Here is a 72,089-nt window from a genome sequence, read left to right as displayed (position 1 = left end):
AAGCAAGCTTTGTGATGTAAAAAATTGTCATGAAACGTCAGAGGTCTTCGTTCTTGGTTTTCAAAATAGAAATAAATTACTTTCGTTATTTTAGGTCAATGAAAAGCGTCTGAAAGCAGCAACTTGGAGAACAGGTCAAAGCATCATGAAGAATCGGCATGGCTTTACAAGCTAGACAAAAAACAAGATGTTGAAATCTTTTCTTCATATAATCGAAAATAATACAGTGGGATTCCGTTTTTGGCAACAAAGTCGAAATTTTCAGTTGCCAAAAACGGAACCGTGCCAAAATCGGAACCATATTTTACATTTTATTTTTCAAAATATGGTTCTGAAAACATCATTAGAATGTTGTTACATCGTACTGTGGTACCATATCACTTCGAGACTTCGGAACGGTTCACTTCGGAGCATTTTTCAGTAGGGTTGTACTATGCCATGAATCTATAACCCCCGTATTGTTTCATTTTGGCAAACGTTTTACACACTGTTCACGCCTCAATGTCTTCAATGATTTTTTACAAACTTTATTTACACTGTTTGTATGAGTGGCCTGCCAATAATCACACAAGTGATTTTTATTCAAGAACTGGACATTTTCTGAAAGCTGTGTGAGAAAACGGAAAAAATAATGTATTACTGCATACTTACAAAGATATATTTGCAAAATAAATGCACTGGGTATTGCAAAACGGCATTAGTTTTTTTTTTATTAAATTAACATTAAAAGTAAAAAAACGATAAGTTTAGAATTGCTCCTCTAATTTATGTTCCTGAAAAAGTTAAGCATTTCACAATGAACGACTGATTGTAAACAAAAGAGCAAACCGAAACAACCCAAGTAACACACATGTCATAATTGAGCATTATCAACTCATATATGACCAGATTTGGTCATATTTCAGTCAAAAATGCTCAATTATAACATGTGTGCTACTTGGGAACTACATCTCATGATCAATAAATGCGGCTCGTAATTTCGTAGAATACACAAACAAGCTTCTTACCATTTTTACTTGAAATTAGTTTTAATTTACCTTGATATGTTTTACACCTACTGAAATCAATGAAACATTCATAACAGGATTCTGTTATGGAGCCTCAAGAGCTTGATAGGAATCTTCAGGTGCTCGTAAAGAATCTATAGGAAAACGCTAGAGCTCTGAAGCATCTAGCTAAGAATCCGTAGGATATCGCCTTGAATTCTCTGGATCTCGCTAAGTGTTTTACTAGGAAATAACATTTAAGGATTCCGCGGCTATATTGCGGAAATTCTCAAGTCAAGTCAAGTCTGATGAACATTTTCAAAATAATAATTGTTTAGGCTATTACTAGTACTCCTCAAATTCCTCTGGAAATCCCCAAGTTTTCTTCAGAAACACTCAGAATACTACTAGAAATCCACATTATCCCTCTAGGAATTTACAGAACGACCAAGAAATCTTAAGAGTTTATTATTTTGGACATAATCCGCAATAATCAATTATATATTCTCAGGATACCGCAAGGAACCAACAGAGAAGTCCCCTAAGAATCAAGAATCCCCTAAGAATTTCTAGTCTACAGTTAGGAAACTCATAGACGTAGCTCGTGAAGAAAATTTTTATTATGTCGAGACCCTATCCTTGATTAAAAATCTTGTATAGTATTCTAGACCGTCTCTAAACATATCTAACGTCTTACAACACTAACTCAAAAAAAAAAGTTTTCCATATGTGCATCATGACTTATGAACTAGTGAAATTATTGTCTCATTGAACGCTGCAATGGGATCATAAGTTTTATAAGTGAGTTCTAGGTTTCTTTATAAATCAAGAGTTGAAATAATTTTCATAGCAATCGCTAGCAGAACTGCTCTGCTTTCGAAGTTGGGTACACATTAAGCGAAATCTAGTCACATGTTACAGAACATGTCAGATTTTGAACATGCCTGAAGTAACAGGTAAATGTTACCATTGATCGAAAATATAAATTGTGTTATCATCATTACGTTCGTTAAAGAATTTCATTGATTGACTGATGAAATTTAGTAATTAAATTTTCGACCGAAACCATAAGTAAAACTTAAAAATTTCAACAATAAAGGTTGTGGAGCCGAATCATGATTGTTACTTAAGAATTTATTAAGTTTTTTGCCACAGAATGCAGAATCTCTAACAAGAAGGGAATGTTGCTCTTAATAGTTGACGCAGAAATATCAATATACACATTTATACCAAGGAAAGAATAAAATGTAGTTTGAACTGTGCTCTCATTTGTCATGGTGCCGGTAATAAATGGCACATTGGAATTTCAAAAAAAAAAAAAAAATAATGTAAAATATAGTAAAATATGCACCCTTTTTATGGATATTATTTCGATTCTTCTGCAATTCACTAAGATAACGCAATTTATTTAAAGATATTCCATTAAAGTTATGACACACGACATTTTGCTGTATTTGTATCTATTGATGCGGTGTGTTTTTACATACGCGGTATGTGTAACTCCATAATAATGAAAACAGTGAGCTTAAAAGGTAAGATAAAATTTATTTTTGTAACTCTGTGTAAGTCATAGACATTTTGTTGCTTTTATGTCGGTGCTTGTGCTTTGTTCAAACAAACTCGCTGTCTCTCGCTATCGATGTCTGTGCCTGAGAAGCACGCCCGGTCAGAGCAAGCCGATCTGTTGCCTGCTGAGATGCGATCCAAGCGGAGAGTGAAAAGCAAATGACGTCAACTTTTCTCTAGCACCGATTTGCTTGAAATCAACGTTATGTTTTAAAACAGTTAATAAACTAATTGGATAGGTATGTGGGGGAGTCAGTAAGTAAATGACACGAACCTTTGATGTCTTGTCTTTCGATTGAGGTGCTAATCAAGGAATTTCGTTAAGCCAGAAAAAAGTTATAAACGTTTAAAATATTTCATGCCAACGTAACGCTCTTGGCTTTGAAAATCCAATTTCACTCCTGTATAGAGAAGAAAGACGTATCCCTGTGTAAGTACAGCTGTTCTTGCAATAACGGAGTAGCAACTGCGGGCGGTCAATCATGCTCATGCTCATGCCCATGCTCATGTATAGAAAAGAAAGACGTAGTCCTACGTCAAAAAAAAAAAAACGATAAAAACTGATTTACGTTTCACCGGCTTACGGTACAAATTTATTGATTTTATGTAAGGGTCACATGCACTGGTGTAATTATTTTGTTATATTTTTCATCGAGGAGGTGATACTTTTTTTTATTTTCACACGCTTTATTCTGTATGCACTTGCACTTCTAATAGATTACTAGGATATTATGTTTAAATCAGATATAAGTTATTATTCTATCGACAATGCTCTAGGATACTATCGTACAAGTGTGATGATAATTGTTGCTAGAAGAAGGGCCACCATCGATAGGTTCAGCATTGTCGATCCCCTAGAACACCAAAAATCGAAATTAAAAGTCTACAAAAATATCAAAAGCTCATAGGACCTTACCCGCCAATTCCCGGCATCGGAGTGGGCCCTGGAGGAGGATTGTCCGTGCGAGCAAACTGCTGCTGGATCCACTGCTCATAGTAGCGAATCTGGGTGAAAACCGCCGTGTTATTCGCACCGCATCCAAAGCCGAACGAAGCGATTCCTGATAACTGGCGGCCATAGTACAGTCCACCGCCGCGATTCGCCACACAGAGGGCCTGGTTCTGACTGGCCGTCGTGCTGCAGATCATCTGTCTCTGAATCATTCCGTTGTAAACCTGGTTGCAATATGCTCGTGGGTAGATCGAAACAAGCAACCGTTGAAGTGCCGTGGTTGTGCTTCCGGCCTGCCAGTTCCACCCGGCTACTTCGCATTCGCTATTTTCCGGGACAATTTTGTGGTTCAACTCCACGGGAGCAATGTGAGGTTGGGCAGTTTCCGGAAATGTGAACGCTGTGGTTGTTCGCAGGATGGCGATGTCATTTTCAAACGTGAAAGGATTGTAATGTGGATGGACGAAAACTCGATCGACTTGCGTGGTCGGGTTGGTTGCGTCGATTGTGATCACTCCTGCTCGAACCTGCATCTGATTGGCTGCGATCAGGTTGTTTTGGCCATCCAGAACGCAACTTCCGGCCGTCAGAATATGATTGCTGTTCAGAATGGTACCACCACAGAATACAGTTGGGCCAATGTGAATCCCTACTTGCGCTGGAAACTCCCCTAAGGTCGCTGGGACACCTCCTACTATAAAAGGATTAACTCCGGTGGCTGATACCACATGAACTAGAAGGGCTTTTGGAAAACATAAAAAGGTAGAGATAACAAAACATTCCTAAAAACCTAATGCTAGACACGTACCTGTAACAGCCCATGTGATTTTTGTGTTCCCCATTGGGCTTTCAACTTGTCCGCTTCGTGGTCTGTGTTTCACTAACTGCCCGATAACTTGTCACATTTTCGAGCCATGGAATGTCTCATCGCCAGAATCAGTGTGAAACGATAACGTCCGAAGATTATAAGCGATCAAAGAAAATTTTATCTAGTTTGATGAAATGACGATTGTTTTCGACACCGAAGGATATCATCTTCCAAGGTGCTATTGGGTGCGGTGTCGTGAATGTTCTTGAGTGTAGGATATGACGATGAGCGATACTTGTCTGTTGGAAGACAGCTCCGCTATCAACCATGTCATGTTCTGATGAATGCTTTAGGATATAAATCGGGGCTACCGTAAGATTTTCTAATAGCTGATAACAAATGCACTCGCGCTGACGTGCGTTGTTCAGAGTTGAAATGTGAATCGTTCTGCACATGAGTGGTGAATTGGAAACGTTGTCCAAAATATGTTGAATACATATTAGTCGATTTGGCAACAATGATGACTTTTCAAAGTATCACTGCACGCGCTTTCATGCATCACGTATGCTGAAACTTTTTCAGCTGTGGCAGTGCAAAACCAACTGATTTTCTTTGATTCGAAATCGTGAGATGAATTAGCCACAATCATCAACGACGCGTACAAATTTCAATGACGGCCTACTTCGCCTTAAGGCTCAAGAATCCATCATTCAATCATTAGCAATCATCAAAAATCAAAAACCAGTTTTTTCGCTCAAAATTAAAGCAATCCTCATTAAAATCTATCATCGCATTACAGATAGCAAGTGGAATGCAATGATAAATTTTCATGAGCATTGCTTCAACTTTGAGCAAAAAAACTGGTTTTGAAAATTTGTAAAGCGATGATGGTTATTTTCCTCTTAAGAAATGAGTTGGGTCACGGTGTACTATATTGAGAAGGTGATATATTCCGAAAACTGACAGCTACTTGACGACGTCATTCCTATCCACCTCGAACAAATTTGCGAAAAAAATGATCTAGTGGTCCGGAAGGTATATGGTACGATAGGAGTGATGTCACATGTTTACAATCAAACTTGATATTTACATCAGTGAAGAGCCTGCCTTGTTAATTTTTATGCCGTGAGTTGGGTCTAGAAGGGAACAACTGAGAGGGAGTGTTGAAATCAAAGCAACTCGTCATTATTGCAATTAGTTTTCCTGTTGCTACGATCATTACATAAGACAACTGCATAGCAACCATTACAATGTAAATATCCCCATGCCACCAGAATTGAAATCAGTTCCCAATAAACCACCAATTTGATAGTGTTACATCGTGTTTCTCTTTACGAAGAAAACTATGTTCGAATTCATTTGGAAACTGACAACATTTTTGGCCCTGATAATAAATCTTCGGCTGTTTAGTAGAATACCTATAAGTAGATGGAAAACGCAAATTTAGTACTATACCATTTAATTCCACTAGAGTTTGTATCCTTTGACAGATACGCGTATTTCGACCTCAACTGTAAGGCCGTCTTCAGTGTCGAGTCTAGTACACGATCTGTTAAGGATACAAACTCTAGTGGAATTAAATGGTATAGTACTAAATTCGGTTTTTTCATCTACTTATTTATGGCCCTGTTCATTCTGTTATCGGAGTTCCAGCTTTATTTCAGTATCGTATCAAGCATTGCAGTATTGTAAAGCTTTGAATTCTACTTGGTATTTTTCCCTCAGCTAATTCATAATAAAACTTTAATTTAAAAAAGACTTTGAAATTTGAACATTTATGATTATGTTTGACGTTTGACAAAAACCCGCTGGGGTATTGCTTTTTAACACTGTGGCTGCTCCTATCTTACATTTCGAAAGGTACACGAGAAACAAAACTCACCAAGAATCTTAGTTTAATATTATGTGTGTGATAAAAGATCAGAAAACTAAAGATTAGAAAGTTTATTAAAAGTATATTTGTGACGTAGGCTCAAAGGATTGGTACAAGAGTTGAGAGTTGAGGTCTTTAGCAATTAGAATGCAATTATTCTGCGATCAGTAATCTGTTGGCCAGTATATATACCTTCGCAAAATTTCGAATACATTAATGGATCTGCAGTCAATGGAGATTGATGTGATTTTCGTTCATATTATGGGCACTAAAGGCTTCAGAGAAGTATAATTCGTTTAAAATCATACAAATTTAAATATTCTATATCATACATCAATGTTATCAAGCATTGAAAATTCGAATTCCACAGCTTGAACTAGGTACCTTAAACAATAAAAAATGTGTGGCTTTTCATGATTTTTATCTTGGATGCAAACTCACTTTTGGTTCATATTACTGACATTTTGATTTGAATTCCGGACAGCTCATGAAAAGCAAAATCAGCATATTCAAGTCATAAATTAAACCCATCCATCCGTTGAAGAGATGTCAAAACAAGTTGAATATTGTAAACTTTCATGGATTGCCATGAAGATTTCTTGTTAAAATGATTCTCCAAATTGGTACAGTCACCCCACAGTTATGGATAGCACACAGATATGGATTAGAGTTGGATTGAGACAGGAATAACTCATCAAAAATAGTTGCAATTACGGAGAACACATTTTACCTATATAAACCATAAATCTGTACAGCATCGCAATAAATTAAAATATGCTTAAGCATATTTTTTCCGACCGTAGGAACATTGGCGTAGCTAGGATTTTTTTCTAGAGGGCGCCTAGGGGGGGCCTTGCAAATACTTGTTTTCTTATCGTATACGTATTGATTTCATATGATTGTACCCCGTCTGGCATAAAGTAGTTTGGCATAATGAGTGACTTAGAATGAATATCAGCATTTTAAAGCAAATAAAAATTGTTAGGTTCTCAACAAGCGTGGTGTTCGTTTAGAGATTTTCCAAGCTATGGATGTCAAACATTGTTGTGACATTGGAGAGCATAACTAAATAAAACTCGTGACGGGTCTGGTGAAAGATTGTTAGGGCAGGATCGTGGTTTCCGGCGAGGAATTGGGTTCACACACGGACGTTTCTGGCACTACCAGACTTGGTAAGGTTTTCTGAACTAGGCACCACAAGATCACTCAATCTCTAAGTACTTTACGACCACTTTACTTTTATTGAACTTTGAAGTTGACTCGATAATGGTTTGGATATAACTGAATAATTTTATTTCAACTAACTCCCTTTTCTACCCTACGTTATGTGAAATCTTTCGTTTAACGATTTATTACTAGCCATAAAAACTGCCAGCATTGCTGTCAGCTGGAAAGGTATACCTGGATTTTGGGCCATGATTGAATTGAGAACTGTCATCGCCGCCACCTGAAATTCATAAATTTCAACTCAAAAGCTCTCCTATCACAACAACAAAAAACAATCCATTGATGCCTAATCTACTAAACAAACTCTACATTATAATTCAGGATTCTTCGTGGAAAGGCAACAAACAGATCTTCGTGATTGGACGGCGAAAGATTCCTTTGCTGGTGTGGAGATCGACGACTCGGATGAGCCCGTCCGGTCCTTCGATGGTGTTGACAATTCTCGCTAGGGGCCACTTGACGGGAGCGAGGAATTCATCTACGACGACGACCATCCTACCGGGCTTGATTGCAGTATTTTGAGCGATGATTTTGTTTTCCTTTTGCATCTCTTGCAAATATTCGGTCTGCCACTGGTGCCAAAATTGTTGAACTCGATGCTGCAGAGCTCGATAGTGATCCAGTCGGTTGATTGGAACTTCGCTGACTTCGGTGTCGGGTAGGGCGTCCAGTGTGGTACCGATAAGAAAATGAGCTGGTGTGAGGACGGCCAGGTCATTTGGGTCTTCCGTCAAAGGTGTCAACGGGCGAGAGTTCATGGCACCTTCTATCTGCGTTAGAACAGTCGACATGTCCTCAAAGGAAAGGTTTGCATTACCCAGCTGCCGATACAAGTGTTTTTTCGCGATCTTGACGGCAGCTTCCCACAACCCACCGAAATGTGGGGCTTTCGGAGGAGTCATGTGCCACTGTATACCTTGGTTGGCGCAGTGTGTGGCAATCGAATTGGTGGATTTCTCTTGCTGTAGCATTCGGTACAATTCGTGTAGTTCATTGCGGGCTCCTTCGAAGTTCTTTCCGTTGTCGGAGTGTATGTGTGTGGGGCAACCACGACGAGCGATGAATCTTCGAAGAGCGTTGAGAAATGCTGGTGTAGACAGGTCGCTTACCAGCTCTAAGTGTACCGCTTTCGTGACGAAACAGACGAAAACGCTAATGTAGGCCTTGGTTGGTGAAGCGCGTTTGTGGATTGCCTTGATGTACACCGGGCCGGCATAATCAATTCCGGTAACGGAAAACGGTCGGCTTGGTGTAATTCTCTGCAGAGGTAGTTGTCCAGTTTGTTGCTTGGCGGGAACGGGTGAGGCTCGAGAACAACGGAAGCAATTTCGTACGATGCTGTTGACCAAACGTCTGCCTTGTATGGGCCAGAAGTCGTGTCGCATGGCCGCTAGGGTTACACGGCCGCCACCGTGCAGTAGTCTCATGTGGTAGTGCATGGCAATTAACCGTGTTAATGGATGGGAATTTGGAAGGAGCATGGGATGTTTAGTGATGTATGGCTGGTCTAACAAACGCAATCTACCCCGACTCTAAGAATCCCCAACTCATCAATAAATTTCCCCAAGTACCTCATGTCCTCTGCAAAAACGTCTGCTTGGGCTAACTTTATAAGTTTCATTCTCGCTGCTGACATTTCCTCTACGGTGATCGCATTTGTTATCACATCTGACTCGGGATAGGGTGACGGGGTAGTTTGACGACGACAAGCATGGATGAAGCGTAGACAATATGCTGTCACTCGTATCAATCTATTATAGCACGAAGAAGTGTCAAAAATCTCATTCACTTCGGGTTTGTTTTGGATAGCCGCCACCATTCTACGCCGCTCTAGAATTTCTTCAGGTGTTTTCTGCTGTTGGGTACTAATTGGCCACTCCGTTTCAGGTGCTGTTAGCCAGGCTGGTCCATGGTGCCACAAACCACTAGAAAGGAACTCTTCGACGCTCATCCCTCTTGTGATTAGGTCCGCTGGATTCTGTTTCCCTGCGATATGATGCCAATAGGATCCTTGTGTTGTTGTTTGGATTTCGGAAACTCTATTAGCGACGAAGGTAGTCCAGGTGTAGGGAGGAGATCGAAGCCACTCGAGTGTAACGGTAGAATCGGACCAAAAATGAGAAGCAGCGATAGGCATGTCCAAGGCTTGGGAAACCCTTTGGTGCAAGCGAGCAGCGAGAACAGCAGCAGATAGCTCCAACCGGGGAATAGAAATTCGCTTCAGGGGGGCTACCTTCGATTTTGATGCGATCAGTTGGACGTTAATTGAACCTTTCTCGTCTGTAGAATGGGCATAAATGCAAGCTCCGTATGCTTGCTGGGATGCATCCGCAAATGTATGCAGCTGGACGGTGGAATTTGGCAGGAATGCATATCGGTTAACACGGTAGGAGCAAATCTTCGGCAGATCAGTGCAATAGTTGTTCCACTTGGTTCGAATGGAGTCGGATACTTCATCATCCCACCCACAAGGCTGTAACCAGAGTTCTTGCAGCAGCATTTTTGCTCGTATGATGATAGGAGCGGTCAGGCCAAGCGGATCAAAGTGTTTTGAAACGGCAGAGAGTATTGAGCGCTTCGTTGGCGGATCGTTTTCTACAATTGGGGTCGAGTCAAATCGTAGTTGGTCAGTTCCAGGTTCCCAACATATCCCGAGTGCTTTGATGGGTTCGGCGTTGAATTTCAGTGTTGGTTGTGTTCCGATTTGCGATGGGTCGAGTCCTTCCAGTACCTTTGCGTTGTTGGATGCCCATTTTCTTAGTTGGAATCCACCTTTGGCCAAAAGTTCGTCAAGTTCCCTTCGTGTTTCAATTGCCTCTTCCTCTGTTTCCGCTCCTCCAATATAATCGTCAACATAGAATCCCTTCTTGAGCGCAGGGCCTCCTCGCGGGTAGGCATGTCCCTCGTCCGCAGCGAGTTGCTGCAAGGTTCTGGTGGCAAGGAAGGACGAAGGGGCTAATCCGTAGGTAACCGTTCGTAATTCATATGTGGCGATGGGGTCATTTGGGTGGAAACGCCAGAGAATCCGCTGCAGTGGAGTATCGTCTGGGTGAAGTATCACTTGGCGGTACATTTTTGCGATGTCCGCTACTAGAGCAATTGGATACTTCCGAAATCGGAGTACTAGGGTTAAAAGCTCGTCTTGGACAATTGGACCAACTTGGAGGGCATCATTAAGGGAATATCCGGTGGACGTTTTTGCCGATCCATCAAAGACCACACGTACCTTTGTGGTGGTACTAGCCTCTTTCACTACGGCATGATGGGGCAAATAATGTACTTGCAGTGGTTCCTCTTCGTTCGGTGGAACGAATCGCATATGGCCGAGTGATAAATATTCGGAAAGGAAATTGCGGTACTCTTCCATCAAGTGGGGCTCCCTGCTGAGACGTCTCTCCAGGCATTGGAAGCGTCTAAGGGCAGCGGACTTCGATTCACCAAGCAAATGGTCAAAATTGGGATGGCGAGGCAAACGGACGATGTACCTTCCTTCTGGGGTACGTGAAACATTGGAAACATAGTGAGATTCGCACTGTTGTTCCTCCACCGAGTAATTCGGACGATTATCTACTTCCTCGAGGAGCCAAAAACGCTCCATGGCTTCGTGAAGGGGATCGGAAAATGTTACATGGCATGTTACGGGGGGCGATTTCAGAGGGACCGGGTTTCTACCGGTAACAATCCAGCCAAAAACGGTCTTTATGAGAACGGGACTTTCGTTGTCTTCAATTCGGGTACCAGGGTTTACGTAGGTAAAAAAGTGCTCCGCTCCGAGCAACATATCGATTGCACCGGTCTTATTGAAGGTAGGGTCGGCCAACGGAAGATTCTTCGGGGCACACCAGTCGTTCGCCAGAGAAAAAACAACGGGCAAATCTATCGCGATACGGGGCATGACGAGGAAATCGAGGCCAATCTCAAAACTGGAGTTTCTTGATTTGATGGTGGCACTGACAGAGTGGTTTACACTGGAAGAGGACTCACCGACACCGAACACAGGGATGTTTATCTTATTTCGCTTTAGTCGAAGGAGCTGGCATAGTCGGTCGCTCATGATATTGGATTGCGATCCACTATCCAACAGAGCTCGAGCGGGATGCGCTTGCCCTTTACAATCGAGAACCATCAGTACTACTGTCGAAAGCAAAACATTGGCGTTTGATGTTTGTGATGAATTCTCGCGTAACAATTCTAAAGAGCCAATAATCAAATTGTAAACAAATCGGGTTTTGATACCATTCGATAGCATCTCCCAACACCCACAAACTGTGCAAACATTGTCAACATAATCATAAATCTTACCGTTATAAACTCGGTTTTCAAAACGGCCAATAACCGCTTTTTTCCAAATCATTCATTGGCCCCCGCTCGAAAAGGCCAATGATTGGTTCTCGCTCCATCAAGAGGGCCTACAATCGGAAAATTTCGCAAACTGTCATTGGCCTTAGCATGGTGAGAGGCCAATGACTCTCTCTTGCTCATTCATTGAAAACCGAAAAGGCCTAGCCTTGGGCCAAGCACGCTAATAAAATTCTATTTTGGCCAATAAAAAAGGCCCATGCCTTGATGAAAATCGAAAATGGGCCAAGCATTTAAACTCATCATATTTTACACATTTTTGTCAGTTTTCAGAATAAAATCGATTTTTAGCGTGTAGTAATAGTAAATCGTCACTCAACTAGCTAGAAATCACATTGATTGATTTGAATTCTGAAAAATAGGAATTGAAAATGTGGTGAATAATATTCAAATCGAATTTTCTCAGAGTCAACGATCTGAGGATTGGCCCTTTTGAATTGTTACGCGAGAATTGGTCGTTTGAGCACTGACAGCATTATTGGTGGAAGTGGGTGGACGTGTGTTATGGTTTGCTGTTGTATCTTGTTTGGTGATAGGCTTCGGTGTGTACGTTGGTCGAGAGATGGTGGATGATTGATCATTATCGAGTGGGTGGTAGCCTGGATGAAGCAATGAATGGTGTCGCCTTTTACAATGACGACACGAGAATTTTGATTGACAATTGCGAGCGAGGTGGTCTTGGCGAAAACAATTATGGCAGAGGTGCTGGTCATTGACGACTTTTAGACGATCGGCAACGGTCATTTTTTCGAATCGTGGGCATTGGAAGAGTGGATGATGTTGATCGCATGAGTGGCATTTTCGTAGAGTAGCTTCAGTTACAGCATGGGAAACGGTTTTATGGAATGGGGGGCGCCGAAACATTGATGATTGCTGATTGGGAGTAGGCTGCGCTTGATGATTCACGGACATAGATTCCAGTACACGAATGCGGCGTTGAAGAAAGTCGATCAGACAAGCGTAGTCGGGGTTCGTGCTGGTCGTAGCGAAATCTTCCCATGCTTTTAGGGTACTATCGTCGAGTCGGAGGCATAGGAGATGCTCCAACATAGTACTCCACGAGTCTACGGGTTCACCTAGTTGACGAAGGGTTTTGGTATGGCGTTCGTACTCGTCAACGACAGAATGCAATGCAGCGACGGATTCCTTTTTCATTCGGGGGCAATCGAGGAGGGCTTGTAAGTGGCGTTTTTTGAGTAAATACTCATTAGCGTAGCGAGACACAAGAGTTTGCCAAGCGATGGGATAATTGGCGGAGCTGATACCAATTGATTCGACGAGCTGTGCTGCTTCTCCTTTCAAAGCTGCACGGAGGTAATGAAACTTTTGGATATCGTGAACCTCGGGGTTGGAATGGATTAGAGCGACGAACGTGTCGTGAAAGGCTAGCCAGTTGTTATAGTCTCCGTCGAACTCCGGCAAAGAAATAGTCGGCAACTTGATAGCGGACAATCCAGAGGGAGACGGTTGGGGAATTGCGTTTGTTGAAGGAGGTACAATGGGGAGATAGGATTGAAGAGCAGCCTTTATTTGAAAGTAGCGGGTTTCATTGTGAGAACGGAAAGCTAGGTTCTGTGCCATACCTTGATTGGTGAGTTCCGTGTCCTCGAGCTGGGTCTGCACATCCTCCAATCCCATCCACACGGTATCGAGGTTCTCGAGACGTAGTTTCACCTGGCCTCTATCCCGTTCCGCCACGTACTTCTCGACGAACTGCTCCGCTCTTCCAAGCGCAGCGATGAGTGTGGTACGTCGGTTGATGAGCTGCTGTCTCGTACGTTCGTCCGCCATTACGGAAACTGGTTATCGCTGGACACACTAGATCGGGTGACACAGAAAAAGACCCGGTAGAGCCGGACAAATGGAGTAGATAGTTTGGAGCGCTACTAACCTTCGAAAGGCTAGGATTAAGCCTTGTATTAAATTCAAAATCTGCAACGGTTCTCCTATCCGGCGGTGTAGCTCTACGGGTGATATTCGGAACACGGATGGCAATGGCGTCGTCACTCTCACAATAGACGTGTCAACGGAACGGCTGGACACGCTTCCAGAATATTCGGTGAAATCCGGAACGGGGATGAAAATCGAAAAAATTCGGAGATCTCAAGGCACCCGCGGTACACTTCTGCGCAACTTCGGAATTATACGTACCGAGTGCCTAATTGTATTAGACCTTGCATAAAAAACTCAAGCTGGAACTCCGGAGAAGCTTCTAGATGGCGATGGAACACAATAGCCTCCGGGGAAGATGGCGATCTTGATGAATACCAATGGGGCACACAATAGTGCGGAACGATGGCGGTAGATAGCGTTGAAGCCCGTGATGCGATGGCGGATTTTCTGGGAGGAAACCAGATCCTGGTCACGGCACCAAGATGTTAGGGCAGGATCGTGGTTTCCGGCGAGGAATTGGGTTCACACACGGACGTTTCTGGCACTACCGGACTTGGTAAGGTTTTCTGAACTAGGCACCACAAGATCACTCAATCTCTAAGTACTTTACGACCACTTTACTTTTATTGAACTTTGAAGTTGACTCGATAATGGTTTGGATATAACTGAATAATTTTATTTCAACTAACTCCCTTTTCTACCCTACGTTATGTGAAATCTTTCGTTTAACGATTTATTACTAGCCATAAAAACTGCCAGCATTGCTGTCAGCTGGAAAGGTATACCTGGATTTTGGGCCATGATTGAATTGAGAACTGTCAAAGATCTTTTCGACATAATAATTATATCTACTTCCCAGAACATAGATTATCTTTGAGCTTGTTGTGATATACATATTGGAAAATAGTAAATTGGTAAAGAAAGTTCGCAGTTAATAATAAAGGGGATGCTCATAGAACATTTTCGCTTGATCGCAAGCTCTGTCCCAGTTGGAACGTAACACATGATGGAACTTACTTGGTAAAAGAAGGGAAAATTCATTTGCAAAAATTGAAAGCTCTAATCCAAGGTTCTATTATTGCAGCATAATGCAAGAAAAGCCTATAAATGAAAGCAGATTATTTTTGGTTTAAAATATTAAGGGTCTAAACGCAAAAAAATCTTCTCACAGCATAACTCAAATATACAACACATTTGTAAAAGAGAATATTTGTGGCAAAACTTTCGAACGATTCGATAGTAATTGTAATTTTGGAAATGTACGTCAAAAACACCGTCTATTATCGAAAAAATAAAGAAAAAAATGTGATTGAAATAATATTTTTCCAGCATATGTATCTCGAAATCATCAAGATCGTGTGTTTGCTTTTATAATATGTAGATATACAAGCAGGTTCTAAAGTTATGATAATTCTAACAGCACGGCTTGCATGAATTGATAAAACAGCAAAATATAAAAATGGGTAACAGTTAGCTTTACTAAACTTTATCTTATAACAGTATAAATATAAAGAACAGCCTATTACTAAAAGAAGGCAAAATTTATTACTAAAACTATTTAAAAAATATTGCGGCGTATTAAAACGAAAAGATATTAAAAATTGCGTTCAGAATTATCGAAGTAACTACAGTAATCGATTTCTCTTTTCACTGATAACTTGAGCAGATCAATATTATCGATTGACGCCCTCATATCAGTTGAAAACAAAAAAAATATCTAAAAATATAGCTCCAAAGAACAGCCTATGTATAAAAGCTGGTGAAGTTTATTTAAATTTTAAATTAACAGTTTTTATACTTATTATTATAGTAACTTCATATTTAGAAAGAACATCCAATATTTGGAAGAAAGGCAAATTTGTGCTAAATATATCAAAATCTTCAGTGCAAAAATCTATTCCAATAGCGAAACTCAAAATAAGAATTAATATTTGGAGGAAGGGTAATTTCTAGATAAATGGTAAAATGCTATAGGCACCAGCTTCCCTGCTTTAGTTTATTTAAGAGCATATGTTTGTTTTTGTATCAATTGACTCCAAAATAAGCCTGATGTCGTCAGATGAATTCAATCGCAGCAAAAAAAAAAAAAATAAAATAAAATAAATGGCTGTTCAAGGGGTGTCACTTTAAGGATTCTTCGTAAAATTCCAAAAGAATTTCATGAGCAATTAAAAAGAATTCAATTGGGATGTTATTCATGATTTCTCAGAGAAGTTCTCCGCAAATCTATCTGTATTTTTTTCACAGCTAATTATTTTATAGATTTATCTTAAATCAAGAAGCAACATCTCGCATTCCTTCAAAACTCCCTCGATTTTTTTTAATTTTTTTCAAAAATAGCAAACTAAGAAATGTTTTAAGAAATCCAACATTTCTATAAAGTTTCTAGCGGATGGAAACTGTTCTTTCAAAAGCTCTTCCACGAAAATACTCAAAGATTCCATGTTTTATTTTCAGGGATTTCTTAGAGAATTAAATTATTGTTTCCCTAAGATTCTTCCGAAAAAAAATACCAAAGATTCATCTAAGCATTAACCAGATTTTTTTTTGCTTTAAACCGCACTAACGTTTTTTTTTATTTTATTTTGAAGAAGTTTTTCACTAAATTTACTAAGATTTTGCAATGTATTCTCGAACTTATAAAAAAGAAATCTCCAGGCAGGCACCCCTGCCCCCCCCCCCCCTGTTCCTACGCCAATGCGTAGGAAATTAAAATGTCAACCGTATTCCCAGAAGCGTTGATTCATAACTATGGGGCATTGAAAACCATACATCAGTTATGAATCAAAAGACGATTCCGAAACAAACGCCAAAACGTATGCTTTCACTAACACACCATTCGTTTACCTCGCAAATAAATTGCTTTTATAGTGTTTTGATCCATAATATGAGTCGATTTAATCCATAATAGAGATCCTTCTCTCCCACTGATCCACATCTATGGGGTGAACACAGTTTGACACTTTCTCGTAAATAATCGGGAATTTTGAGGTGTATTCTCAAAAACAACTATATTCTGCAGTGCCAGGGAGATAATTTTGTTTTGTACAGCGTCAGCATGATTTTTAATCATATGTTGTTCTGAAAAATGACCCTTAGTTGATCCATAACTATGGGGTGACTGTAACTTTTAAACGGAAAATCTTGAAACATGGCAAGTGACATCTTTCCCATACAAAGTAGTGTGTCCGGAATTCGAAGAAGTCCGGAAATTGAAGCAGAACGGTAAATTCGTCTTTTTTATATACTCTAGCCTAATTTTTGGCCACATTTTCAGTGGGAAATTTGAGTGTGCATCTGTAAAACTGGTTTTGATTGAACTCATTCGTTCAATTAAATGTTACATTGTATTACGGCTCTGACACTTTGATTGACTGCTACCGTTCCGCACTGATAAGATAACCCTTCCCCAATCATTTGACAATTGATCATGCCATTCCCAACATAAGTGGCAATCGTGTTAGTGACGATTCAATCAACAACTTGTCGTGATGATATACTCAGCTATCTTCGTAATATTGCCATCCGCAGTGCTTGCACTGGCGACCATAGAAACTCTTCCCGATCCCTTACTAGTGGGCGGAACCGAATCCAGATGGGGTAGTTTCCCATCAGCTGCTTTTATTAGAACCCCTACATCAAGCTACTGTGGAGCGGCAGTAATCCACCCGGAATTCGTACTAACCATAGCGCAATGCGTGTTCGACAGCTCATCGACGCACCTTCCGGCACACGTGGAAGTCATCGCCGGCGATTTGAACATGTTTCCGGTGTCTGTCGAACGACAAACCAGAACTGCCCTCGAAATCATTGCCCATCACAACTTCACCTCGTTCAACCTGAATAACGACATAGCGCTTCTGCGAGTTGACCAACCTTTCACGATTCCGTCCAACACGGTTGAGTTGGCTGTTCGCCGGAAACGAATTGTTCCCGATGAGGCCGAGTGTCTGCTGCCGGGCTGGGGCATTCAACGAGCGGTAATCTGCAAATTCTAAATTTTTCAAAGATTCTAGATAATTTTGAGGTTTCTCCAACAGACAACGGCCGGCTTCATTGAATCCAGACAGAAGTACCTGACCGTGGAGATTCTGAATCGGGACAAGTGCAACGAACCTCACATTCACCAAGGTCACGTACGGGAGAGTATGCTGTGCGGTGGAAACTTGTTCCAGAGTTCGAACGCTGCCTGTAGTGGCAATCTCGGATCGCCGCTTTATTGTGACGGACAGCTGGCCGGTTTGTTGTCATTTGGAACGAACTGTGGCCTGGCGGATGATCCACCGGTATTCAGTCAAGTTCGGTACTTCAATCGGTGGATCGATGGCGAGATATTGAAGCGTGTGGTGAATTGACTGTCGAACAGCATATGAAAATGGATAGGAAAAATTCTTTCTGGCATGTTCTGACCTATTTACGCCTTTGAAGATGTACTGTTATCAAATAAAACAATGCTTCTCGCACGACAAATGTTATATTCTCTAATTGACTTTAACTATGCTGGAACATCAGAATTGAAATAGTTTTCAGATCAACGAGCAAAAATATATACGTTTTGCAAAGAAGCAAGAAGGGCCACCGCGATATAATGTAGTAGGGATTGCAATATTCTGATCCATCCAAGAATTTCTTGGAGTTTAGGTTTGAACGTCTCTAAGCACACTAAGGTATTTCACTACATTATATGAAAGGTAGTTTGCGAGCAGTATGCACATACAGTTATGTCGGATACAATTTTCAAGGAAACTCTGAATCATCCAAGAACTTCCTGAAATAGAAACTCTCAAATCTACGAGAAAAGTTTTGAATCCATTGAAGAATTATAAATGAAATAGATTCATTTATAAAAAGGTGCATGAATTGAATACAATAGAACTTCTCGGTTATCCATGAATTCCCGGAAGTAGCACTGAATCCACAATTTCACAATTTCAATATTCTGATTCAAAAATCTCATGCCACGTGGCCTCATTTCTCAATCATCGGTTCTGTCACATGCTCGCCAAACCGTTGTGCACTTGATCCACCCACATAGCACATAGCTCCATGCATTCTCATACCAACCAGATCCGAAGCAACTATCATCTTTGCAGAATTGCTGTATGGCAGTCTTGCAACATGCCCTACTTATCGTATCCTTCCAGCTTCTGGATGCTGGGTTCGCCGTAGAGTTGGGCAAGCTCGTGGTTCATCCTTTGCCGCTACACACCGTTTTCATGCATACCCCCAAAGATCGTCCTAAGCACCCGACGTTCGGAGACTCCAATTTCTTGCAGATGCTCCTCGACGATCATCCACGATTTATGAACGCAGCGTCTTGTGGAGGTTATAGTAGGTCTGACTTTCACTGATGATGCGCCTCCGTATTTCACGGCTAACGTTATTGTCAGCCGTCAGCAAGGATCCAAGGTAGACGAACTCGTTGACCACGTCGAACGTATCCCCGTCTATTGTAACACTGCTACCTAGACGAGCACTGTCGCGCTCGGCCCCACCAGCTAGCATGTACTTTGTCTTGGTCGCATTCACCACCAGTCCAACTTTTGCTGCCTCGCGTTTCAGGCGAGTGTACAGGTCTGCTACCTTTTCAAATGTTCGGCCGACAATGTCCATATTATCCGCGAAGCAAACAAATTGACTGGATATCGTAAAAATTGTACCCGGCTGTTGAGCCCGACTCTAAGCATAACACCTTCAGAAAGTCCATCACCTTGTCGTAGTCCCGACGGGATTCAAACGAACTGGAGTTTTTGCCTGAAACCTTCACACAATTTTGCACACCTACCATTGTCGCTCTTATCAGTGTCGTGAGCTTCCCGCGAAGGGTGTTCTCGTCCTTGATCTTCCATAGCTCTACACTAGACCTGTTCATATTCAAAAAAATGTCTGGAAATCTACCGGTCAAGCAGTATACGGAATTCTCATGCCAAGAACAATGTCTGGTCAAATTTTCAGCTCATTTTATAAAGATTTCAGTATGCTTCAAGTTGAAAATGTGTTCTTGGTCTTATTTCAAGGTTTGAAAAATCATAACTAGCATGTGGAAAATCAAAACCACTTGATATTATCACTATTTGAAAGCTAATTCTATTCTGTTCAAGTTTGTCGAACACGCTAATAAGATCAAATTGAGTTTTAACATTGTTTGATCCAAATTTGTTCTCCACAGTACCCAGAAATTACAGTTTTATCAATATACATGGTATATAAAACACCCATTGACATAATTTTTTCAAGCCCAAGTCAACGGGAATCGAACATAATAAATTTATGAATTCATTGACCATTAACAGCTTACATGTTGCTTATGGCAATAAATTACAATAAATGCTCAAAGATCGTACACCGCATCGCAACCTGATGATAGTTAAATCATGCATGACACATGTACCGAAAACGAATGAATTGAACAAGTTAGCATTGCTTTTTCTTTCCGAGTGATGATTGTTTTGATTGCATTTCACTGATCATTTCGAACAATTTGAAAACAATCATCATCATCGACTGAGAAAAGGCAGTGCTAACGTGTTCATTTTTTGTATTCTACGAAGCTCACGGTGGTGCTCTTGGCTCACCCACAGTGGATTTACAAATGTGCTTCATAATTACCTAATTTTTACAATTTATTTTCATAAGATAAATGGTAACTTTGAACGGGATTGACTTTTAAATATGCATAGTCATCATGTATGAAAATTGAAAATCCGAAATTTTCATGCAGGCATGCTTTTCAGAGAAAACACTTCCCGAAAAAAGAGATTTTCAAGAACCTCGAGATACAAACCTCAACCAAACAATATTAAAACTTGCTCCAATCATAAAATAGTGTTCGGCAAAGGTTCATAGAATTGCATCAACTACTATGTAGAGGTATTTCCGATAAATTTTGATGTTTCGTTCGGTAGTTATGATTTTTTAAAGTTTGAAAATAGCCCAAAAACACATAATTGATTTGAAGCACACCTAAATTTATTCCAAATTGACTGAAATTTTGACCAGAAGTTCATTTCGCAATGAAAAATCAAAGTATTGGTTGACTGGGGAGTTTCCAGATATTTTTGAAAATATGAATAGGTCTACTCTACACGGTTAATACTGTCGTATGGTGCCTAGAAAACGATGAACAGATGTGCATAGGTACCTGGTACTCACGACATTTTTGGAGGATTTGCCGTACAGTAAAGATCTCTCCGGGCCCATCTTTATGAGTTCAGCTCCGTAACCATCCTTACCTGCAGCTTTATTGTTCTTGAGCTGGTGAATGGCATCCTTATCCTCAAAGTGGGGGCAGTACTGACGAAGGCATTTCCTCCGTTGTTCATTCCCTGTGCTCTCAGCGCCATTCAGGTGTTCGTCGAAGTGCTGTTTCCACCTTCCGGTCACCTCACGTTCGTCCGTCAAGATGCTCTCATCCTTATTCCTGCACATTGGCTCGCGGAACGATGCCGTTGCGGAATACGTTGAGCTTCTAATAAAACTTTCCTGTTTCTTGAGACCGACACTGCAGTTCCATCTCCTCACACTCCGTCTCCTCCACGAATGTCAACGAACTGATATCCTCTCCTCTTGGAACTAATTCGATAACAGTGGGATCTGCTTCTATTTCCAGAATGGCTTTTACCATTGCCGTTACAGCCGGAGGAACCAGCCGGTCGAATCCGAGATATGTAGAGCAATAATTTGGTAACTTGGTAGATAGGAACGGCGACTACGTTTCCTACAGATTATTCAGCACCGTTTTTAAAAACCTCAGTTACACGAATTTCATGTTTGCGCTTCAACTGCGTACTTATGTTGTAAGTTAGCTTTGAACACCTAGTTGGTAGAAGGAAGCACGGACTTACCTGGTCTCATCCCAGTGGCACCTGGCCTGATAGGAGTGTTTGATAGGTGGGAATTAAGATAGCTCACGCCACCACCGGATACTGGGTTAGTTTTCAAAGCATTAGCGATTTTACAGTGGGATGATGGCGTTTGATCGGGGCACTGTTTTATTCTAGGCACCTGATATTTCAGACAGGCTTTTCTGGCTTCACTTTTGCGAAACTGTACAACGCCGTTATTCATACACGCGGCTTGGGTGACGACGTTCAACCCCTTTGGCTGAGTCCGCGTTTTTTTATAGTAGGGTACAAAAAAGCTTCAAACGACTGGCCTGTTATGTGTTGGCACGGTGTGGGACTCACGTTAGGCGTGCTTAACCACAGAACAACTTTCCCTGCTGCTCCTGTGCCTCGATCTCCCCCGGAACTACATCAGGCAACTTCATCGGGGGAGGGCTGTGCTCATGCACTTCATCAATCTTAACCTGTAGCTGTTCTGCTAGTTCGCTGTTGGAGCTTAATGTCATCAAAAACGCTGCTCACTACGACATTTCTACGGTGTCTCTGCGACTACTCGTTTTGTCCAATTGGCGGTTGAAGATATCGCCGGGGCTTTGAACAGCTTTCTGTGCGACGACGCATACTTCCCTTGGGCTGGCCTCACGTCAGAGCCCTGTTGAACTTTCATCTGGACGCTCATGTGCTCTTCGTTGCTCTACGACGACTCGTTCTCCGCTGCTGCTGTTCGAGCTCTCCTGGTTGACCAGTTGGATGCCGAGGTCAGTCCAGCGATTCCGGTTGGAGGATGACTTCCGGTTCACTGGCGCCTCGACGACCTAAAACTGGTTTGTGAGGATCGATGCTACTCGGCCTAGTCCCCAACAGTGGAGCTAGCCTACTCCGGCTACGCGCTTCTTCATGCTTCGATACTGGCCAGTGGATTTCCGAAGTCGCGAATTACTCAGCTAGACCCCGGTGGTAGACTCAGGCTACTCCGCCTCGTACGTTGGTCGGCCAAGTGCCTGGGTCGGTTTTGCAATTTCGGTTGGATGATGGATTCCGGTTTGCAGGCCGATACTACGCCACGTCCGCTCTACTCAGTCTAATCCCCGACGGAGGGTCTAGCCTACTCCACTCGCGAGCCTACTGACACGTTAGGAATGAGCCTGTGGGTCCACCTTCCTTTCTCCGAGTTATTCCACTCCTGCTGCCACCTGGCCATTGTGTCCAACCTAATGGTATTCCTCACATTCCTAGTGTCCCTTTGCTGGTATCATGCGATGTCCTCAGCCAGAGTGATGCAGATGGGGATCATTCCGGCGATAACGCACACAGCCTCCGATGATATAGTGCGGTAGGCACTCGCCACCCGTGTAGCCATGAGCCGGAACGTATCTGCCAGCTTATCTCGGTTTCGTTTGGTTCCCAATGCTGCACCCCAAGCCGGGACTCCGTACCTCAGTAGAGACGATGATACGGACGCCAGAAGACGCCTCGTGTTGCTTCTTGGTCCTCTAATGTTGGGCTTGATCCTAGCTACGGTGTTAGCTGCTTTCGCTGCCTTTTCGCATGCATAGTCTACGTGGCTGTTGAAGTTTAGCCTGCCATCGACCATTACTCCAAAGTGCTTTAAAGAGCGTTTCGATGGGATTGCGTGTTCTCCGACGTTGATCGCCAACTGCTGAACCGCCTTGCAGTTGCTGACCAGCACCACCTCCGTTTTATGATGAGCCAACAGCAGCTTGACTCCAGTCATCCACGGTTCAATGGTGTCTAGTGACTCCGCCGTCAGCATCTCCACCTCCTCCGCAGTCTCATCAGTTATCGCAAGAACGACGTCATCTGCAAACCCGACGATCTCGACTCCATTCGGCAGTGACAAGGATAGCATTCCAGTGTACATCATGTTCCACAATGTTGGACCAAGTATGGATCCCTGTGGAACTCCCGCCGTGTCGTAGACTAGTACCCGGTTCTGAAAGTAACTTTGCAGAACTTAACACAGATATTCGGGGACCAGCATTCTGTGTAGAGTTGCGGCGGTAGCCTCCCAACTGGCACTGTTGAACGCGTTATTGAAGTCTATTGTTGCCACTGCGCAGTATCGATTGCCTCTCCTCTTCTGCTTGGACGCTTTCTCCGTGCACGCGATGACTGCCAGAATAGCATCCACCGTCGAAGTCTTTTTACGGAACCCAAACTTCCTTTTCGACAATCCGTTTCCGCCTTCCGTGTAGAACGTTAGCCTGCCGAGGATGACCTTTCCCAGAAGTTTGCCAAAAGTATCTAGCAAGCATATTGGTCTATATGAAGCTGGATCTCCTGGCGGTTTTCCCGGTTTTGGCAGCAACACCAGCTTCTGCACCTTCCATCTGTCTGGGAAGCAGCCTTCGGCTAGACACTCCTGCAACGCTGTCCTGAATATGTCTGGGAACGCCAAGATTGCTGCCCTTAGCGCTACATTAGGGATACCATGTGGTCCGGGAGCTTTGTTCAGCTTCAATTCTTTCGCAACCGTTATCAGCTCGGTGTTAGACGCTTGTATACCGGCATTTTCTTCGTCTACGTCAGCGTACGGTATGGGCGGCCACGCGGTTGGAGCATGCGTAGGAAAGAGACCATTCACTATTGCCTTCAGTTTGTCGGTTTGGGGTAACTGGGCCCTTGATCTTCGCCATCACTACTCGATAGGCGTTGTCCCAGGAATTTGCGTCAGCTTCCCGACACATGCTTCGTCTTCCACCTTCGTTCTCCATTCCTCCTCTGCCATACTGCACAACTTCTCTAGCCAACTCTCCAGTTCATACTGGTGATCAGCGGCGGGCTGCAAAAGCTCACGTCGATGATGGATTCTCTACCGTCTTTGCGAAATGTGCTAGCGAGAAATGCGAGTTTTCAAACATTTCCGCACATTTATCAAACGTCCAGAACGAGTACTTTTTGTGTGACGTCTAAAGCGTTCGGTGTTTTTGAGCGTGAACTACTGCGGACAATACTCGGTGGGAAACTCGAAAATGGTGTGTGGCGCAGACGCATGAATCACGAGTTGTATCCAGTGTACAAAGATGCGAATATTATCTAGCGTGTGAAATACGGCAGACTTCAGTGGGCTGGTCCCTTAGTGCGAATGTCGGCAGAAAGAATCGCGAAAATAATATTCAGCGTGGAACCAGCTACAGGTCGGTGGCCTCGGGGAAGACCACGAGTACGCTGGCTGTACGCAGTAAAATAGGACCTGGTGACCCCATAACGTTCGGGGCAACTGGAGAAATTTCGCCCAGAACCGACGAAGATGAGACGAAGAGTTCTACAATACGCCCGGCAATGGTGTGGCGCTACGCTGTAGCCATCAAGGTATCAAGGTAGGTACGCTGTTTACCGTGTAGCAAATTCTGAGATTCCCGGGGGCCTATTTGGAATACGTTAAGAACCATCCCTTTATGTATGGCGAAAGCGTTGTGGTTTGCCAATTCGTACGGTTCCTCCGTATGTACCATTACATTCGAATCTCATTGCCCCGAAATAGTTTCATGTGTGGGAATTCTGCATTCGGGGTAATAACAATCGGAGTTATCGAAATCAGCGTCATAGTACAAGAGGGATCATTCCATTCGGTATAATGGGATTCGAGGAAACGGGTTATAGTTTTAAGCTATAGAATTGAAACCGAAACATTTGGAATACAAAATTTCTAAAAACATAAGACTCCTAATTCCCAGGAACCACTAGGCTTAAGGACCTTTTCGGGTTGGAATTTTTTCGACAATCTAGGGCATAGAGTATCTCTGTGCATGCCGCAGGATACACAGAAGCAAAACTAATCAATTGTCGGTCTGAAGAATGATCTCCGTAGTCGATAACTACAGAAGTGCTTCTATGAACACAACGCTAAGAAGAAAGTTCTGTAACAGTTGGGATGTAATGCCAGAATGAAGAAGACTTATAACCATGTTTTTAAGTAAGCAGTATTTCATGAACTACTGGAACATCAACCAACATGCACTCAGCGTTTCAATTTTGACCTCAAACACACGCCTACTGATAATCAGCTAATCCTTAGAGATTAATACCTAGATATCTCTATCAGCTGCGGCGTAGATACCCGCGGAAGCGTTTGACGTTACGCTCCGTTCAAATCAGCAGTATCGCTTCAGAATTTGCTCACGAGTGTTTTGTCCAGTTCCATGGTACGTTGAAAGCCATGTTGCCCTATCCGTTGCTTTTATTCCTTGTCATTGGGGCAACCGCGTTCCAGGTGAAGGAACAGCTTCCGGAAGAGTTTTTACTGGGCGGCATGGAAACGTCCTTTGGACAGTTTCCGGCCGCGGCTTACATTGTGAGTCCCGAACGAGAACTGTGTGGAGCTACGGTCTTGAATGCGAACCATGTACTGACCCTGGCACAATGTGTCCTGAATGCAACGCACAATACGATCAACCCACGACTGGTGAGAGTTCACGCGGGAGTTTTGGACCTGGATTCGGTTTCGCCACACAGGCAGACGAGACTGGGAGATGTGATCTTTGTGCATCCGAACTTCAAAGCTCATTCGCTGGAAAATGACGTTGCGGTGATACGGGTAAAAATGTCCAGTGGAAATACATATTCAGGTGTTAATACTCTTGATAACTTCCTTTCAGATTCAGCAGCCATTCATTTTCCCAAGCAACGAGGTAGAACCAGCTTTAAGGCGAACGAGAATAGTTGCTAACGGAGCTTCGTGCTCGTTGGTAGGTTGGGGATCGATTGCTACTGGTCCCGTACAAGTTGTCAATCATGTCCAAAGGGTCATCTCGTTGACGGTGAAAGATCGTGATATGTGCAGCTCCTTACGGCGAGATATGCCAGTATTCGAAAATATGATCTGCGCTGGATATACAACCAATGTTCCGAATGGTCCGGCTCCATGCCAAGGCAGCCTCGGTTCTGGGTTGTACTGCCATGGAGATCTGACGGGCTTACTGTCGTTCGGAATCAACTGTGGAGCGGCAAACAACCCACCGACGTTTACCCAAGTTAGGTTCTACAACCCGTGGATTGAGCAGCAGCTGGTTCGGAACGATAGACCACCGGCAGGATTTTCACCTCTAGATGTAGTTTAATAATGTTGATCTATCGTTATAAAGTGTATGGTGAGCTCGTAATATCACATAAAAACAAATTATTGTTAATAAAACCCAGAAGGTAGACCTTAATTTACAATTAAGCTTTTTGGCCAGAAGGTACTCCATGACGAAAGAAACTTCTTGAAGGTGCATTCATTAATTTGCTAATCTTGATAGAACCCCACCAACAATATCCTGCCTAATCACTCAGTACACGGTAATCTCTAAATAATGATGAAAATTTCCATTGTGGTCAATCCACCTAGGAAATTTTTAACCTCGCCACATGCGTTCTTCCAGCTTTATCGAGCTTTAGGATACAAAGTTCAAAACTCCATGTGCTTGCAGATCCTCACCGAGAGTAGTCCACTTTGCATGTCCGTAGAGGACTACCGGTCTTATGAGCGTTTTGTTCTTGCGATATTTGTTGGCACGGTAAATGGCTGGGCATGGCATACCATTGGTACCTCGCGTACCTGCAGGAATAAAATAGACCCCGTCGTGTGGTCCTTAGCCTCCTGCCCAGCAACTTCTATCCATATCTCCTCGTAGTACTGGCCGAGGTACGAGTAGCCTTAGAGAACTTTGGTCGTATTCTGACAGGGAAGTGGGGGTTTGCTTCTGCAAACCTAAAATTTCTGTACTCCATGTTAGGAGCGGCTCATGACAGCGTATGTTCCCTATGTCAGCGGCGGGTGATCATTGTTCAAGTGCCAGAGAAGGACTCTAAGCTAAACTGCGTACTATGGATCTCCGAACATTAAGGGGAAATGGTCTTCCCGAAATCTAGGGGGTTGGTGTCAGGCATTGCAAGCTAACCGTAAAAATACACCAGCACAGGAACGTCAACGAGAGAATACGAAACAGAACAATCGACAGAGACCACAGTGACGGAAACAGATTAGCGATTGGAATCTCCGTACGTGGAGCTGCAAATGTCTCAACTTCATCAGAAGCACACGCATGCTCTTCGATGCACTAAAGATCCGCGGTTTTCAGCATCGTAGCGCTACAGGAGGTGTGCTGGACAGGTTCGATGGTTGTACTGGTGAAGCTTGAACACCAGGCCATCATGCCAAACATTGTCGAATGCTTTTTCAACATCGAGCAGAGCCATGGTTGGTGACTTGGGACAATTGGTGCACGGTTGAACGACCGCGTCGAAATCCAAACTTTTCCTCGATCAGGATGTTGTTTTGCTCAACAGAAGCAAGAAGTCAGTGACAAACTGCCCTTTCGAAAAGCTTTGATAACGCTGAGAGAAGGCTGATGGGGCGATGGCTTTTGGGAGAGGAAGGATCTTTGCCAGGTTTCCTGATGGGGACGACTTTAGCTGACTTCCAGGACGATGGGAAGTAGCTAAGCCGGAGATATTGGTTGAAGATCACCGCGAGGTGATCAAAGAACTGGACACTCAAGTGCTTGAGTTCCAAGTTCATGATGTTATCGAAACCTGGGGCCTTCGTGTTTTTTGGAGTGTTTTAAATAGGTCGAGAGTTTGTCAACTGTGATCTCCAACTCCTCCAAGAAGTCGTTGGGAATCTGATGGAGGTTGTTTGCATGCACATTAACGGCAGCTCCATGCGGACTGATGATGTTGCGTCTGAGATTATGTGAGCTGATGAAATGTCGATCTATTTTGGCTGCCTTCTCAGCAGGCGTTATCAAGCGATCTACGGGTACCAGCGGTGGAACGGCTGAGCACACTCTGGAAGAGCTTGGATCTTATTAGCTTAATTTTGGTTTCTGAGGTCCAACATTCTGGCCTTGATAATTTTGTTCATCCGATTTACATCGGATTTAAGGGCAGGCAGCCCAGTTCGCTGATACTGCCTGCGGATGGTGTTTCGAAGTCGGATCAAATTTTTAGTAAGTCTATCAATTGGTTCGTTGCTCATCTGACTTGTTGCTGGCACGTGTCGTTTTCTGGCCTGGGAGATCGCTGCCAATCGACGTCATCAGATGACTCGGGTCGCACCCCGTAGTCGACGTGGATTTTGCCGGTTGACCGAGGACCCAACTTCCGCCACCACCGGATAGGGGTCCGAGCTGAGTTCCTGGTAGACGACCGGTTGGGAGATGCTTACCATGTTGGTGATGAACAGGTCGATGATGGCATGTACCCCGGATCTGCTCAACCGGGTGGGAGCATCCGGGCCCAAGATGTTGTAGTTGCCTTCCTCCAAGCCTTGCTGCAGGATGACTCCGTTTCGGTTTCTTCGGGGGTTCCCCCAGGCTTCGTGCTTCACGTTGAGGTCGCCAGCGATGATGTACCGCCAGTGCCGCCGAGTTAGCTTGGTGATGTCTTGCCGTAGGGCCGTTGTTGGGTTTTTCCCTCAAACCAAAAGAATATAGAGCCACAAAATTAATTTCGAAGCATTCTGTATTTTAGCGCTCCCACACACATCTATCACACGCCTTCGATAATGCTAACTCCTACGCTAATGCCCTATGCTATTGTCTTCGGCCAGATTATGGTCTCCTTCATGCCCTGCGGGCGATCATCACTTGTGCGCATGCTATAGTGTACTCACGGCTTCTTCTCCCTAGAGTTCGTCACCTCGTCTAGCTCGCCGTCTTCTTCGCGCCGACAATGGTCGACAGTTCGGACCTTTTTGCACCGCCTCCGTTCCTCTAAATGCCCCTCACTGTGGAGCTTGACTACGTTCGCGTTCGATGAACCTCCGTTAGCAGACGCCGACCACTCTGTGAATGCCACCTGACAGGTATTTGTTCTGGCCGACGGGTTTGGATCTCTTGCCGACAACCGAGATCTGTTAGGTCCTCGATCCAGCGATTCACCAGGATCTCCCACTGCCAAGTGCTTGTCCGGATTGGATGCTTTGCTGCCTCGGATTAAAACGTAACAGAAAAAAAAGCGCCCTAAACGGCCTTCATTAGTAACATGCGGACGCTTCCGACTAGCGTGACTCACCCGTGGATTTGGGACGCTTTTTCGCAGTATTTCTCAGCACTTTCCTCGTTCCCAAACGGACGGTTGGAGATTAGGGTCGACTTCTCACGCTAGTTCCTTCAGAACTTCCTTGTCCTGGCTACTTTTGCCGTTCTGTTTTGCCGGATGATGCTCGGAACGGATTCCTATTTTGGCAGAGAGTCGGTGGTTAACATTCCATGTTATACGGCCATTGCGAGCTAAATTACCTTGGCACATTCCCTGAACACAGCCGTGTTCTTCTCACCGGTCCCGCAGCGCGTGTGCTGGCGTTTTTTCCTTGATCCGGGCTAGGCGGTCCGAATCCCGTTAGCTGCTGTCCCGTCGAAATCTGGAACTTTCCTTTGGTCCGCACGTCCTGGCACCGTGTCGGCAAGGATTTGCTTCGATCAACTTAGTCTGCCACGAGGAGGCAGCTATCTCGGCAGCTTCGAGCACTAGCACCTCTTCTCTTGCTGCTGCCAGTGCACTTTTTGTCTGCCACAGCGGAAACAAACTTTTTCCTGTGTTGTGGTAGTACTGATGATGACAGATGTGAATCGTATTCTCAAAGGGCGTGTTCGAGTTAATCGCTTTTGTATACAGTGTAATTTATGCTCGAAATTAACTAAATTCGAAAAGAACGTTACACCGTTACCGACCCGTCGTTGAGGTTCGCTTGCGTTGGGTAGTATGCAGCGATGATGGTGATCGGGCCGTCCGAAGCTGGCACTTCTACTCCTACGGCCTCCATGAATGTGAGCTGCATGCTCGGCAGCAGGCGGCAGTTCATGTTGTGGCGCAAAGTGATGGTGACTCCCCCTCCCTCAGAGCCGGTCTGATCTAGCCGCACAAGTCGATGGTTGGGAATGGAGACGCTCAGCTCAGGCTTGAGGTGCGTCTCCGTGATGGTGGCGATATCGATGCTTTTCTCTTCGAAAAAGTCGACGAACTCTTTGTTCCGGAGGGAACAAGCGTTCCAATTTGCGATCCTGGTGATGGCCTCACGGGCCATATTTTGAGAGGAAAGCAAATACCACCGAGTTGGCGGCGTCGATCTGTTCTGACTTGGAATGGCAGGCGCGCAGCTGTTGGAAAAAAAAATCCTGGTGTATTCCAACACTTTCTCCGGTGTGTACAGGGAGCCGTCGTCGGTGGGAGGAGTGCTGGGGGCACTGGGGGTCCAGGACTCCCCCATCCAGGAGGGGGCGCTCTCTGCACCGGTGAAGCAGCGGCGGCGGCCGCAAAGCGATGATGAATGGAGGGGACCGACTGAACACTAAGCTGAGAAGCAGGCTCTGTCACAGGCTCTGGGGACGTAACGCCAGTAAGAAGAAGAAGGGGCCGACTGGCGGAATGCCTGCCGGTGGGTTGGTGGAAGCGGTGGCAGATTAGGCACCTGGTAGCGAGGAGTCGAAAAGTGCTCCTCAGTCAGCGGTGGGGGTGTCCGGCGCTGTCGTCCCTGCTTCTTGGTAAATGCTTGCTGGCGGATTGCCAGGAACTCCGCTCGTTTGGGGCAATAACGGCTGCTGCCCTCGTGGTTGGAACCGCAGTTGGCACATTTCGGGTCAATGCCCTCATCCATTGGCTAACATGTCGTCGTGGCGTGCGCACCACCACAGCGGGGCTTCATGTGACAGTTCCTTGTCATGTGAACGAACGCAAGACAGTTGCCGCACTGCGTCACGTTCTTTTTCGGGAGGTAGCGCTCCCATTCAACCACAATGTTGAAGAGCGCTCTCACCTTTGTCAGGCCCGCCATGGTGATGGATCCTTTTTGCAGGTGGGCCAGGTAGAGGCTGCTCCGATGCCTTCCTCCTTGCACATGTTTGACAGCTTCAGTCCGGCCGCCTTCATCTCATCGACGATTGCCTCCTGGGTGTATTCCGACAGCCCTCGGATGAGAACCTTCAACGGCTTGCTACCGGGGGCATCGTGGGTGTAAAACTCCACCCCCTTTGCGTTCAGTAGCTTGCGGGAGTCGCACATGACCTTCGTGCCGGTGTGGCACAGCTTGAACAGCGGCTTGATATTGTGGGCCGCTAGTTCGGACCGCAGTGCCCAAGTCCGCCCTCTGGAGGAGCGCCCTCTGGTCCACTGGCAGGGAGACATCTCTGGATCCTGATGTTTTGGAAGGTTGGTGTCTTTGGAAGAGTTGTTCAGTAGCTCAAGGGCTGGCATGCAGTAGTCATTTGGACGTAGAGTTACTTCAAAACAAAATGCCTCATGCCTACTAGCGCCATCTGGTGCCAAAATCTAAACCTCTTGGCTCAAATAATGTTGGTCCTTGTGCTACTGGACAACTTTGCCGAAGACGCCATCTTTTTAAGTGGTCAGGCTACTCAGCAATTCGTAAAACTAATGTTCCATGCTTACTAGCGCTGCCTGGTTTCAACTGAACAACTCTTCCAAAGACACTAGGGTAAGTGTTCCCTTAGTTGTGGGTGTTCCTATAGTTGCGGTAGTGCCGTTTTCACTGATTTTATTACATTAGCCACAGAACCGACAACGCCAATTGACGTATTGGCTTGTTGATACACGGAATAGTTGAAAAGAGCGTTCAAATTGCTTTAAAACTGATGAAATATCACTGAAATTGCTTAAACTGTTCTTGCTTGTACCAATAGTTGCGGTAAAGCGTTCCTATAGTGGAGGATCCCATTAGAAAACCACAGATACCGCAACTTTAGGAACACAAATTAAAAATATACCGCAACTAAAGGAACAGTGTACCAATAGTGGAGGTATTATTTTTCACTGACGTACCGTGGACTACTGCGATGAATTTTTTTTCTCATAAAGTCAATGGTCGTTACTTCCCGTTACAACATTAACATGTACATTAATTGCGCTTCTTGAATTTAGGCGGTTAAATGAAGTTCAATAGTGCTTAGTACCTCCATTATTGGTACATCTGGTAATGATTGGACGCTCAGTAGGCTGAGTGGTTTGGTCGTCCGATATTTAGGCTCCAAATTGTGAGTGACCTGCCTAATCCTTGGTCAAGACTCTTCCGATTTTACACAGCACAAAACACAAATTTACGACAACACGGCTCTTTAATTAAACGCAAATCTAACACACTACATTTATTCATGCTAACACTAACAAATTGATCTGTTTTAACCGTGGTCGCGCAGGACTGTCTTCGACTGTGTTCTACCTTCTACTGCTGGATCACTTCCAGCTCTGCTCTAAATATCCCCAATTTTCTCCCAAATATCCGCTCGAATCTGCATTCTCATAGTGCATCGGTGACGTCACGGCCTCTCGATAGAAAGCGAAAGGGATGTCTATTGATCAACACGTAGCCGGTAGCCGAGCGATTGGTAGAACAAAAGCCATATGAACTACGTCTGCTGTCTGCCGTCTAGTCAGCTCGTATGAGGTGTTAGGGTGGTCCTCACAGACAGACACCAACCTTTTTATACATCAGGATATAGAGATATCATATGTTACAAAGTTTGCAATCTAGTCCTTCAAGGTTCATATAGTGCAAGTCAGAAAAAGCGCCCCTACCGGGCCATGACGGGCCATGGCTCCTGAGAAATGAATCCGGTACTCTTTCCGTTGTCGTCTCACTCTAATCGAGGTTGCAGCAGCTGATACTTTTTATCAATGAACTCCTTCTCCAGTAAGAAAGAAATTATCAAGAAATACCCTGTTGGAACAAACTTATCGGAATCTTATAAGCTATGGGTCTCCCGTATCTAAGCAGTTCCATCTTACTGTTTTGACTCGTATTACGGACAGCTTCATATTCCAGTCACTCCACTATGGAAACTTTTCACACGAAGAGTTTCATTTTTTGCCATGCAAAAGATCTCACTTTCGAGGTCCGGTTTAGTAATAATTTAGTAAATTTGCGTAGATATCTATGCTAATTTATAATCCCCATTTGCCTCAGACGTCTCTTTAGAGGTTTGACGATTTCAATTGATGATTTAACTTTTCTATTTTCATACGCTGTCTGGAATTCGAATCAAAGTGTCCGGATTATGAGACAAAAGTGAACAAGCGCCCGGAATAAGAATCGTGAAAAATTCGAATATAGAAATTATTAATTTAAAATTAATCGTGTTTCGGAATCAAAACCCGGACCCACCATTCAAAAGTAAAGTATTTTTAAGGCTCGATAAAGCAAAGGAATCAAACAGAATGATTTATTTTATTTGCTTTTTGATGCGTTATACTTCACTGCAGCCTTAAGGTTCCGTAATATGAATATGATAGCTGTTAAATACCATATGTTCTCATCTTGGAAATTTTCTCGAATAATTTTCAAAATAACGTTCAGAATAAACCATGATCACGGAGTCATGTCGCATACTATCATGGAGCCTTCTTTAGCCGAGTGGTTAGAGTCCGCGGGTACAAAGCAAAGCCATGAAGGTGTCTGGGTTCGTTTCCCGGTCGGTCCAGTAATCGTTATGGAAACTTCCTTGACTTCTCTGGTCATAGAGTACTTGCCATACGATGTACAAATGCGAAAATGGCAACTTTGGCAAAGAAAGCTTTCAGTTAATAACTGTGGAAGTGATAAATGAACATTAAACTGAGAATCAGGCTCTGTCTCAGTCGGGACGTAATGCCAAGAAAAAGAAGAAGAACTATCATGAAAATATAGATAACAATGTTTTAAGGCCTTTGTGATGTCATTGTGTTTGAAGAAAAACAACAATTCCAACGTTAACGAACTTTATTCAAAAAATCCCATCATACTTAACTTACAAAGGGTTCGGAACCCATCCTGGGGCGGGATTGTCAGTGCGGGTGAACTGGCTGTCGATCCATGCGCGGTACTGTCTAACGTCGATGTAGACTCCGGGATTGTTGGCAGTTCCGCAAGTAAGTCCAAATGTGAGCACTCCGGTCAGCTGGCCATTGCAGTAGAGCGCGCCTCCGATGTTTCCTTGGCAGACGGTGTTGGCAACGGCAGTGATGGACCCGGCGCAAAACATCGTGGACAGAACACGGTTTGCGTGGACATTAGCTGCGTTACACTGGCCCCTTGGAAGGATGGGAGCGACAACCATTTGCTGGGCAGGATTTAGGACAGCGTTGACATCCATTGTATTGGCGCCCCATCCTGCGTACTGGCACTGAGTGTTTTCCGCCAAAATCTTGGTGTTGATCACAGCTGGCTCAATGGTATTGTGGAATTCCGGGAACATGGTATTGACCCGAATCACAGCCAGATCGTTATTGCTGGTCTGTACGTTGTAGTTCGGATGTACGAAAAGGTGCGTCACATTGCGAACTTCGCGTCGAATGGAAGCTGACACTAAGTTGACATCACCAGCGATGACGCGTAACCAGAATGGATTGATGAGGGAGGCCGAGGTTGGGTGCATGACGCACCAGGCCGCAGTCAGTACATGTTGACGGTTGAGGATGGTTCCACCACAGTGCAGGTTGAACGGAGAATCGATACTGACCGCTGCGGGAAACTGCCCAGGCACAGTTACGGTACCGCCAGTCAAACGAGATGACGCATCCTCGCTTGCGAAGGCAACTAAAAAATATTTGATCAAACTGTCTCTCCCTTTGTTCCATTTCACATCAAATCTTACCAGCGACCACCACCGACAAAACAAGTAACAACTTCATTTTCTCAACCCTATTGATACGGGAAGCAATCAGATACTACCAGTATTGACAGGTGAGCTGCGCGACTTTGCTTCCGAATTCGGTGCCCTTATCTTATCGCTTGCACTGATTTACTTCTGGTTTCACCACAGGCCCGTTGACCCATTGCTAGGAAATCTGATCCAAATCCGCAAAAATGAATAGCTTTTAATCCCGGCTCTGAAATAGCACACTTCGTATGCTTCGCCACTCAGTATGCTTCGCAGTCCGCCAGAATGAAGTCCCCGATTGCAATTTTGCTGCTTGGTAAGTTTTGTCTACCTCAAGCGAACTATTCAGTCCTAACATTACTTCTTTCAAGCGATTCCCTCGCAAATGGTTACCAGCTGACCGATGAGGAGTTCGAATCAGGTAAAGGTAGCCCATCAAACCAGAGATCATACAAGGATGTTTATTTCAAATTGTATAAATGTTCACTTTACGTTAGGATTGGATATGATGCCAAATTTAATCTGATTGCAATTTGCATCTAATTAAACCACAATTTCATATATTCAAATATAAAACTTCAAATTGCCATTCCATTGTGATTTCTACTGCACTTGATTTGATTCTATTATAATCTTGAATTTGAGATTACACACAAAATTTTTATTGCTGTAAATCAGCAAATTTTTGCTGATTTTTTTTGTGCTGTACATTCAGCAATCGATCCAGCAAAATAAAATTTGCTGAACTGATCAGCAATGCAGATTGTCATCCAAATGACAGCTGGGTTACTGACCATTCAGCAAAGCGAATTCCAATTTGCTGATTAATCAGCACTAGGTTATTTGTTATTCTCGTGGGATTTCTTGCTGATTTCCAGCAATTTCAGATCGCCAGCACCCGGTGGATGAAAAATTTTAGGTAATATTTTAAAAAATGTCATAGAAAACAATATAAAATGCGAATGCGTTGTATGTGATAAACATTTAATTAAAAATAAACGCAATTTTCTGCGCTCTGGGGGAAAATGGACACCGTCTACCGTAACGGAAATGTTGCCACCTAGAAATAAACATTTTGATATTTATTGAACCATCAATATCATAGTGAATGTTTAGTACTTACCAAATACGATATTACGAAAAATATACATAAATATATGAATGTTCGGGTAAACATTTTTTTTAACTCCATGCTGATATTGTAAATGAAACGAGTGAGAGATTTTTTTTCTTTTTTTTTAATTTTTCGGGTGACAGATAAAACAGTTTGCTGATACGAGTTCAGCAATAATGTTTGCTGGTTTACAGCAAAATTTCAAATGGATTACTGGTTATCAATCATGTATCATATAAATTACTGAAAATCAGCAAAACTGATGGTGATGACAAGTATCCAGCAAGTTAGATTGCTGAATTCCAGTAAACAATTTCAGAAATGCTGTGTATCAGTAAAATAGTGTATTGCTGGATTGGTTCCAGCAAACGAAATTGCTGGAAGATTGATCGAAAATTTGGTGTGTAGTTACTGCATTTTACTGTGAAGTTTGTCAAGTTGCTGATCAGTTTACTGCCGAAATTGAGAAAACAAATTTGTGATTTCTACAATATTTCGTGGGAAGCCATAACGCAAACAGCATCCAAAGTTTCCGTTAAACGGGCGGCTGGTATCGAGCAATCATGGCAGACGATCGTCGTACACACCAAATTTTCGATCAATCTTCCAGCAATTTCGTTTGCTGGAACCAATCCAGCAATACACTATTTTACTGATACACACCATTTCTGAAATTGTTTACTGGAATTCAGCAATCTAACTTGCTGGATACTTGTCATCACCATCAGTTTTGCTGATTTTCAGTAATTTATATGATACATGATTGATAACCAGCAATCCATTTGAAATTTTGCTGTAAACCAGCAAACATTATTGCTGAACTCGTATCAGCAAACTGTTTTATCTGTCACCCGAAAAATTAAAGAAAAAAAAAGAAAAAAAATCTCTCACTCGTTTCATTTACAATATCAGCATGGAGTTAAAAAAAATGTTTACCCGAACATTCATATATTTATGTATATTTTTCGTAATATCGTATTTGGTAAGTACTAAACATTCACTATGATATTGATGGTTCAATAAATATCAAAATGTTTATTTCTAGGTGGCAACATTACCGTTACGGTAGACGGTGTCCATTTTCCCCCAGAGCGCAGAAAATTGCGTTTATTTTTAATTAAATGTTTATCACATACAACGCATTCGCATTTTATATTGTTTTCTATGACATTTTTTAAAATATTGCCTAAAATTTTTCATCTACCGGGTGCTGGCGATCTGAAATTGCTGGAAATCAGCAAGAAATCCCACGAGAATAACAAATAACCTAGTGCTGATTAATCAGCAAATTGGAATTCGCTTTGCTGAATGGTCAGTAACCCAGCTGTCATTTGGATGACAATCTGCATTGCTGATCAGTTCAGCAAATTTTATTTTGCTGGATCGATTGCTGAATGTACAGCACAAAAAAAATCAGCAAATTTACAGCAATAAAAATTTTGTGTGTACTCTTCGAGGTCAATCTACGACGAAACTTCCTGGCTCCGCTGCCGATGATATGAGTTTGTCTGATCTGGCTAAATTGATGAAATCGCAGTTTGCTACCTATCAACAATCTACTAATGATGAGATTCGACGATTGGAACACTCATTTCAATCCGGAATGAACAAACTGCGTTCGGACATCACTTCGGAACTTGAGAACATGCGCAAGGAATCCCTGAAAACCACAACTGATATACTGAACACCGTCAAAACGAATAAAACTGAGTGCCTAGCTGCCGTCGACCGAAGCATGCGTGCTAACGATCTCATCGTAAGCGGTGTACCGTTCGTAGTAGGAGAGAGTCTGCCAGATCATTTTATCAAGTGGTGTCAATCTCTGGGATATACAGATGAAACGATTCCACTGGTCGATATCAAAAGGCTCGCAAGAGGTTCACCTTCAAGCGGAACAGTTTACCTAATACTAGTTCAGTTTGCAATCACCATACAACGAAACGAATTTTATGCCCGTTATCTACGCTCAAGAAAGCTTTCGCTCACGGACATCGGGTTCTCATCTAATCAGCGTATATTTGTGAACGAGAATTTGGAACCAGCGGCGAGGGAGCTTCGTTCAAAAGCCTTGCAAATGAAAAAGAGAGGAAAACTAGCTGGAGTCTATACGAGGATGGGGATTGTTTACGTCAAGAAAACAGCCAACGACCAAGAGAAGCCTATACTATCGGAGAATGATCTACACGCTCTACTTTAAACCACTTTGTTGCTGCTGCTGTTGTTGCTGTTGGGGTTGCTGGATGCCATTTGGATGCTGCTGCAGTAGATGCTGGATTGATGCTATCATTCATCGAGTGTGGTTTGTTAAACTTATTAATATACGCGTCGAATAATTATGAATATGTTTGAATTTTTCTATGTAATTTTGTTAGTTTTTAGTCAATTGCGTGTGCTTTTTACAGATTTCCTCTTAATTGCTTTGTTCTTGTCTTATCCTTATGGCTAGTGGTTCTACTAGAGATACCTCTTTGAATTGGTGTTTGCCAGGAACCGTCATGAAAAGTGCCCTTATTGCCAATAAACTTTCAATTTGTAGCCTTAATAGTCAGAGCATCTGTGCTCGCAAGTTATGCAAACTAGACGAATTAAGACAAATAGCCCAATCAAGTGCTATTGATGTAATATGTGTGACTGAGACCTGGTTGAATAACAAAACCGACGATTCACTACTGGCGATTGATGGTTATAACATCATTAGGAATGATAGAGAAGGAAGGCTAGGGGGTGGCATCTTGATATACATAAAGCAAGGAATTCATTACCGATTGTTGGACAAATCCATCCGTCGTTCAGGTGTGTCGTATTGTGAATACGCTGCCGTAGAAATTGTCCTTAAAAGTGAAAAGTTATTTCTCGTTGCTATGTACAATCCACCAGAGCTCAATTGTGTTGATACCATTGATTATTTGTTGTCAAATTATGGCGCAAATTATGAAAACTTATTTTTTGCAGGTGATTTCAATACAAATTTGTTGAATCATAATTTGACTAGAACTTCACAATTAATGGCGTTGCTGAGCGTCCACAATATGTTCAGTTTAGGCTCCGAACCTACTTTTTTTTTTCATAATAACGGATATTCGCAGTTGGACCTTATGTTATTCAATTCAAAGGCACGAGTTCTTAGGTTTAACCAAATAGATGTTCCAAATTTTTCCAATCACGATATGATTTTTGCATCACTTGATTTTGACATTGTTCACACTCCTAAAAAAATTGAATATCGTAACTATAATGCCATCGATGTCAATGGTCTTTTAGATGAATTCAACTCCTTAGACTGGCATAGTTATTATCGTATAAATGATCCAAATTCCCTGCTTGATTTTTTTAATTCCAACATTCTTGAATTACATAATAAGTACGTTCCTGTTCGTTCATTGTTTCTGAAAAATCAACAAACTGTTTGGTTTAACGACATTATAAGCAAAGCCATTGTAGATCGCGATTTGGCTTATAAGCGGTGGAAAATCTCTAAAAGCTCATCTGATCTGAAAGCATTTAAAACTCTCCATAACAAGGTGACATTGAAAGTTCGCCAGGCAAAAGGAGCATACTATGAAAGAAATTTAGATACGAAACTTCCCTCTAAAGAGTTATGGAAAAGATTGAAAAATATCGGCGTTGGTAAGGGAACTAAGAGTTCAGAAAATGAATTTGAATCCAATGAGATTAATGCAAATTTTGCTAATAATTTCTCTTAGAGTAATTGTATTTTGGATACAAATAATGCTACTACCAGCGTGACCATTAGAAACCAATTCTATTTCGTCCAAATAAATGAAATTGATGTAATCAATGCTCTTTATCATATGATATCAAATGCCACTGGATTGGATAATCTACCCATACAATTTTTGAAATCAATCAATCCACTTATAGTTAGACCTGTTACACATTTATTCAATTCCATTGTTACAACCAGCGTTTTTCCCGATGAATGGAAAAAAACTAAAATCTTACCCTTGAAGAAAAAAACTCATCTCAATAGCTTGCAGAACCTACGTCCCATAAGCATTCTTTCAGCGTTGTCGAAAGTTTTTGAACGCATAATTAAGAATCAAGTCTGCCATTATATCAACCAGAAGAATTTGCTAAATAAACAGCAATCCGGGTATCGGGAAAAACATAGCACGAAAACCGCTATGTTGAAGGTTTTTGATGACATAGGATTAGTTTTGGATAAAGGAAGACCAGTTGTTCTTCTGCTCTTAGATTTTTCGAAAGCTTTCGATTCCATTTCTCATAATGTATTATGTCAAAAACTAACAACTAGATTTGGATTTTCTACTCACGCTAAGAATCTCATCAAATCATATCTGAGTGGCCGAACTCAAACGGTCCTGAACAATGGAATATTTTCCAATTATCTTCCAATATCATCGGGCGTACCACAAGGCTCCATTCTAGGGCCATTTCTATTTTCTCTCTACATCAACGATCTGCCAGAAGTCTTAAAACACTGTAAGATACATATTTTTGCGGATGATGTTCAGCTTTACTTCGGGTGTATGGAAAATACTGCCATAGCTATCTCCAAGAAAATCAATGAAGATTTGTCCAATATACATGCATGGTCTATTAGAAACAAGCTTTTGCTGAATGCCGATAAAACTTGTGCTTTATTCCTAAGCCATTCTCAATCTAATAATATACTAAAACCAACTCTGAAGCTGAACAATAGTGTCATTGCGTATTTGGAAGAAGGCGTAAGCTTGGGTATTATGATTCAACCAAATTTCAAATTTGATAAATTTATTTTCAAACAATGTGGGAAAATATATGCGAGTTTACGAACTCTATATGCAGTTTCCTCTTTCTTAAGTACGGACATTAAACTCAAACTCTTCAAAAGTTTAGTTCTACCTCATTTCATTGCCTGTGATTTCCTTTTAACCGAATCGTCAATGTATGCTGAATCAAGGTTGCAAGTAGCTTCGAATGCTTTTGTAAGATTTGTGTTCAGTTTGAATAAATATGATCGAGTTTCCCATCTTCAATATCATTTGATAGGCTGTCCATTTAATAAATTCTCTCAGCTAAGATGTTGCCTATTCTTATTCAAACTTGCGAGAACAAAAGCTCCTGAATATCTTTATACAAAACTAAAGCCCTTACGTAGTTCCCATGTAAGAAAATACGCTATCCCACGTCACAACACGTCCCTATACGGCAACTCCTTTTTCATAAGAGGTATTTCTTTCTGGAATTGTTTACCGAACGATATAACCCTAGAAAACTCAATTTCAGCTTTTAAGAGGAGATGTACAGACCACTTTAACAATTAAATTAGATTTAAGCGATGAATTATTGAAATGTAATCGAATTAGTTTTGATATGTTGATGCACCTTTCTGTGCCCCTTTTTACAAAAGGTAACAATTCAAAGAGACAATAGTCTTATGTTACTTAATGAGAATAAATAAATAAATAAATAAATAAATAAATAAATAAATAAATTTGCAGCCTGTCTCAGCCTGCCTGCTTGTCTGCTGTATTTATGTTTCTTTGATATGTTTGCAAAAATTAAATCATGTAAAGTACAACACTCCGTCATACACGTTAGTCATAGTAAATGCCAAATCAACTTGTTTAGAGTTGTATTGGTCATGATGAATTGTCTAATATGGCCTCCAAATTTGTGCGAACAGAGAGTATTCGTGCATTATCAACAATTTGTTTTTACTGCATAAGCGATCTCTGTTATGTGAACAAGATTTTTGACTGGGTGATAATTGCTAATGTAAGAAGCATCATCAAATGAGAAACAAATACTGACGTCAAATTCTTTTGAAATGGGTGGCAGTATGGATCGAATAGATATACATGCAGATCAGCTATATTGTTGAGTTTCTATTTGTCATATTTCCATGTCTTTCAATAGAGACTGAACGGAACAGTGGTAGCCAATATGATTAGCGATCTGAAGATCATTGCGTTGAGGTTTGAAGCTACTTGTTTTATCTTTTTCTTTTTTGTTTGTTTGTTAAAACAAAGTCATATTATAACAGGATTAATACGGGGCAAACCCTTGAAAATGCAAAAACTAGACGACACGATACGAAACCTGTGTTTTCGGTACGCATGCGCCGTAGATATCCTGAAAACCGGATTCGGAAACAGAATAGGAGCAGTTCTCAACGATCAACTTAAACGGAACTCAATTTGAACCAGTCTGCTCTTCTGTTACGGACAGAGTGAACCAATACCCTAAGGAATTTGAGAAACACTGCCGCTTAAGCGCCAACACGCTTTGCAGCGTGATGCGACAGTGCACGTTTTAAAATGTGCCCGACTAACTTACCCAGGGCTAGGGTTACCATATTTGCTCTTGCCGGAAAGAGTACATTTTTTCGAACTCTATAAAAGAGTACTAAAGAGTACACTTAGCCTAATAGCGTAAAATTTTGAAAATGCTCTTTTCAGTAACGTGTTTATCTGAATTTCCTTGTTTTGATCACTTTTGTATTATTTTTTAATCTCAAGTACAGTCGACTTTCGTTCGTTGCACTAAACCTCTAGCCCACCTAGTGAAAGACTTTCACTAATCGGGCTGAGTTTTTGACTGTCAAAATATTGAATAGAATAGAAAATCAGGGCTACCAATTGAGATTTATGTCAAAAAGTGACGCTTTTCTTCGTTTTAAGTGGGCTATAGCCCACCTAACGGGAGCCCAATTAAAACGAAGCCCACTTAAAGATAGTGACACGATCGAAATTCGGCTGTAGTTGCTCTTATTAACTTTAATGGCATTGATTCTAAGTGAAAAGATTTGTTCAGTCGTTTTTTTTTTTATAATGACGCATATCATAAAGAAAGCCGTTCGAATTTTGGCAATACTATAGTCTATCAATTTTTTTTAGTACTTAGAAAGATGTTCTATACCAAATGTAAAACAATATTGATTTGTACAGAAAACTAGAACTGAGAAGAGCGCTTTTTGAAACCCTGGTTCTGAAAAGAATCTCGAGTATTGTCATTAAATTAAGTTGTTCTAGGGAATTGTTGAAGCAATATAGAAGACGCAAGTTTGATTAGTTTAATAGTTTATTTTCGTCTTTTAGGCACTATATTTTAAAGTTAAATGCTTCTATTCCCACAGCTGCGTTCACTATTGGACCATTGGAAAACGACGTTCTATTAAAGTGCCTGAGGGAAAGTTGTTCCCAATAGTTCAAAACTAAATCAATAGTTAGCTAATTATTTAACAATAGTTTTACCGTTAAGTCACTTATATCTATAGTTAGTGAGATATATGAGTTTATGAATACTTGCTGATCATTATTGAGCTAATCGTACCAGTTCGAATCAGCTGTAATTTAACGAAAAACGTTGGATCCCTGTTTTCATGGAAAATATCTGGTTTATTCAAAATATTATTTGATTTGTTCGCCAATCGTCAGTAATAACTAGAAAAGAGTACAATTGAGCCCATTTAGCAAAAAGAATAGTACACATTTTTTTAAGACAAAAAAGAGTACATGTACTCTAAAAAGAGTACGTCTGGTAACCCTACCCAGGGCGGGTCTATCGATCGCGGAACCAAACTCAAAAGACTCTCAATCTAACGGAACTGACTTCACCAAATTACTACAGTATTCGACGGGATTTTGTATTCCACTTGTTGTGTTCATTAGGGTGTTAGTAATGTGCATATAATTGTTTTCTTATAACTAATTCGTCTAACCTTCAATTGCAACTAGGTTGCTCGACGCTGTTGCTGGAGGTGCCAGGCAATGTCGGTGACGCTGGTGACGCTAGTGACGCTGGCGGAGGCTAGAGGATGTTGATGAAGATGGCGACTTTAATTCGGTCCAGCTGGCCGAACAATGGCTGGCGGTTGGTACCCGCTACAGTGGAGTCACTGTAAACCGTTCGATTGTGAACGGACTGGCTGTGGTCAGCGGATCCACGAGATCGGATGAACGCTGGTCTTCACACGTCTCACTGCACACCTGGTTGCAGCGGGGCTAGCGCGACGACGCCGGTGAAGGATCGCGTTGGGCCAGTCACTTCACTTGCTCACTTGGTAGACTTTACTTGCTCAGGGTGTTTGCTGGGACCCCTACGAAGCATGCGGCGACGGACTGGTATTGTTCCCCCAACAATGGGGTGGAATGGGGAGCGTGGTCCAAAATGGAGTCTGGGACCAACGCCCACGAGGCGGCGGCTTGTTCGACGGGAGTGCCGTCTTTTCTCGTGACCACTTCCGATTTGGACCTGCCCGTAATAAAAAACCTTCGTTCGAAGGTTTTGGCCTTCGAACAGAAACACATTTTCTATTTAGAATCACGTTTTGTGGATATATTACCTGTACTACTAAAGCTCACTTTTTTTAGCTGGCTTATATTTTTTCTTTGCAAGTGCACTTACTGTGCCACTATGGGAGGGAATTTAATTTAATATAACTTTCTATTTCGAATCCACAAGCGATTTACCGTTGCAATTGAACTATCACACACACAATGCGCACAGTTGAATTTTGGAGTTGGAATATTTCCTATTGTTTGAACTAACTCACTTTAGGGTCGATTTAGGAATGATCGTTTGCCTGCCTTTGAGGTTTCAGTAGACCTCTGGAAAGGATTGCGCCAAAGTGTGTCGCCTCCTGATTGGTTAATCCAGTTAAGGTACAGTGGGGGAAGTGTATCAGTGGGGTAAGTGGATCATTTGTCCATATTGAGCATAAATACTTGAATATGTTGAATGTTTTTGCACCATTGCATCGTTTTAGGTTATGTTCTTACGTCCACACTGTTACTAATGCAAAACTGGTACTACACGTACACTAACACAAGCAAACTTGTTGGCCGCAAAAATCAATTAATTTCAAAATTGTTTTCCGTCAATCAAAAATCCATTGTATCTCTGCTTTAAATCAAATTCTACTAGTTTTTTCAACGTATGGTGAACATTTCAGTTCTTATTGAATGAATCACACTGAAAAATATGTGATTTTTATAAATAAATACAGATATATTGGACATGATACACTTACCCCCACTTTTTAATGGGGTGGGGTAAGTGGATCAAGTATTATTATAATTTATTGGCAGACTGCTTACGATAATTTGAATCAGTTTGAATACTCGCAAATATTGTTTTGTTTTTACTTTTTCTCATTACTAGCTTGAATTTGTGTAATTGACTATAGAAAATTTGAATTAATACACCTAAAATTTATGTTAATATTTCTGGTGCAAGAAAATATAAGAGAATGAATATTGCAAAATTCAAACAAAACTTTTCGTAGTTTATTAAAACTGAGTTGTAAAAGAGCAAAATATACAAATTTTCCAATTGAAAACATAATATCGTACCTTATTTGACCATATAAACTGTTCTTGACAGATAATGTAAATACATTCATAAATAGAATAAAAAGATTTCAGTTTGTTATTTAAACATAAATGTAACTAATATTTTTAAACTACCAGTGTTTTTCGAAAACTTCGTTAGGAATAATCCTACAATACTTCAGTATAACTTTTGTAAATATATAGAAGAATTTTATCCAAATAATTCTAGCTTCAATGTTTTTTTTTGTTCGAATTAGTGTGAACTACTGTATTAATATTCTTAATCATATAATTAAGACACTTTTTGATTTTAAAGTATCAAATCATGACATAACTAGCACTAATAAGAAGAACGAGAGCAATATCATTCTGAGTATACATAATCACACCATATATGTTTTGAGAATAGATTTTTTTTAGTGGTGATCCACTTACCCCACTATGGTGGAGTAAGTGGATCGTTTGGCGCAAATTTTCAAGTCCCTCATACTCAATACATAAAAATCAGAAAAATCTAAATAAATGATGATTTGAAGTATATTAGTCCCTCATTTGTTATCCACACAAAAAAGTTTGAATTTCATTATTCACGTAAGCTGTATATAATAATGAAGTTGACAATTGATTTTTCTGTATCCACTTACCCCACGGTACCTTAATTAATTTGAGAGAATTCTGAGAGTAGCATTTCTGTGCTCAAAAATAAAAAAGCAAACGGTTCGCGTGGCTTGGTTTCTGTCCGTGCTAGAATAACAGTCGGACTAATTTGGATGCGTTACGTGAGGTAACGCTCAATTGATCCAGATTGAGTTATGAAGCGCTTTGAGCTGGAATGCTTCGGACCACTTCTAAGGCTTCGCTACGCGAGCGGTTACAATATAAAGTACAAAATACTATTATACACGGAATTGCAGAAAACTCCAAACGAACTCGTCTTCTTCTTCTTCTTCTTGGCATTAACGTCCCCACTGGGACAGAGCCGGCTACTCAGCGCACAGTGGTACCGCCCATAGGTCATAAATCGAAAAACAAAATGTCTTGGTTGTCATTCACTCTTAAAAATAATGGAAATTACTGTGGACGTAATTCATAGTATGACTGAATGGCACATGATGTAAATGATAAAACGACATAAAAATGTGTCCTTAAAGATGTATTGAACAAAAAATGTAATTTTAAGCGTTAAAGGACACGAAAAAGGTGTTACTATGATCGGAATTTCCCGAATCAGACGCTATGGTATTGGAAATGTATCACTCGGCTCGCTTCTTTTATGTGCATCCAAAAGACGTAAAATTACATGATTTTTTCGGAGTGTGTTCCTTTACCTTTTCATGGAACAATTATGATCTCAAGAATGTAAAAACAGAAACATTATAGACGTTGCTGTATGATACGCATAGTAAGGCTATAAATGATTGAGTGTATTTTTCATATGTGAAAAATACGTTAAAAATTAAGCGATTTCAGCACAATGTTTATTGTCTTCTCAAATCAGAATCAAATGATTTTTCAATCAGTTATGATTACAAAACATTAGTACATATGTATTAGAGTGGTTCAAAAAATCGTTTTTGCTCCACACCGCTCATTCGATTCTAGACCTAATTCCGAGTGTCCTCCCAAAATTTGAGCTCATTTGGATGAAAACTGAGACTGCACAAGCCCTTTAAAGTTTGTATGGGAATTACTATGAGAAAAGCAATCAATTCATTTAATCGGTAATAGTGTTTGCCCATATGCTCTTGGATATTAGAGCTACGTTGATACTGTGAGATACATTCATCAGCTACAACTTTGCCGAAGACCGTTTTCAAATCGGACGCATCAGTAATTAGTTATTTGATTTATATCCAGTCACAAATTCTTCAGCAGTGCTCATTTAACTTCTGAACAGGTAACATTGGTGCACCTGGCGCAAAAGATAGCATGCACAAATCATGGCTACTATGTTTTACTGCATGTATCCAGTGATGCCTGCAGAACAGCCCAATAATTATAGCCAAAGTTTTACAACTCATTCAAAAATCAATAACTAATTACCGGGGCGTCCGATTTAAAAACGGCCTTCGGCAAAGTTGTAGCTGACTATTGCATCTTACAGAATCAACATAAGCCTAATCCCCAAGAGCACATGGGCAAACACTATGACCGATTGATTGAATTGCTTGCTTTTCCCATAGTAATTCCCATACAAACTTTAAAGGGCTTGTGCAGTCTCAGTTTTCATCCAAATGAGCTCAAATTTTGGGAGGACACTCAGAATTTGGTCTAAGCACTCTAATATGTATATCTATCACTTCCGATACGTTTTAGAGTGTTATTTGACATCTAGGAGTCAGTATTGATGTGAGTAATGAGGATAGAAATATACTCACTTCGTAACTACATCACTTTATTTGAAGTACATTTTTAAATATGTTCTTAATCACATTTAATCAAACATCTGCCACCAAATGATCATGTTTGAGTAGGAAAATGAACCTGTGAAGGTTCTAGCTGCAAATATTTGCAAATGAGTTAGCAGCGTGCCTTAAAAATTGTGAGTTTTTACCAATAAAGACAATGGTAAAAATATTCATAGAATTGATTACATACCAGTATATGTGTAGCCAACTGGAATGAATACACAAAATAATGAAATTTTCACTACTCATACTTCAATTTGATATGAATGCACATGCAACATTGTATATAGATTTAACAAGTAGTTTTAGTCAGGGCGCTGAGACAATAAAATCCCATTAAATTAGTATTGGTACAACAGTCATTCTAATATGTATGACATGACTTCTCAAAGTGTGGGAGGAATGACATGAAATTGTTCTTGTATTTATTTTGAACATCAAAACAAGATATTCAACGACATTCCAGCATCTGTATATACAGCGCTAAAGAAATAAAATTGTGAAAATGAAATATATTAAGAAACGCAAAAATATTACCAAATAATTCATTAGTTATATCTTAGTTGTAAATATTTCAAACTTGAGTTTAATTACATTAAGCGACATATTCGTTATTCGGTTTTGGTAAAGATTTGATGTGAAATTGGCATTATCAATTAGTTTAGTTTAGTTTAGTTTAGTTTTATTGAAACATGACGTAAGACAAAGTCTTTTTTGTGCCATTATAGATATTTACATTGTAGTAACTTAAGTTCTAGCGAACACTAAACGTTTTTTTGAACGAGAAATAAACTAGTTTCTGTTAAAATATTCTAGTGCAGCCTTTTTGTACATTGCTTCCGAGTGAATTTGTTTTAGCTCTATTGGTTGCGCATTCCAATACACCACTCCTCTCACAAATAACGAGTCACCATATATTGCAGTACGATGTAATGGAACCACAAAGTTTAGTGAACGACGTCCTTGAAGCAGCCTCAGTTTTCGAGCAAGATTGGCAGGCTCACTGCGATGAAAAATCCTCCACAACTGCAAACATGCTCTCATTTCATAAAACCGGCGAAAAGGACAGCCAAGAAGATTTCTTTGGAGATTTCGAACAGAAGTGTAGCGATTCATGTTATAAACGTAGCGGCAACAGTCATTTAGTGCTACTTCCAGCTTCGAAAACATAGCCATACTCATTCCGAGGTGAACGACATCGCCAAAGATGAAGTGTGGTAACAACAAGGACTTGAAAAGCTGAAGCTTAATGTTTTGAGGCAGGTCTGACGTAGTGGCACGCAGAGTACGGAGACCAGCATACACTTTTCCACATTGGGTTGATACAGCTTTGTCCCAGCCTAAGTTACTCTGGAAAACAATCCCAAGGTTGTTCGCATAATCGGTGAATTGAATTTGACTCCCTTCAACGGTAAGAGGCAGGATAGCTGGATCCACGTGCCGGTTATCACCGAACAAAATCGCTTTAGTTTTTGTATGGTTTATGCGGAGAAAGTTTCGGGAGGCCCAGTTTATCACTCTTTGTAGATCTTCGTTCAGCATTGCCGCTGCAGTTGCAGCTTCGGGATGAGAACAGTAAAGTTGCACATCATCTGCGAACATTTGTACCCGACAGTATCGCAGTACGCCAGGGAGATCATCAATGTATAAGGAGAACAGCAAGGGCCCAAGTACTGAGCCCTGTGGTACACCAGAAGTCACGGCAACTGCATCAGATGATATATCGTTACAGCGTACAACTTGTGTTCTACCAACGAGATACGATTTAATCAACTCAACAGCCGATAAGGAGAAAGAGAAATGTGTTTGCAGCTTATGCAAGAGACGCTGATGAGAGATCGTATCAAACGCTTTGCTGAAATCAATCAGCAATAGTACTACTTTATCCTTCCTGTCGACAAATGCAGCAATATCGTCATATACACGAAGCAGCGCAGTTTTCACGCTATGACCACGTCGGAAGCCAGCTTGGTCTTCGTTCACTAGATTTAGTGAAGAAATATGAGCACTTATTTGCTTTTTCAGCAGCTTTTCTAAGACCTTCGACAAAACACTCAACAAGCTGATAGGACGCAGATTATCCATTGAATTTAGGTGCCTCAACTTCTTCAAAGGAATTATCTTAGCACACTTCCAAATTTCCGGGAAGACAGATGATACGATAATCTTGTTGAATAGGTGAACTACGTGGTCGACAATTAGTGGCAGTATTGTCTTGATAAATCTGGTAGGAATCTCATCGATGCCAACCGCATTAGACTTGACGTCATAAAAAGCATTAATCAATTCATAAGCTTCAATCTGACGAAAATTGAAGCTCCCAACAGGATGTGGATCTTGGTATTCAAAGCTGGATTCATTGTCGATTGTAAAATGACTGGCGAACTTTTGATTCACCAATTCTGGGTCAAAAGGACAATCTGTCTGAGTTGCAGATTTGCCGACACCTAGATCTTTTACCATTTTCCAGAGAGCGGTAGGTGAACCACCAGCCATAACAATATTCCTGCCAATATGCTCCATTTTAACACGGCGAATCAGAGCATTCGTTCTATTCCTCAACTGTGTATACACATGTTTCTTCTCGTCTTTGCGTTCCCTTGACGCAACGCTCCAGTCCTTATACGCCAAGTCCCTTTCCAAAATAGCCTTTCGAATGTCGTCGTTGAACCAGGCATTGTAACGTTTGCGTCGTCTTACTGTTCTTATAGGAATACTGGAATCATGCACTGCTAGAATACTATTATTGAAGAATTCAATGAGGTGGTTCACATCATCGATATCGTAGAAAGCATTCCAAGAGATATTGTTGATGTTGTTATGCAATGTATTTGGGTCGAAATTTACATAATCACGATAGTCTCCTATGTAATTCCGACTCGATGGGCACATATCGATATCAAACGAACAAAATATGAGATCGTGTTTTGACAAGCCAGGAACAGAAACTTGATGAAAGGAGGTAGCAATATCCGGACGGTTTGTGACGAGCAGATCCAGTTGAGAGCATCCATCATTATAAAAATGGGTTGGCTCAGTTCCCACTACGGTCATAGAATAAGTAGTAAACAGTTCCGCCAATCGTTCTTTTCTAGTGCTTCTACGTGACCAATCCGTATTAAGATCTCCGATGAGCACGCAGTGCTCGTAAGTTGATAAAAGTGTAACCAACTCACACAGCATGAAGGTCGATGCATCATTATCAGGTGGATTATAGATTGCAGAGATCAACATAGAAGTTTCATTTATTTGCAGCTCTAGGGCCAGACATTCTGTTTTGCATACCGAAGAAGCAGTTACATTTGAAGAGTAAACAGATTTGAAAGAGATGCCTTCACGAATATAGATGGCTATTCCACCACCCTTCTTATACACTCGATCATTACGTACGAGATGGAACAGATATTGCTTGATCAGGAATAGAAAGATTTAGCCATGTTTCTGAGAAACAAGCAACACTTATCTTGGAATCAAGCAGCATTAGTTTGATTTCCTCGAACTTGCAGAACCGTCGAGCTCAAAGGCTTTGAACGTTAGCGTGACATATGTTTAATTTTTGACTCTTAAGTACAGTGTTCATTACAATTCTAGGGATAGTGTGTTGTGAGAGTGTGGAGTTTCTCGATGATAACATCAGGTACCGTGTGGGAAGCAATGTACACTAATAGGCTGCATGCACATACTCTTCTCCATTTTTTCACATACAATTACAATATTCCGACAATTTCAAAAACAAAAACTTTTACAAACATTTTTACATTAACAAACAATAAGTAAGCATACTAAGAGATTGAAATACATAATTAAATTTGCATTAACTGGTCTATAGATGCGACAGACATGGAAGGACCATTCGCCGTCTTCTTTACTTGTACAACTCCAAGTTTAGTCGAAACAGCAGCTAGTTTATTTTCTCGACGAAGCTTCAAAGCAGCTCGCTTGATTGCCCTAGCATTCACAGTTAAGTTCTCGTTGATGTAAATACGACGATCCGAGGAAAAACCGATGTGACTTAGCTTTAGGTCTCGTTTGGATAAGTACTTCGAGTAGAATTCATCTCTTAAACACACCACGGAGAACTGCAAGAGGATGAAACATTCGCTGCCATCAGGAAGGTTACCAGATCGTAGACGCTTGCAGTGGATATGGGACACTCTGTCGCAGTCAAAACCTATCTTTTCCGCATTATGCAGAATATAATCCCTCAGATTCTCGTTGGTAATAAACGGTATCCCTGCAACAATCAGTTCAGCTCTGTTCTCCAACCGTTGAACGCTCTCGGTGGCCTGATCAATACGACTGCTGAGTGATCTGTGCTCGTCATCGCAGGCAGCTTTCAAAGCACTGAAGTTCTGTTCCACCGACATAATCTGCTTCAGAAGATCCTCTTTGATGCTATCGAGTTTATTGTTGAGCTCATCTTTAGACGTATCAATGTTCTGATTCGTTTCGTCAAAACGTTTCGAAAGCATTGTCATCACACTTTCCAACGTATATCCAGTTGTAGCAGCCGGACTAGTAATGGGTTTTTGGCTTCTGGTTGACATCATTCGAACTTGTTTACGAACAGCGGAAGAATATAGCAATAAGAGATGATTCCCACAGTAGACCACTATGTACGGAAACAATTGTGCAAATTCGGGATCTTATGGCTTTCTTCTAATGACCTGCAGCAATGATTTTCGGTCGGAGAATATGTAGCGCGGCGAAACGAATTTTACGCGATTTCACTTCAACAATGTCCATACATATTTATATTACTCGATTAATGCAAACTCAAACTCCCGGGATGAACTTAGCATACTTAAAATACTGTTTGTCGTCCGTACACTATTCGCGTCTGTTATACTTCATTGGCATGGTTGCCAGAACTCTTGATTTGAGTGATAAGTATTTTGAGTATTTATTTGGTGTGTACATCTTCGGCACTAAGAATTCATTAGCTTTCACATCCACATACCAAAGAGTAGGCTTCTGAGCATGTGAAGCAACTCTGTGAGGGGAATCTTCTCAAGCTGGACATTAATAATCCTAATATATTGCTTTCAATCTACAGATTGAATGGTACTTATCAATAAAATATTATATACTATTGTCAATCTTGGACACGAAAAGAGAGATAATATAATATAAGATTCATGTAACAGAGCATTCGCAATATGATCTCCGCATCCTGATTAGAATTTTTGAGTGATATCAATAACGGCATCAACCTCGATGGAGTTTTACCAGTCAAAAATAATTATTTTGGCAATTTCTGATGGTATTTATCATCGGATATTGAGTTAAATGATTTATGACCGCTTCGTAGCGTAGTGTTCCAAGAGCACTTCTACAGTTATTAGCTGAGAGCTTTCTTTGCCAAAGTTGCCATTTTCACATTCGTATATCGTGTGGCAGGTACGATGATACTCTATGCCCAGGGAAGTCAAGAAAATTTTCATTACGAAAAGATCCTGGACCGACCGGGAATCGAACCCAGCATGGCTTTGCTTTGTAGCCGCGGACTCTAACCACTCGGCTAAGGAAGGCGAACTCGTCTGAAGTTGTATTCCGCACACTGCATTTTCTGGAATGTACGTATGTGGCCTCCACATTTGTTCACATAGAGGGGATCTATGCATTTTAAACAAGCATTTATTTCCGAATAAGCGTTCATTTTCCTGAACTGAATTTCAGTTAGGTGAACAAATTTGTTGGCTGGGAGGTGACTTCGTGGAAGGACACGGGTGGTTGCATACAGTGGACCCTAGTAACACCCAATACATCTTTTTGTTCAGCATTCACTATATGTCAAACGATGCAAACGATCTTTGTAAATCAACCTCTTATTGAAGGGTGATCAAAGCTGCAAATTTCAAACAAATTCATGTGTAAAACTTTATACAATTCAAATGTTTAATTATTCAACTTACAGTCTTAGTTTGCTCTTCTCCTGTCCTGATTCTTTTTCTCGACCTTCGAATCCCAGTTTTTCTGATATTCCTACCTAATTGTGTTATCACATAAATGTTTACTCTATTAACTTCTCAATAATTTTTGTACTTACAATTCTTCAAATCGATTTCAATTTACTTCCTATCTGCTACATTTTGTGCAACTGTGAACCTTCTTACGTCCGCGTTCGTCGATGATTGACTGTGCCATTCACGATTGCTAACTGTATGCTGTGTACCATAGAAACCTGTTAACAATGGACTTATCCACGGTCTTCTTTTATCCTTGACTTTCTTTTTCTTTTCTGCACTAAATGCGGGCAATGTTTACATTAAGGTGAAGATGAATCGAAGCCAAAGTTCAAATTTTCAAGAGCACGGATCTGGAGAACCAAACACCCAAAATGACCAAAATGACATCCGGACCAACATCCGGACAATGAATGTTCACCGGATGAACACGAAGTGGATGAATGCACAACGAAATCGTTCATTTTTTGTAAACACGGCCCGCAGAAAAAGGTTTTCTTCCCGCTGGAAGTTGCAGCGTGACGTCATCGTAGATAAGTTCATTTGTGTCTAAACAACTTTCCAATTTTACTTACTAGTTTCAATGCATTAATCGCACAATCTACGGACTGAACACAATCGACTACCAACTCTCTAGTTATTCTATTTCAATAAAGCAAACCGATAAATTCCAATCACTATTCTAATAACTTCCACTGATTTCTACCATCGAACGTTTTGTTTGTTTTGATTATATACGGAGAAATATTTTTACCTAATTTTTGAGTTTACTTTACCCAAAATTAAGTATATCGATTATAGTTTCAACCCAAAATCTCTCGGTTTTCTTTTTCTCCCACACGAATGTTGTCGAAAATAGAGAGAGCTGCATCCACCCAATGGGGGTACTTTGGCCCAATAAGCCAAATTTGGGTAAATGCAACTTTTATTATGTTTGGGTCGAAAGAACTCAATTTTGCGTTAAATCAACCCAAAATTGAGTTTATTTTTCTAATGGAATTAAAGCCAAACTACCTAGTGGGGACCTTGGAAATTTAGCCAAAATTGAGTTATTGGGCTCAACTATGGAATTGCGTTGAAACAACCCAAAATTGAGTTGAGTTCCGTCTCCGTGTATATTTCTTTCAACCTTTGTTCTTATACCGTATTGACTTCAATGTGTATTGTGGCCGATGTGGCAGGAATACTGCCAGTGTTGCCAGAACATTCCCCGACCCGTAACGCTGTCCTGGAAGTCAAGTCTAGGTCAGGGTTCCAATTACCTAATTTTACCACGGTCTGTCTTGCTGCCACATCGGTATATTTTTCTGATCCATATCCCAGTGTGAAATCCACACTGTTGCCAAATCCTTGGATAACTCCATCAATCCTGTGACCCCAGTTTGCGGCGTTCAAAAATATTACAAATTCCTCAGCTTTCAATGATTTTGTTACTATACCATCGGAATCTTTGATCTTAAACCAATGACAATATAAAACCAGGATCGGAAGAAAACATTTAGTGTGCGTGACATCCGTGTACCTTCCTTAGCCGAGTGATTAGAGTGCGCGGCTACAAATCAAAGCCATGCTGAAGGTGTCTGGGTTCGAATCCCGGCCGGTCCAAGATCTTTTCGTAAATAAAATTTCCTTGACTTCCCTGGGCATAGAGTATCATCGTACCTGCCACACAATACCATGCCCACACAGTTACGGATCACCCACAGTGACGGATCACTTTGGCGTTCAACATCGGATAACTCGCTCAAAACATAAACGTTGACGTAAAACATATTTTTCCCACGTTATACTATTTGTCTTCTAGCATTTGTAAAGTTAAGCACAACATTCAACCGCTTAATAACGGTGTATTTGACAAATGTTTAGTTGGTACCACACAGCTATCATTATATGGTCGTTTTCTGTAAGAAGTGCCGTCAGCATTCATAAGCTCCCACAAGTGGTAAAATTCATATGTTATAGCATTAGAACATGCTCGTTCGCTTCGATTTAGTGTGAATTCGTCTTTAGAAAACAGTTTTCTTGATTGTTGATTCTAAATACCCAATGCTAGCAATTCTAGCTAGTGATCCATAATATGGACCAGGAAATGATTGTTTACCACGGTTATGGATCACTACCAAAGAATGTAGATTTTTACCATTTTAAGCATTGGATTCCACATTTTCAGACAATAGCACTAAGGATAAAACTAATACAACATCAAGGTTGGTAAATTTCGTTTTTTAGCAGACAAAAATGGGTGGAAAACTTGGTGTGGAGCGAAAACAGTTCATGCCTCAGTTACTACAATGGATTATATCACAAAAAAGGACATTTTACCCTTGTTTCCAGCTCTAACAATGCTATTTTTTGCAGTAATATGTGACACATTGTTAACTTCACCAAATCATGCAATACAGATGCATTGAGTTTAAAATCTCTTGATTTTGCGCACTGATCCGTAATATGTCACAATTTGATCCATAATATGAAAATTGATCCATAATATGGTTTTCAGAAACCGATGCAATTTTTAATTGTTATGTAATCCTATGTAAATATTACACTCAAAACAGTTTACTAACCGAAGTTCCAATTTGAAACAATTCAATTCGTGCTTTTCAAATACAATTTTACGTTTTCCATGTCGTTTTATTGAATTTTATAGGTTGGACTCCACACTATTTGATCCATAACTGTGGGGTCATGGTATACGAATGCGAAAAATGACAACATTGGCAAAGAAATATCTCAGTTAATAACTGTGGAAGTGCTCATAAGAACACTAAGCTGAGAAGCAGGCTCTGTTCCAGTGAGGACGTAAATGCCAAGAAGAAGAAGACATCCGTGTATGCTGCAAAATGTTTCACTACTACAAGCGAGTGAACTCTTATAAGAAGCCGTGAAAATTAGTGACGAAGTTATTTTTGTTACCGTTTTTTCTCTTTACTAATACATATCCATTGTTTCTTCTTCCACACCTTGGTATATATTCTCATTGATCTTAAGAAACAAAGACATCTGACGTTTGACCTATTGATATCAACCTACACGATGGACTCAAACACGGTGAGCTTTTATCTTTATTTCAAATCTTAATGCAATACATATATTATTTAATTATTATTTTTTTCAGGAATGATGACACACGCTATTTACAAAGCTACTCCCAAAATTGATCTTTCAAGATCCAAGTGTGAAATAGGCTCAGAAATGCTGCACTTCATAATTCGTACAACCACGTCTCATATACTAGATCAAACTACAAACCTGAACTAGCTCCACATAAGATTCAAATTTATTGTTATTGTTTATTTTTGTCAATCATCTACCTATATGTTTCGAAAACATAATGGAGAGGGAATTCCCAGCACACTAGATACTATCTTTAATATCAATTGTAATATTATTAATATATATATATATATATATATATATATATATATATATATATATATATATATATATATATATATATATATATATATATATATATATATATATATATATATATATATATATATATATATATATATATATATATATATATATATATATATATATATATATATATATATATATATATATATATATATATATATATATATATATATATATATATATATATATATATATATATATATATATATATATATATAACATTTTAATACCAGATCAAGTGTCTTGCCCCATGGGTAATTTACTTTGAATTGTGAGTTCTCCCTTGTTTAGAGTTTGACCCTGTCCGATTCTCAAAATTTTAACCTTCGATGGCGTGGCCTAAATCATAATCTGTCTTTCAGTCCGAGTCCTTTCAAGGAATTAGAAGTGCGCGACGTGTTCCATAAAGTTAGAGTGTGTGTCGGAGTTGTAAAATTATTGGTGTAAATTTCTTAAATTTTTGTTATCATTTTAGGTTAAAACTCAATATTAGGATTAAAATACGCTTATCAACTAGTATCACAATTAATAGTACGGTTAATGGAAGAAAAATCTAAAATCTGTTGTGTGTTAATGCGATTCTTTGTTTGTCTTTAGTAAATACAAATCTTTTGTTAAGAATTAAGAGAAGAAAACAATAGTGCGCATTTAGTACGAAGAAAAAATGATAATAACGGTTTTAATGCAGTGGTTATGTTACCAGGGAAGGACAATTATTCTGGTGGTTCAACTGTGCTAATTATTATGGTAGGTCCAACAAGTGTGGGCCTTTTTCTTGTGTTTTATGCTAGTGGCTGGCCTAGCTTTCGAACTTCCCTGGACTGAAGGATCGAACATTGCCAATTCGTTTCGATCATGACCCCCCACCGAACGAACAGAAATTCATCCCCAGTCCCGAGAGCCCGCCAAGAAGTTGGCTACGCCACTGAGAGATAAACCCGCCACCTCCAAATCGTTACCCGCCATTACGAAAGACCCCGTATGACCACCTCCTCCGCCATTGCCATTGATTTTTTAAGTGAAATCACTTTTTGACTGGTGGTTTCGATATTTTTACATTTCCATTAGACGAAATGTCCAGTCGACTAAACGTCATTCGACCAAATGACATTAGACCAAATGTCACATATTCAATTTGAAACATATTTGGATCGATATAACAAAAATCAAATTCTATCAAAAATTTAACTGCTAAAGCAGTTTTGCAGAAAAATTTATCGGATAATTTATTATATTCTCAGAGAAATCTGTAGCCACGTACCAAACGAGAGAGTGAATGTTTACATCAATAGGGTTCTCCGAATGCTATGTGCCATGAACTGTTACACTCTCCGAATATGGTTCGATCGGATTATTCGAATCAAAACCCAATATCTCAATCCAGTAGCGCAACCAGGATTTGGCTCTAGGGGGGTTTTGTAAACTTAAGTTTTTGGTTCAAATTAAATCGAGCATAAAAATTTTAAAAAAATCCTAGATTAACATAAAAAACGTTACACCATATTTGCATACTCAAGCTTTTCTCGTCCACCCTTGTCATACATTTACATATAAACTCACATCACTATATATGTAAAAGAAATTTATTGTAGATGGTGGAGTTTTTTAGAAGTTTTCCGAAATACATTTGTTGGGTATAGAAAAACCATCGGGTTTTAAGAACATTCCGTTATTTAAAAAAATTCCATATAAGGTACCGTGGGGTAAGTGGATACAGAAAAATCAATAGTCAACTTCATTGTTATGTACAGCTAACGTTGCTAATGTAATTCAAACTTTTTTCTGTGCATGACAAATGAGGGACTATTATACATCAAATCGTCAATTATTTTGATTTGACTGATTGTTATCTAATGAGCATGAGGGACTTGAAAATTTGCGCCAAATGATCCACTTGCCATGAAAGCTTTATCTTTCGTGAAAATTGCAATACTTTTAATATATAAATGGTTAAGCGGGATTACAATAAGCGATATCAGCATTAAATTTATATTTTTAGTAGTTTGTTCAAAAATTTATCCTAGCTTTTTCTCAAATACGTTTTTAAATTTTCCAAGGAACAGAATAATCTTTGAGCTCAATAAGTTGCAGTAAGAAGCATTGCGATTATCATTGATAGTTGGTCGAAGCATTGCAAGTATTAAAGCAATTCCAGATTGTAAGCGAAAACTTGTGATTTTAAACCAAAATACCATATCCCTTAATCTTTTCTAGAATTTTTATTTGTGAACATTAAAAACGAAAGAATCCGGAAATTCAAGTGCTCTCTGGATGTCATAAAATTCAGCTAAATGCTGAGCCGACTGAACGTTTTTTTATACATCGGATTTTGCATCAGCTTTTTAAACGTTCTCGATATTCATACATATCGGCATGTCTGTTTGACAAACTTCTCGTCCAAAACCTGAAGCTTTTTTATCAACATTAATTAAGAAAATTTCGTTTTGACGTTGGATAATGTCTTACGGCAACATAGGATTCTACCCCATTACCCCGAATGCCATTTCCCAGAATGCCACCACCCCGAATTCCATTACCCCCAATGTACCATTACCCCGAATTCCATCACCCCGAATGCTTTTTCCCCGAATTTACAATTATCTTCACATGATGATATTGATGACATTTCCCCATGATATTGGAATTCGGGGTAATGTCATTCGGGGTGATGGATCATTCGGGGTTTTGGAATTCGGGGTAATGGCGTTCGGGTTAATGGCATTCGGGGTAATGGGATTCGGGGTAATGGGGTAGAATCCAACATAGTGGGGTACAATTTCGAAAATCGCTCGCGTTACGAAAACTTATTAGATTTTGACTGTTAATAACATACTAACGCCGGGATAGATTTTACGAGATTCTAGCACCAATCGATTGGAAATATTTCTACAAATTGACTCCAATAATGAAAACTATTCATTTTCATGACTAAACTTTTGATTTGGGTAAATATCGAGACATGACTTATGTTGTGAGACTTATGAACTCTATTCTCAAAACAAATGTGATGTAATCATGTATAGTATGAATACTATTACTGTCATTCATGTTATACGTGCTATGTTATATATTTGGATAACTTTAAAATAAAAAAAAATCTTTATTATATCGAAAAATTATGAAAAATATTTGTACATTAGTTCACACTTATTCGAACAAAAACAAACACTGTAACTAGAATATTTTGGAGAAAATTCATCCATTTTATTCACCTGAGATGTACAAAAGAATTGAGGATTATTCCTAACGATGTTTTCGAAAGACACTCGTAGTTTAAAAATATTAATTACATTTACTTTTGTTTAACATACTTAAATCTTTTTATTCTATTTATGGAAATATTTATATCATCTGTTTAGAACAACCGATAAGGACAAAAAACGTACGATAATATGCTTTCAGGTGGAGAATTTGTATATTTTGTTCTTTTGCATTTTAGCTTAGAAAAACCAAGAAAAAATTTGTTTGAATTTTTCAATTTTCATTTTTTTTTGTACTAGAAAGACTGTACAACACTTTTAGGTGGATTAATTGAAATTTTCTCAGGTCAATTTGGCAAATTCATGCTAGGAATGAAAAAAGGAAAAGTAAAACAACACTTGATGACACTAAAGCTTATTCAAATCCGCGTAAGTAGTCTGCCAATATTTGATAACAATAGTTGATCCACTTACCCCATCCCATTAAAAAGTGCGGGTAAGTGTACCATGACCAATATATCTGTATTTATTTACAAAAATTACATTTTTTTCATTGTGATTCATACAATTAGAACTGAAATGCTCATCATGTGTTGAAAAAACTAATAGTATTCGATTTTAGGCAGAGATACAATGGAATTTTTATCGACAGAAAAAAACTTTGAAATGAATTGATTTTTGCGGTCAACAAGTTTACTTGTGTTAGTGCACGTGTAGTATCAGTGTGTACATGAGAATATAACATAAAATGAAGCAAAGGTGTGAAAACATTCGGAATATTAAAGTATTTATTCTTATTACGGACGAATGATCTACTTACCCCACTGCTACACTTCCCCCACGGTACCTTATTGTATTGCGATTTTTTTACCACATAGACTTAAGTGATCTGAATTTCGTCTATCTCAGATTTCACCTTCGATTTCGCTGTCCCTTTTCGATCACCGCCGCCCATGCAATTATCCTGATGTTCATGACAGTTAACTCCGGCCGGCTCAGTGTTTACCATTTTCTATTTGTTTTCAACTTACCAGCTGGTCTTTTTTACGCAACAAAACCAGCTGGTGCTCCGATGTTTACAGTCATCGTCATTGTTCTCACGCTCCAGCTGATCGTGTTCTCGCGTCAAAATCAGCTGGCAGTGACTAAAATCAAGGATAAATGGTAAATGGTGTTTGAAAATGTACCATCAGTACATTATTGGCAGCTTCTCAATTTCGCCATGAAAGTTTTATCTTTCGTGAAAATTGCAATACCGTCAAACGGGGTAACTTGCAACAGGGGTGAAACTTGCAACACTTCGACATGTAACCGAATTGTCGTTTCGTTCAGCATTGAATTAAATTTTTATAACTTTTTCCGTCATTTATTGACCTCAGGTATACAACAGTAGATTTTGATGAGGGTTTGGGTATAGTTTCTTATTGCTTGGTTTGCTGGAGTTGAAAATCATATTAAAAGTTGGATTGCATGAAATTTATGCTGAAAAACGTTCCGCGTACCACACAAACGGTAGAAATATTTCATTCAAGGCATTTGCTATCAGTTACAGTACTTAATAGTGTACTAATTGACAATATAAAACTTTTGATAATTTGATGCTTGAACACTATAAAAATTCAAAAACGTTTCTGACTACTATTGTGGGGTAACTTGCAACAGGTATTTTGATCTCAATTGTTTGATATTTCTTGCCGTTTATCATCGAAAACACATGAAAAGGCAAAATTTGATTCATTAACATTAAAATGTGTGTACCGCCATTAATTCAATACACGTTTGGTAGTAAATGTTGAAAATATTACATGAATCGCATTATTATTAGATTTAGTTTTATTTTCTTCATGAAAATAATGAAAAATTTTGAAAATCTGTATAAAAACTAACTTGCAGATCTGCCATTGATAATTTTCTGCATGGAGTATGATAAAAGTTGTGTCAGAACACCAACAGATACCATTTTAGAACATACATATCAATATGTGATACGTCGCTTTGATTTGAATTTGTGTAAAAAAATGTATGCAAAGCATAACCTATAGTACAATTTTATTTGTAGAAATTCGCATTGAATCGTTTTAATTGCTTTCCAATAACTGCCAAGACTTATGATTTGCTAGAACTTCCCCATGTGGACACCCTATACAATATCAATGAAGTTTTCAATCAAATTGGTGTAATACTCATTATTCAATCAATAATAATTAGTTTTCTAAGAGTACAGTAGCTGTTTCTGATTATTGTCATGTTTTTACTGCTGAAAATTTTTAAATGATCATTATAACACGATAAAGGTTAAGTTTTCAATAGTGTACTTCAGGTAGCACTGTGTGTTGCATGTTACCCCACATCAGAGGTAGCATGAAAAATGCATATTTCTCGTCTCTCCTGATCACAGAAAACCAAATACTGATAAAATTAATACCGCGTGGTATTCTTCACGTGGCGATTAGGGTACTAGATGGTTTTTGTTTCATCTAAATACTCAATTTTTTCATCCATATAGCTTAGAAGTTGAAAATTGTTGCAAGTTACCCCGTTTGACGGTACTTTTAATATATAAATGGTTAAGCGGGATTACAATAAGCGATATCAGCATTAAATTTATATTTTTAGTAGTTTGTTCAAAAATTTATCCTAGCTTTTTCTCAAATACGTTTTTAAATTTTCCAAGGCACAGAATAATCTTTGAGCTCAATAAGTTGCAGTAAGAAGCATTGCGATTATCATTAATAGTTGGTCGAAGCATTGCAAGTATTAAAGCAATTCCAGATTGTAAGCGAAAACTTGTGATTTTAAACCAAACTACCATCTCCCTTAATCTTTCCTAGAATTTTTATTTGTGAACATTAAAAACGAAAGAATCCGGAAATTCAAGTGCTCTCTGGATGTCATAAAATTCAGCTACATGCTGAGCCGACTGAACGTTTTTTTATACATCGGATTTTGCATCAGCTTTTTAAACGTTCTCGATATTCATACATATCGGCATGTCTGTTTGACAAACTTCTCGTCCAAAACCTGAAGCTTTTTTATCAACATTAGTTAAGAAAATTTCGTTTTGACGTTGGATAATGTCTTACGGCAACATAGTGGGGTACAATTTCGAAAATCGCTCGCGTTACGAAAACTTATTAGATTTTGACTGTTAATAACATACTAACGCCGGGATAGATTTTACGAGATTCTTGCACCAATCGATTGGAAATGTTTCTACAAATTGACCCCAATTATGAAAACTATTCATTTTCATGACTAAACTATTGATTAATGGGTAAATATCGAGACATGACTTATTTTCCATAGAAAATCACATTTTTCTTGCAAACGATGACAAAGACCGCTAAGGGTTGCGTACTTAGCTGGTAGTGCAGCCTGGGCACTGTTGTCCTTCTGACATCAGCTAGAGTGACCCGGTGCGTCTCGAGCGTCTGTCCACCAAGCAGGTGCGGCTCAAACAGCGTCTGTTGTGGTATCCATCGGCTGAGTATGAAATGCTGTATCACGTCAGCTACACCTAAGCTACACCTGGTAGCAGCCTCACCATCGTGATGTAGGTTTCGCGACCCTGGTACTTAAGGTAGCATATCGGATTCCTTACCTACCACGAAAAATGGAGAAAGGAGAAATAACGAACGATATTTTCGGCAACCGACCTGGCAACAAAATAAGGACTATGATTGGAAACTCGGTACCTGGAATGTCAGGACGTTAAATGAACCCGGACGAGTGCTATTCAAGAAGTAAGATGGCCTAGAACTGGAGAACGTGAATTCAGGGCGGTGGATCCCGTCGCCAACATAGCTTTCAAATACAACATCTACCATAAAGGCAGCGATAAGGCAGAGCATGGTGTCGGATTCATAGTGATCGGGAAGCATATGAAGCGTGTTATGAGGTGGAAACCGATTCATGAACGAATCTGCGTATTGAGGATACGGGGCAAATTCTTCAACTACAGTCTGATCAACATCTATGCGCCGACAAACGATAAACCCGACGACACGAAGGATGCGTTGAATGACTGTCTCGATAAGACCTTAGGAGAGTGCCCAAAACATGACGTAAAAGTTGTTACTGGGGACGCTCAAGTCGGAAGAGAGGATTTTTTCCGCCCAATAATTGGTACGGAGAGCCTTCACTCCGCCACCAATGACAACGGCCTAAGACTAATAACTTTCGCTGCAGCTAGAGGGATGGCCATCAGCAGCACCTATTTTGCTCGCAAAGACATCCGAAAGCACACCTGGATGCATCCAGATGGCGAACTCTTCAACCAAATAGACCACCTTTTGGTGGACGGTCGCAATTTCTCGGATGTCATCTATGTGAGGACCTTTAGAGGCCCAAACATCGACTCTGATCACTATCTCGTTGTTAGTAAAATTCGTGCACGATTGTCTACCGTGGCGAACACAAGAACACAGCGACCGTTGCGTTTCAATATCCAGCATTTATCAACAAAAAGTGTAGCAGACGAGTACCGCCGGAAGCTTGATGATAAGGGGATACAAGGTACAGTCACCCCACAGTTATGGATCAACAAAGGGTCATTTTTCAGAACAAAATATGATTAAAAAACATGGTGACGCTGTACAAAATAGAATTACTTCCCTGGCACTGCAGAATATAGTTGTTTTTGAGAATATAACACAAAATACCCGGTTATTTACGAAAAAGTGTCGATTTCGATAGATATTGCAAACGATGTCCACCCCACAGATGTGGATCAGTGAGAGAAGAGGATCCTTATTATGGATCAAATTGACTCATATTATGGATCAAAACACTATAACAGCAATTTATCTGCGAGTTAAGGCGAAGTAGGCCGTCATTGAAATTTGTACGCGTCGTTGATGATTGTTGCTAATTCAGCTCACGATTTCGAATCAAAGAAAATCAGTTGGTTTTGCACTGACACAGCTGAAAAAGCATCAGCATGCTTTATGCATGTTAGCGCGTACAGTGATACTTTTTCAAGTCAATATAAACTATCAAGACTGAGTATTATCACTTTGATATGCAAGCTGAAAAGTAATCATTGTTACCAAAACGAATGACGGGCTACTTAGCCTTAAACGAATGGTGTGCTAGTGAAAGCATACGTTTTGGCGTTTGTTTCGGAATCGTCTTACCGTAATCCGGGGTAACATTGATCATTTTTTTTGAATATTTTTCAAATATTTTGTTTGAAAATGCAAATGTTGCAAATTTTATATTTTTAAAACAAGTACTGCCACCCATAGCTTGTGACTTCATACTGTATTTTGTTTTTTGAAAGATTTAAGCATGTTTAAAAAAATGTTTTAAGCGATATTTTGATTTAGCTGATATGGGGTAACATTGATCACCTATGTAAACAATGTTCGGTAATATTGAAAATGTCGTTATTTACTTAAATCATGGCCCCCGAAGCCGAATATGAAGGCCAAACGCTTACAAGTCATTTAATTTTCAAGTTATTTCAAAATTAAAAACACCTCGAATCACGGAATACGCCTAAAGGTAGGCAATTTCCTAAGGGAATTTTATATTCCTAACAGTAATTCGTTAATGTTGCCTAATTGAGCATACTTATGAAAGTTTTGATAACGGAATCGTTTTCGGCGATGCCATTTTTAGTAAGAACCGCATTCTCCTTGCTCATATCGTTTGCAGAACTTATGTGAGACAGGAATGTTCGGTAGTGTCATCCTTACCCATTGAAATAATTGTTTCGAAAAATTGATAAATTTACGCATAAGGTAAACGCAATTTACGCAAAAATCTTCACTTTCATTAACTTATGAATATAAGAAAGAGAAGAACCATTCATGATTTGAAAAGGTTCCATCAATAAATGGCGATACGAACTTTTTACGAGATGGGTCATTCCGATCAATGTTACCCCGCTGATCAATGATACCCCGGATTACGGTATCTCTGATTCATAACTGTGGTATGGGTTTCAATGCCCCACAGTTATGAATCAACGCTTCTGGGAATACGGTTGACATTTTATTTCCTACGGACTGAAACAATATGCTTAAGCATATTACAATTGATTGCGATGCTGTACAGATTTATGTTGCACGTATGTAAAATGGGTTCTGCGTAAAAGCAACTGCATTTGATGAAATATTTCCGTTTTAATCCAAATTTGATCTATATCTGTGTGCTACCATAACTGTGGGGTGACTGTAGGCGACAACCTCAACAATCTGTGGGAGTCTATCCACGCACATTGGGGAAATCCGAACCCAAAGGTGGAAAAAATTGATAACTTCCACAATAGAAAGATAAAAAATAAGTTTTATAGCTCATTCGAAAGGAAATTTTCTCAGGAATCGATTGGTGATGGTTTCATGAATGTGGAGCCACTCTGGGATAAGCTATGATGCCCGTTTTGCCCCAATTCCTTGAAAATTTTAGATTTTCATGTTGTTTTGAGTAAAACTGTTTTATTGTGGAGATTATTTCCCATGAAATCCATCATTTCTTGTCCATTCAACAATGTTTCACAGAGAACGTTATAAAAAGATGGAAATTTAGGGGATTATGGGGCCAAATGTACAATGAAATATTTTTGAAGAGGAATTTTTGTTTTAAATTTTTTCAACGTGTTTTTTATTGAAATAAATTTTAAAATCATCATCATATATATAAAATCACAGAGTTGTCTGTCTGTCAGTAACGCTTTGAAATGTTTCATCGAAATGTTGCATTGAGCACTACAACAGTCAATTCCAATGTTAGAACATTACAATTGCAAATTGTGGAAAAATTGTTCTCCCCAATTCGTAGAATTTTCTCGAACTTTCCAACATTGTCGTTTTCGGTTTTACAAACATGGTCGGTGAAACATAGAAAAGCAAATTGTAGTTTGATCGAACTTGAATCGATTCATGGAAGCATACTAAATTTTATAGTTATCTGGGGCAAATTGATCACTACTTTTTTTTTGTAACGTTATCTTTTGGAATTGAAACCATCTTGAGTCTATGTTCCATACCTCGATATCGACTCAAGGATGCACACGAAAACTTAATGGTTACCATATTGGTCCCCTGAAACGACTTTCCAAAGCATTTCTGTTCGATGACTCGATATTTGCAGAATATTCGAAAGTTTTCGGTAAGATTATTCTCTCTAAATTCATAGAATCTTCTGGAACTTTAGAAATGATTCATAACAGGAGAAACACTACGACAGCATTTAAGGATGTTATTTCAGCTCAGAACACTACAACAGCATTAAGGCCACGTGCTCGATTGAGTACGGTCAGAGCATAAATTAAGGCGATTTTACGCTTATTAGTATTATGCGAGTCGATGTCGGGTCATGTTAACCTTCCAGTCGTCGCGCGGTTTGCCACCGTCAGAACCACCACGCTACTGTTGTGCACGAAGAGCGAGGTTTTTTCAACAGTGTTGTATAAAATACAACAGCGGGACGTCTTTAGGGTTAATACAATTGTAACTATTATTCTCCACATCTGACATTACATCTCCACTGGAACAGAGTCTGCTTCTCAGCTTATTATTCATATACCGTAATCCGGGGTAACATTGATCATTTTTTTGAGTTTTTCCTAAATTTGTCATTTTACAATATGAATGTTACAAGTTTTATATTTTTAAAACAAGTACTGGCACCCACCGCTCCTGACTATATACTTCATTTTGTTTTTCGAAAGATTTAAGCATGTTCAAATAAATGTTTTAAGTGATTTTTTCATTCAGCTGATATGGGGTAACATTGATCACTCAAGTAAACAACGTTCGGTAATATTGAGAATGTCGTTACTTACTAAAATCATGGCCCCTGAAGCCGAAAATGAAAACCAAACCCTTACAAGTCATTTACTTTTTGAGTTATTTCAAAATTAAAAACACCTTGTACCGCGGAATACGCCTGAAAGTAGGCATTTTCTTAAGGTAATTCTACATTCTTAATAGTAATTAGTTAATGTTCCCCAATTGAATCAACTTATAAAAGTTTCAATAAGCTGATAAATTTACGCACGAACTAAACGCAATTTTGACAAAAACTTTAATTTTTATAATCTCATGAATATAAGAAAGGCACCATTCATGATTCGAAAATGTTGTATCAATGAATGTTTATTTGAACTTATTATTGTTCTATGGCTATATCGGTCATGCGACTCAAAGGTAAAGGGAGTCTATAGAAGCAAATGATGGAAACGAATAGGTGCATAGGCGTCACAAGGGAGCGACAAGATTGAAATTTTATTAGGTGGTGAAAATTGAGCAAGCCATTTTAAAGTCAGTAAGCATCGAAGCGTCCTGTATTTTGCCTAGCTTCGTGTTGGTAGCAAAGCTCAAAGCTTTGAGCCAACCCTTTTCCAGTAGAGAAGCTAGGCAAAATACAGGACGCTTCGATGCTTACTGACTTTAAAATGGCTTGCTCAATTTTCACCACCTAATAAAATTTCAATCTTGTCGCTCCCTTGCGACGCCTATGCACCTATTCGTTTCCATCATTTCTCGCATACTCTGAGAAAACGCCCTGAAAGCCATTGGTAACCACGTGTGTTGCTCGTTGTTTCTGAGCAAATGAAAGAATAAGCACCCAAACCAACATCACGGGCAGGTAGATAATGATCCTTTCTTCCCCATAGCGTTGTTAAATAACATGAAAATACATTCAAATGCTCAGAAACAACGTGCTACACACATGGTTACCAATGGCTTTTAGGGCGAGATCAGAAGTTATGCGAGATTTGCTTCTATAGACTCCCTTTACCTTTGAGTCGCATGACCGATATAGCCATACAACAATAAATTTAAAACAATCACGGTCGAAACCTTCTCCTATGTTTATTTGAACTTTCAACAAGATGAGCCATTCCGATCAATTTTACCCCGCTGATCAATGTTACCCCGGATTACGGTACCACTTAAATAGTTATCAACAGAGAAATTCCTTTGTCCATCTTGTCATTGATCATACATAGCTTTTCGCTTCGAAATTTCGTTGGAACGTGGCTAGCCACGTCGGGTAATCTAGTAGTCTAATAATCATGAATATAGCTTGCAGAAATAAGTTGTATTAAAATTTTTAGAATATGTATGCTCATTATTTATGCTCTATGCTAAATATTTTGAATAATTTATCTTCTTATATCACAAATTCCAAACATTTCCAAACGATGTGCGATAGTTTAGGTAAACGATTTTGATCTAAATGATCGATTGCCGTTAGCCTCATTGATAGGAGATAGTGGGAGCATATAGTTTTTTGGCTATGTTTGCCCCAATTCCCCTAAAAACGATTTCTTTCATAATTAATTGAACAGATATCCCCGAATTAAATTTATTATGTACTAAATTGTTTATTCAGTGGTTGATACAGTATTTAAATCCTAAAACATAGGCGATTATGGGGATCTTTTACACATAAATAAAAAAAAAACAATAAAGAAATCAAAACACTCAAAAATGGATCCATTCAGTAACCATCTGCAGTTTATTTTTCTGATTGAAACAAATCACTCAGAATTAAATTAGTTACACAATTATGCCTGAAGAAATTTCATCGGAATAAAATTGCATTTTGAAGAAATTTCATGAGAATAAAATTGCGTGGAAGTGCCCAAGTAGCTCTGTCTGCACCTTACTACAGAAAAAGGGATCATAAACAAACAAAGTCTTCTATATATTTCAATATGGCATATTTTGATTGAAGATGTAGTACATAATAATGCTTAATTCAAAATAAATTGGCGCTTATATTGAGCTATTCGGTAATCCAATCCGCATGGTTATTAAATTAATTAACTCATTACGCATGGTAAAGATGGACAAATCATGGGTGAAATTATGAAAAAAAATCCACGTGCTCGGCTGGGATTTGAACCCAGGACTCTCGTATGCTAGACGAGTGCTGTACCAACTAAGCTACCGAGCCCGTAAAGAGTCCTGGGTCCAAATCCCAGCGAGCACGTGGATTTTTTTCATATTTTCACCCATAATTTGTCCATCTTTACCACGCGTAATGAGTAAATTAATTTAAATTTCTTCATGTTATGCATTTTAGAAGGCTCTTGAACATGCTTGAAATAGGGTCCTAAAGCCCTGTCTCAATTTTAGTACCAAACGCTTAAGTTTAGGGCAGAAACACATGTTTACTCAATTTTTAAATGATTTTCATTAGTTTAAGTACAAAAAACATTTTTTTATGATTTTTGAGATTTTGTCACACCATTTGGGTTAAACTCAAATGTTGGGTATATTTTGTTTTCCGTGACCCTTCCGAAATGTCAGAAAGGAACAACCCCTGTGTTAAAACTATATGCCCTGTGGCATTTTTGTCGAAAAAGTGAATGTCAAACAAGATCACAAGTGTCAAGGTTCATATTTGGAACCATTTTTAAAATTGAAGTTTAAAAATGTTATAGCCGTTATTTGAGCTGGAAAACTTGCTAAAGTAGTTGCAATAACATGCTCTTTCGTATTATTAAATAAAAACAAGAATTCATTAAACATTTTTGGACCCAATTCAGTCAAACAGATGTAACCATAATTACTGTTTACAATATTAACAAAGTATGGTTCACCATGAGGAACATTGATGTCAACTAACAAGCAATCTGTTAACAGCAAATGTAGAGGCAACATAACAAACATAGTAACTATTAATTATACTAACGAAATGAATGATTGATTTTGGAAAAATTTAGAATTGAGCATAATTATCAGCTGCATTATCACTTTTATGATAACTTTTTCTGTAGCATATGATGGCAATTGGAATATTGAATACCAAATATCCATAAAAAGACAAAATTATTTCCCGAATTATTTCTTGTAAAATGCAATTTGATTCTCACGAAATTGCTTCAGTAATAATTGAATAACTAACCTGATCCTGAGTAATTTGTTGCAATCAGAAAAAACGGCTGATGATTTCTTGATAGATTCGTTTTTGATTTTTTTATTTTATTATTATTTTGTTTATGTGTAAAAGATCCCAAAACTCTCCTATGTTTTATGATTTAAATATTGAATCAGATACAGAATAAACAATTCAGTACACAATAAATTTGATTTGGGAAAAAAGTTGAATTAATTACGAAAGAAATCGTGTTCAGGGGAATTGGGGCAAAAATAGCCAAAAAACTATATGCTCCCACTATCTCCTATCAATGAGGCTAACGGCAATCGATCATTTAGATCAATATCGTTTACCCAAACTATCGCACATCTTTTGGAAATGTTTGGAATTTGTGATATAAGAAGGTAAATTATTCACAATATGTTGCATAGAGCATACATAATTATCATACATATTCTACACATTTTACTAAAACTTATTTCTGCAAGCTATATTCATGATTATTAGACTATTTTAAAATTTATTTCAATAAAAAAACACGTTGAAAAAATTTAAAACAAAAATTCCTCTTCAAAAATATTTCATTGTACATTTGGCCCCATAATCCCCTAAATTTCCATCTTTTTATAACGTTCTCTGTGAAACATTGTTGAATGGACAAGAAATGATGGATTTCATGGGAAATAATCTCCACAATAAAATAGTTTTACTCAAAACAACATGAAAATCTAAAATTT

General features: G+C 39.9%; 4 protein-coding genes, 1 long non-coding RNA gene and 1 other non-coding gene across 7 annotated transcripts; 3 read left to right on the top strand and 3 right to left on the bottom strand.

Moving 5' to 3' along the window:
• Window positions 1–3,134: 3,134 nt before the first annotated feature.
• On the bottom strand, window positions 3,135–4,619 carry LOC5567920 (chymotrypsin-1). The gene is made up of 3 exons (XM_001651906.2): window positions 4,313–4,619; window positions 3,469–4,246; window positions 3,135–3,406 (listed from the first exon to the last, which is right to left on the bottom strand). The coding sequence occupies exons 1-3, from the start codon at window positions 4,344–4,346 to the stop codon at window positions 3,334–3,336; spliced, it is 885 nt and encodes a 294-aa protein (XP_001651956.2). The 5' UTR covers window positions 4,347–4,619; the 3' UTR covers window positions 3,135–3,333.
• A 12,476-nt stretch (window positions 4,620–17,095) lies between these two features.
• Window positions 17,096–18,134, top strand: LOC5567921 (trypsin-2). Of its 2 annotated transcripts, XM_021843780.1 has the most exons (3): window positions 17,096–17,644; window positions 17,705–18,004; window positions 18,056–18,134. In XM_021843780.1, the coding sequence occupies exons 1-3, from the start codon at window positions 17,156–17,158 to the stop codon at window positions 18,071–18,073; spliced, it is 807 nt and encodes a 268-aa protein (XP_021699472.1). In that variant the 5' UTR covers window positions 17,096–17,155; the 3' UTR covers window positions 18,074–18,134. The 2 variants fall into 2 exon arrangements, with proteins under 2 accessions (XP_021699472.1, XP_001651955.2); XM_001651905.2 differs by having other exon boundaries at window positions 17,705–18,134.
• A 7,479-nt stretch (window positions 18,135–25,613) lies between these two features.
• LOC5567922 (trypsin) lies at window positions 25,614–26,686 on the top strand. The gene is made up of 2 exons (XM_001651904.2): window positions 25,614–26,066; window positions 26,128–26,686. Exons 1-2 carry the CDS (start codon window positions 25,689–25,691, stop codon window positions 26,587–26,589), a joined length of 840 nt encoding a protein of 279 aa, XP_001651954.2. The 5' UTR covers window positions 25,614–25,688; the 3' UTR covers window positions 26,590–26,686.
• A 7,519-nt stretch (window positions 26,687–34,205) lies between these two features.
• On the bottom strand, window positions 34,206–35,206 carry LOC5567923 (anionic trypsin-1). Its single transcript, XM_001651903.2, has 2 exons — window positions 35,098–35,206; window positions 34,206–35,039 (listed from the first exon to the last, which is right to left on the bottom strand). Exons 1-2 carry the CDS (start codon window positions 35,132–35,134, stop codon window positions 34,252–34,254), a joined length of 825 nt encoding a protein of 274 aa, XP_001651953.2. The 5' UTR covers window positions 35,135–35,206; the 3' UTR covers window positions 34,206–34,251.
• LOC110676323 lies at window positions 35,079–35,714 on the top strand. Its single transcript, XR_002500273.1, has 3 exons — window positions 35,079–35,186; window positions 35,266–35,419; window positions 35,475–35,714. It is a non-coding gene; the product is annotated as an uncharacterized LOC110676323 (long non-coding RNA).
• Window positions 35,715–70,353: 34,639 nt separating this feature from the next.
• Window positions 70,354–70,425, bottom strand: Trnaa-agc. The gene has a single exon. It is a non-coding gene; the product is annotated as a tRNA-Ala (tRNA).
• Window positions 70,426–72,089: the final 1,664 nt, after the last annotated feature.

The sequence above is a fragment of the Aedes aegypti genome, chromosome 1, assembly GCF_002204515.2.
Source record: "Aedes aegypti strain LVP_AGWG chromosome 1, AaegL5.0 Primary Assembly, whole genome shotgun sequence".
NCBI lineage: Eukaryota > Metazoa > Arthropoda > Insecta > Diptera > Culicidae > Aedes > Aedes aegypti.
This window is presented reverse-complemented; position numbering and strand designations above follow the sequence as displayed.

Coding starts and splice junctions, on each gene's coding strand:
- LOC5567920 (XM_001651906.2), bottom strand. CDS start 4,346: ATGGGGAACACAAAAATCACATGGGCTGTTACAG. Junction 4,247..4,312: donor AATCACATGGGCTGTTACAG/GTACGTGTCTAG, acceptor GTTTTCCAAAAG/CCCTTCTAGTTCATGTGGTA. Junction 3,407..3,468: donor CCGATGCCGGGAATTGGCGG/GTAAGGTCCTAT, acceptor TTGGTGTTCTAG/GGGATCGACAATGCTGAACC.
- LOC5567921 (XM_021843780.1), top strand. CDS start 17,156: ATGATATACTCAGCTATCTTCGTAATATTGCCATCCGCAGTGCTTGCA. Junction 17,645..17,704: donor GCTGGGGCATTCAACGAGCG/GTAATCTGCAAA, acceptor TTTCTCCAACAG/ACAACGGCCGGCTTCATTGA.
- LOC5567922 (XM_001651904.2), top strand. CDS start 25,689: ATGTTGCCCTATCCGTTGCTTTTATTCCTTGTCATTGGGGCAACCGCG. Junction 26,067..26,127: donor ATGACGTTGCGGTGATACGG/GTAAAAATGTCC, acceptor ACTTCCTTTCAG/ATTCAGCAGCCATTCATTTT.
- LOC5567923 (XM_001651903.2), bottom strand. CDS start 35,134: ATGAAGTTGTTACTTGTTTTGTCGGTGGTGGTCGCTG. Junction 35,040..35,097: donor TTTGTCGGTGGTGGTCGCTG/GTAAGATTTGAT, acceptor AATATTTTTTAG/TTGCCTTCGCAAGCGAGGAT.